The sequence below is a fragment of the Dipodomys ordii genome, unplaced genomic scaffold (genome assembly GCF_000151885.1).
Source record: "Dipodomys ordii isolate 6190 unplaced genomic scaffold, Dord_2.0 Scaffold4, whole genome shotgun sequence".
Lineage (NCBI taxonomy): Eukaryota > Metazoa > Chordata > Mammalia > Rodentia > Heteromyidae > Dipodomys > Dipodomys ordii.
The window spans coordinates 2,083,556-2,155,644 of record NW_012267220.1 but is presented as its reverse complement, the minus strand read 5'-3'; the positions used below and the strand labels follow the sequence as shown (position 1 = coordinate 2,155,644).

Here is a 72,089-nt window from a genome sequence, read left to right as displayed (position 1 = left end):
CGAATAGTTGACAGCTATGTATTCCCTTTTACTCATGCATTTTGGGAATAGAAATGACATACTTTGCTGGTTGTTTCTCTGAGACAAGCTTTCACGATGTAGTCCCATCTGACCTCAAACACATGATCCCCTTCCTCAGCCTCTTGAGATTGAGGATTGTAGGTGTGAACCACCACATCCAAAAGAATGATGTTTGAAATAATAATACTCTTCTGAGCAAACAATATCAAAATTATTTACAGCATCTATTTTTATGGCAGTAGATAAAGAGTCCTCATGTTGTCATAACCAACAATAATCTAGTGGCACAGTTATAGCTAAGGTTCACAGGTGTTCAATGACCACTAACAGGTCATCTTCAAGAATACGGTAATACCAAGTATAGAACGCATTTTTTCAGAGCCTTGTTTCCTGCCTTTCCCTGTCATGCTGGCTTGTCTGTAAGCTCACATAGGATGAGTTCAGTCAAAGAATACCCGTATTTTCTTTCATCTCAGTGCAGTTGTTTTACAACAACATAAAAATTAGGAACATATTAAGTGAAGTAAGCCAGGCCCAAAAAAACATAGGTCCCATGGTTTCCCTTATTTGCACTAACTAGTATATGTATGAGTCAAACAGAAACTGTCAGACAAGTTGATGTTAGGCGAAATGAACCCCAAGATAAGGACTCAAATGTTTTTTCTTTCATGCGATTGTTTCTAACATAGTTATAAGATGATTTCTTTGTTGCTTTGTATGTCCCTCCCCCATGGTATAACTCCTGCTTTCACTGTATTTGATGTTGGTATAATTTGTGGAGGGGAAAGGAAAAAACAAATCATTTAAATAGGGATACAGGTGGACCCATTGCAACAATGAGATGTACAGCGAGGGTGGGGGAGAGGAGTGGGGGGGTGGATAGGAAGGGATAGGAAGGGGAAACAAAGGAGGAGGCAACATTGCTTGATAAGAAATGTACTCAATACCTTGCCTATGTAATTGTAACCCCTCTGTACAGTATTTTCACAATAAAAAAAAAGTAGAAGCAACAGACACATAATCATGCCTCACACCTGTAATGCTAGCTACTCAGGAGGCTGAGATCTGCAGTATCTGGGTCAAATGCATCCCAGATTAAAAAAAAATCAGAGATTTGATGTCCAATTAGCCATCAAAACAAAAACAAAATCTACTAACACCAAAACGAACAGGCTAGAGCAAGGCTCAGGAGGAAGAACACCAGCTAAGGATGGAGGAAGCAGAGCAGTATCACACACACCCAAATTCTTGTTTTGAAAGAACAAGACAGGGACCAAGAAATCTGCATTTTACTTTCTTTCTTTTCTTTTCTGTACTTTGTTTTGAATTCAAGGTCTTAAGCTTTTGAGTCAGTTGCTCTACCAGCTCTTTTTTACTTCTACTGTTTTTACAGGTAAGTTGATAAGCCTCCTATTTATGCTTCCTGAATAGCTTATAGGTACAAGCTACTGTACCCAGCTTTTTACTGGTGAGGGGTCTCCTGATCTTTCCCCCAGGCTTGCCTATAACCATGGATTCTTCTAAACTCTTAATTCCCAAGTAGCTATAGACACTGTGCCAGGCTATACTTTTATTTCTTTTTATTTGAAAGAGCTTTTACTTATATTGTGCTCTAAGAGGATCTATCTATTTATCTACCTATCTATCTATCTATCTATCTATCTATCTATCTATCTATCTATCTATCTATCTATCTATCTATCTATCTATCATCTATCTGTGGGATCTTAGGCTAGCTCAGAACTCTTAGACTTAAGCAATCTTCATTCCTTAGCTGCCCAGAGTTGGGATGGAGATGCATATTACCACATCTGCCCAGAGAACTTGTTTTTCAAGTTATATATGCTGATGGCTCAGTGAGAGTTCAAAGGCCAAACTGGAAACGGATTCGGTGTGCCAATTCTAACTATTGTATTTCACATAGACAAATTACCAGAATTATTTGATGAGGAATATAATGGTTAAACACAAAGTCTTGAATAAACATAAGGACAACTGTAGAACCAGGGAGAAAGGAGGGATTGAATAACCAAGGCCATATTTCACTGTTTTCTGTTCTTGTAGCAATCATTTTCTTTTTCTTTTCCTCTTTATTCATTCCTATCTGAACTGGAAATTTGAAAGCAGTTTTCTTCGCAACAATTTTTTTTATCTCTATCCAAACCCAGAACTTAAAAGAAATCTCTTTTGCATGTTATTTTGACATTCCTAATCTTTGTCCCTGAAAGAAATTGGCAATGAAAACAAATAAAATGGAAATTTTTTAAATCCAATCATCAAATTAAATTTAACTGCTGTTCTAGGAAAAAAGCTAGACATTTTCAGAATTCTTCCCAGGCCATTCAATTTGCTTAATATTTTGTTTCAAATTGTCTTCTGTTAGAAGGTTTATTTCTAGCTGGAATTAATAATCGAGAACTGTTCTTTGTTTGTCATTAAAGTGTGGCCATCTTTGAAAAAGGGTCTGTCTACTATGGTAACATCCAAAAGCAGATGAGGAGCTTTATGAAGTTCAGTATATAGTACATTGTAAGAAGTCTACCTTCTTTATGCATGGCTTATTTTCTGCTTGGGCTACTACCACCAGAGAATGGATGAAAGCATTCCCTCGATCTTCCAGTTTCTACACAAAGTCACAGAAAGGCAAGTCTTAAGGTGAAAGTTTTAGCAAGGATTTGTTTTAGTTTAACAGCATCAAGAGTAGGGAGAAGTAAAAAAAGAGAGAAACATTTCCTGCTCCTCATGCAGCAAGAAGGAATGAAAAGACTCAAGACAGCAGCTATCATTTGCAGCCTTTATTCTGTCTGAGCCAGGGGAATAGCTTGGCTATGTTGTCTAACAACCATTAACCATTAGACAGGGGTTCTGGGTAGCCAAGATGGGTGTGGCTTATTATTCTAAAATATAAAGATATCTGTGGATGACTAGATAGTAGGTGAGCCTAAGGCTTCCTTTCCTCAGATAAGTTTTTCTCATATACTCAGTTACAAAGTTGTATGATTTTACCAATTCAAAGGAGAGGGCAGATTTTGCCCTTTTTATGTCTTCCAGTCCTTTGTACTTTAACTGGAGTGAAGTTTAATTCCTTTTGCATTTGCTGCCTGGGTTTTACTTCTAACCAGGTCCTTTCTATGTTCCCCTGTTTCTTCCTCTATCTTGACTCATTACCACAAAACAATTTTCATATTTCCATGTAATAAACATTATTGGAAATATTTCATCATTTCTACATTGTTCTTAAATAATCTTTTGTATTTAAGTGATATTACCATTGAATTAATGGAACCTGATACTGTTCATGAGTAAGAATTGTTTCATTAAATGTTGTGTTCTTTCTTTCCCGTAAGATTGAAAATGACATAATTTGTAAGGTTCTTACATTGTATAAGAATTCAGTCATGAGAAAACAGAGAAGCCACATTTTGAGAGACTGAACTGGGAGTCTTCATTGGAGAGCTGGCGTCTGCAGGTGGACTCTTGGCTCAAAGAGCTGCAGCCCCCTGAATACACTTAACACTGTTAGAAAACTGAGACATAAGAGCAGGAAAGGAAAGAAAGAGCAGAAAATAATAACAACAACCCAGATCAACCCAAGTGGAGAGCTGAAGTGGGACACCATGGCGACTGGAAAAGAGCCAGCAGACACAAGACATGCAGTATGGTGTAATGGCACCTAAGCGATCCCAGCCTAAGTAGGGCCAGGGGCAGGAAACAAGGTCATAGGAGTCTCCAGACTTCAAAGCACAGGACTGACAGGTCCAGTAACCTACTATCCAAGTCCCCACCCCTGCCTCTAGGAAATCAGGTACATCCGTTACCTGGGGGTGGAACTTCCCTCCTCTACCATGAAACCAAGATGGCGCCAATTAAACCCAATATCCTGTCATCTACCATGTGGCTAAATTGGTCTTATTTCACTTGTAAGGAATAAGCATTGAAGAGAGTCCTTTCAGAAATCACTACTTTTTGCACTGTACAAATGATTGATGATACAGAGGTAAGTTCAGGAGGAACTTAAATTTTATTGTCAAGGTGATGTACAGAGGGGTTACAGTTATATAAGTAAGGTAATGATTACATTTCTTGTCAAACTTGTTAACCCTTCCCTCATTTCCTCCTTCTTTCTTTCCCCTCCCTACACCCCCCCCAAGTTGTACAATCATTTCCAACATATTGTCTTGTGAGTATCAATTTTTAAAGATACATCATCCTTTTAAAATACTTTTAACAATTACAGATACAGGAGCCATGGAAAGAATTTTTGGCTTAGGTAACAATGAGTTCTCATTTGAAGTGTGTTTTATAATTGCAAATGAATTGTTTGTGCTAGCAGAAAAATTCTAATAAGGAAATATTGCATTCTGTTCTTCTCAAGAGTAAGATTAGTTTTATAATAGAATCCTCACACCTTAGGTCTGAGAAGTGCTATCACTTATGCTAAATGAATGGGGGGAAAAGCGGGTTCAATATAATTTATGAAATCTTCTTTAATTATGAGTTTTGCATGGGAGGGAAAATAGCTTTTTATATACATCAATGACATTGTACTTATCTCTAAAAATAGAGTATATTAAATTAATTATCATAGGTGGGAAAACACTTTACTTGTTCCTGGAAGCATTTTTAATAAACTCTGTGTTGATTTAGCTGTAAAAACAATAGATGTCTCTATCCCAGCTACATGGCAGGCAGAGGTAGAAGGATCCCAGAGGCCAGTCCTGGCAACAGTGACACTCTACTGGAAATATAAACCAAAGCAAAAACCAAAACATCTGGGGGAAGAAGCAAGGCTCGCTTGATAGCTGACTTGTCCACCAGGTACAAGGCCCTGAGATCCAACACCACTTCTACCTTTAAAAAACAACAGATTGCCCATGTAATTGTAACCCCTCTGTGCAGTATTTTCACAATAAAAAAATAAAAAATAAAATAAAAAAGAATTTGCAAAAAAAGAAAAACAACAGAAAAATTACAGGCTTATAGAAGTCTCTTTAAGAAAAAAAGGCTAGCTCTTAAGTCAGATACCTTTATAGCTTATGTCATATAATGTGACATTTGATTATATCAAATGAACATTTCTGTATTAAAAAGGACCCTAAAATCAAATTACAATACCAAAAAGAAAGAATTAATTTCATATAAAGTCTTTCTGAAGCATCCCTGGTACATTACAAAGGCTCAACATATGTTGACACTATAAAGAATTGTTTCGCAATAGAATCTGAAATTTTTGACTCATTGGAAAGGAAAATTGTGTCTTAGTAATTTTTAATTGAACTATACACACAGGAAAGAACAAAACTCCTAATGTGCATTTTAATGAATCTTCACAAAGGGAAAATATCCTCCTAGGTCAAGAAACAAAGCATGATCAGTTTGATTAGTTTTCAGAAGCCTTCTGGGGTCTCCATCCAGTTATTACTTCTCTACTTTCCAGAGGTAGCCCCTCCCTATGAAAATCTAACAACTGTCTTGTAGACAGTGATGCTTAGGATTGAATTCTATGTAAACAGAATCATTACAAGGAGTTGGGGCCTGCTTGTGCTCAAAATATTGATTTCACTAAGCCTGTAAAATTTGTGATAAGTAACCAAAATCAGGAAATGTACACAAATATATTAACCAAAATATAGTATTTGCAGAAGAGAATGCAAATGGTATAATTCCTTTGAGAAACGAATTCCTAATCCAACAAAATGAATTCCAGGAAACTGGGGCTCAAAGGTCTACAGGGGGAGATGAATGGAGAGAGGAAGATGGGGTGGAGAATGCCTATCCTAAGAAATTAAGAAAATTGAGGGGGCAGATTGAGTTAGAAGGGATGGGGGAGAATGATGGAAGAGGTGACATCATCAAGATGCATTTGCTGAATATAATTCCTTTGTACAACTTCTTAAAGGTAATCAAAACACAATGCAAAACATTTTTGCATTGACATTTTTGCCTGCATTTGCAGCTGTCTCCTGGCCCCTGTGTCATTCTTTCCAGAAGCTACTTTGGATGTCAGGAATCCCAGAGCTTATGGACAAACATAGTGCCCAGAGTATGATTCTTTCCCCAGGCAGCAAGGACTGTATTAGCCCCCATCCCAGGTACAAATTCTCAAATAACGGCCAACCAAACCAGTCTGACTCCACCGTACTACCCGTTCCTTATATAATCCCGGAGTCAACAGTGGTCCTACCTACCTATTCAGTTTCCTTCCTCCCCCATCCCCTCCCAAGAACTAAGGATGCTGGGCTGCTTTGCCTTTCCTATATTAAGCTTTTGGGATTTATGCACATATTGAAACTATGTTTAGTTGGGTGTTGATGATTCATGTCAGTCATCCTAGCTATACTCAGAAGGCTGAGATCTGCGGACCAGGGTTCAAAGCTAGCCTGAGCAGGAAAGTCTGTGAGACTCTTACCTCTAATAAATCACTCAGAAAAAGCCAGAAGTGGTTGTGTGGCTCAAGTGCTAGAGTGTTAGACTTGAGCAAAAGGAGCTCAGGGATAATACACACACACACACACACACACACACACACACACACACACACACATTTGTACTTGTGGGAATATGAACATGTGAAGGGATTAGAAGTGGGGTAGAAAATGTTAGAGGGTGAACTATACTGAATACAGTGCACCTGTGAATGAAGAAAGCAAAATGAAACTCATGAAACTCATTGAAAGTTGCTGGATACTAAGGGGCAGTGGGATGGGGAAAGGGACAGTAAACAGGGGGAGGCTTCTTATTAAAATGCTGTACATTCATGTGTAAAATACCATGGTGAAAACCCTATGTATAATTAACATACACATACATATGTACATACGTATATGTACATATATGTACATATACGTATGTACATATGTATGTGTATGTATATATATATATATATATATATATATGTATGTATTTGCTGGTGGGAAGGAAGCAGAAGATCTTTCTGGGTATACTAGTGGAGGGTAAGAGGAGAGGGTGAAGGAAGTGAACTTCACCAGAATGTCTTATGTACATGTGTGAACATAGATCTGTGAAGCTTATTGGTGGTGTTGGCTTGGGAAGGGGAGAGGAGGGATGAGGGAAGGAAGGGGTGAGTCTGATAAAAAAATACATTATATACTTATATGAAACCTCCTAAACAACTAATGCTGATTAAAAAAATATGTGGGGGATGACCCTCTCCTCCCGCTTTTATTTTTGTTTTGTTTGGTTTGCTTTAGTTTGGATTAGTTTTGCTTTTGTTTCTAATCTTTTTTTTCCCATTTAATTTTTCAGCAAGTGGCTAGATCTGATTACTCCTCTGGTTTGGGATTGAAGCAACAGAATCCTACAGTACACATTTACATTAGTTTTGTACTCTGCTTTAGAAATGTATGACAAATGTAGCCGCTTAAAACAACAACCAGCTCTCATTTCCCTGGGTCAGAAGTCCTTCAAGGATGGACTCTATTCAGAATTCTGCATGCTGTCTGCAGCTACTGAGGCTGACCTACATCAAGATCAAAGTGGTGGACAGAGCTTGCTAGAGCTTGGATAGAAAGTGGAGCATTCAATTCAGGTCTATCAGATAGACTATCAAGTCTATCAGAAAGAGCAGTAGCTTTTAGGACAATATTAGTATCAAATGACACACACACACACACACGCACACATACAGACACACACACTCAACTCAGGGCCAAATGCCTTATTTTTTTCTGAGAAAAATTGTGAACTACTTTGGAATTGACCCAAAATCATCCTGTCTGACTGGCACATTTGTGTTTCTGTTCTTGGTTTGTCTTTGTGCTATTTTACAGTCCTCTGAGCTGTGAGCAATAGGTAATAGGCAATGATTCTTTCCCAATGTTTTGCTAGGTAGCAGGGACTGACTATTGCTTGTGACTAGACCTGCATCTACATACAGACTTCTTTTAGTGCTCCTGTTTGCTGTGATATATTCTGCTCTGAATTTTTCTTTGAAGCTGGTTGTAGTATCATACTGTCTCAATCATTAGTTAATGATGTAGATAAAATATTTCACGTGTTATGTTCATATTATATTTGTATGAGCATCACAATTTTACTCTTTAAAGTAATTTTCCACTCAGGGTCAAATGCCTTGTCTTTAAATGACTTTATTTCTAATACTAGGCAACAATTTGAAATTCTTATCAGAAAAATAACCCAGAGCAAAAAAAAAAGTCTATAGGGGTGACTCAAGTAGTAAAAGTATTGTGAGGCCCAAGAAATAAAAACAAAAAGCATATGCTTTAATATGTCATTATTTTTCATTTGTCTGCCTCTTTATAGAAGCTAAGACAGATTTACTATTTAAATAGATTTGAATATTTATGAGGATCCCAATTCTTACTTAACATATATTTTCAGTCATTTCTGTGATTCTCTTGCTCCTCACTCCTTGGACAGGAATAGAGTTGGCCTTTAAGTTACTATTCTGATGGACAGCAGAGCCCGCTTCACACGTTCCATCCATCCATAATGCCACAAAATTACTCACTTCATCAGAAGATTGGATTCTCTAACATACTTTAGTAATTTCACATCACTATTGTGATAAAAACTCCAGGTTCTTAAGCGGTTCCACCTCCTTTCCTAGAAGCTTCCCACATTGAGAAATGACGGTATTTAAAATTTCTTCAACACAACATGGGTAGTCTTAAATTGAGAACTGGTTCTACCTATACAGTCTTTCTCTGCCAACCTTTCAGGGTTGTTTTTAATCCCCTCCCTTTATTTCACCTTCACTTCTTTCTTTCCTTCTCTTTCTTTCGTTCCCATTGTCATACCTTCTGCTTCATTCATTTCTATTCAACCTATATTTTTAGGGTTATGAGAGAGCATAAGTGATATTTGTGTTTTTCAGCTTGCTTTATTTTGTTTAACATCATGATCCCTCGTTCTATCCATTTTTTCCCACATATGGCATAATTTCATAATTGCATAATTTTTATGGCTAAATAACACTCCATTATACATATGCATCACATTTCTTTATCAATTCATTATTGATGGACACGTAAGCTTGATTCCATAGGCTTTTTAAAAGGTATACTAGATACTTGCAAAGACTGTGCATGACATCAAAGAGAAGCTTTGAAAACTCCAGTGCTAGAGGCTAGTTAGAACTGTGGAAATCTGCAAAGGATTCTGAGACTGTAAAGTTGAAAGCCAAGAGAAAAACAGAAGCAAGGTGTGTCCTTGAAACCAGAAATATTTCATGAAGTAGAGTGTGGCCCATGGCATGTAGCAGTGCTGAGAGCCCAGTAACGAATGGAGTAATGTAGAGCTCATTACATCTAATCACTTGGAAAACTTGAACAATCAATGTTAATAAATTTAGTGGGAAAAGAAGCCTCACTTCAGTAGGTTCAAGAATGAATTGGGAACAAGGTAGTGAAAGACAAAATAAAAGGGAACAAACAGAACAGAAAGCAAAGTAATATATGGAGTTAAGGCAAAGGGTATTAAGTTAGCATGCATGTGAAAACAGGAGGATTCAAGGTATAGGAAGAAGTTACTTAACAAGAAAGAAAGAAAGACAAGATAGATATCAACTTATCCAGTATATGCATAGAGAGAGAAATGGCTTTGTTAGTTTCCTGATTGTATTGCTTTGACTATGTTTAAATAATTCAAGTATTTTTTAAAAAAAAATCACATAAAGAGAGGTAAGAACCAAGAGCTGTGAAGCAGTGCTATCAAAAGTTATGAAGGAGCTATTTATAAAAAAAAGACTTATAAGTAGAACTTTTTGTCAAATCAAAAAGGACTTCTGGGCACTTTTAAATACCAGCTTAGTTTTAGTTATGATTGTTGTAGCATCCAATTATTCACTCATGGGTTATATGAAGTTATATTTTCCTCCTTTACTGACTAGGAACAAATAGAACAATGATAGTTGTGCTCAAGAATGTGGTTTAGGGCTGGGAAGGTGGCTCAGTGGTACAGCGCTTGCCTTGCATGCATGAGGCCCTGGGTTCTATTCCTCAGCACCACATAAGCAAAAAGAAAAAAGCCGGAAGTGGTGCTGTGGCTCAAGTGGTAGAGCGCTAGCCTTGAGCTGAAGAGCTGAGGGACAGTGCCCAGGCTCAGAGTTCAGGCCCCATGACTGGACTCCCCCCCACCCAAAAAAAGAAAGTGGTTTATTTTCTATTCTGTGCACATGAGAAAGAGGAAGCAAAATATTTCTGTGATATTTGCTTGAAAATGATGACCATTGTCCCTAAGTAAATGAAAAGAAGAAAACAGTCATGTTGGAAAGGTAGATTGGCTGAAATCAAAGAATTGGACAGAGTGTACCATTAGAGTAGTTGACCTGGCAGAGACTTCCGAAGCTAAGTAAACAGGTCGAGTGTGAGATGCACACTATAGAAATTTCTGTGATGGTGCCGTTACTGGTAATGAGTATCTCAGGGCATGGAACTACAAAAATGGCCTACAAAGGTGGTGGAGAGAATTGCAAGTAATGTGCCCAAAGAACTGGAAAGCCAGTACACTCATTTTGGTGAAAGAGGAAGATTTCAAATTCATTTGTGATTGAAGAATGACCCAAATTGTGGCTAATGACAGAAATAAGATGGGGGGGGGTGCTATATCAAGTACAGAACTTTAACAAAAAGCTATTGTTTTGAAGAAGGAAGACAATAGCAAGAATTTTATTGATCCCTGTATCTTGACCTTATTGAACATGTGAACGTGTGAATAAAATATGCTTATACTTTGCATTTGGAATAGTGTTTTTTTTAAGAAACAAAGAACTAAACTGAGTAAGATAAAATTTAAATATTGACAAAATTATTTTCTTCCCCAAATTCCTTGTATTAATGTACCCTGTAATGGGTTATAGGTCCTTTCCCATGGTAGGGGAAGAAAAGACTTGGATAGAATAAAAAACAGGATTGTTCTCTGTATTATATTTTATAAATTGAGTGTGTGTATGTGTATGTGTGTGTGTGCGCGCGCGCGTGCATGTGTGTGTGTGTAATCTTGAAGCAAAATACCTTGATTTGAATAATATTGAGTTTTACAGACCAACAGCAACAACAAGATTTGGAATATTGTATGGCAGTATAAAAATCAAAATTTCTCCTTAGACTTAATATTGTCCTAACTGTTTATTCTTCAGAGAAACCTTTCCAGTATAGCACATATGAAATCTGGGTAAATTTTTGAAATATTTTTGAAAGGAAAGAAAAAATTCATGTAATAATATCAGTAACAGAGACATGAGATTTAAAGGTAGTAATGGTCCTGAGTCTGACATTTCCACTTCCTCCCCAAATTCTTTCTCTTCCTCCCCTCTCCTTTTTCCCTCCCTCCCTCTCCTTTTTCTTCCATCCTTCCTTCCTATGATTTCACTTATATCTGCCTCTTCTAGGTACCCCAGTTTCTTTGATGCCTTGAATTTTTGTCTAGGTAGTAAGTTGTGCTCTGACTACAATGAGTTACTTTCCACCATCGATGAGGTTTTGCCCCTCATTAAAACTTTTCTTGAGTTTATTTTCTACCCTTTAAAAAAGTATCACAAGTAATTGTACAAAGGAAGTTTCCATTCAGCAAAGCAGTTGACGAATACAATGCTTCTAGATGAAGGTCACCCCTTGCAACAGTGTATTTGTTTTGTTGTTATACACAATTAAAAATATCTACCATTGTCCAAAAAGAAGAAGTGTACTCATTACCTGACTTACATAAATGTAACCCTGCTGTATATCACCTTTATAATAACAAGAAATATATATATATATATAATGCCATTTTCAATATTGATGTAAAACATTTATTTGTTCTTACTGTTTTCCATTTCTTTTGAAGGACCTGTGCAAAATCCTTTTATATGACTGTTAGTGATAAAACTTTCATCACTGTTAGTAGCTGCTCCAGTCTTATGGCTGATTTGTTACCTCAGTTTATACTTTTGGTTTGTTATACACACACACACACACACACACACACACACACACACACACATATATTTATCAGACTTAGAAGACTTTGTTTTATTTGTGTTCCTTTGTATGTATATCTCACCGAATCATCTTTATCAAGAGTTTCTTGTCTGCAGAGGTTTTTGTTTATATGCTTAGCAAACAGAAACTTTTATGCATTATTACATCTGTGAGTACATTTGTGGAAGTGCCTTCATCTTATTCTCTAAAATAATATTCTAATATCTTGTGAATTTGTTGCATTTCTCTAATATTACAATTAATAGCATGTCAATTACTCTGAGTTGGTTGTGACACATGGCGTGCATGTATTCATTATAATGCTATACCCTGTAAATAATTATGTAAATTGTTTTTAGAAATCTTTAAAGCATATAAATGGATAAATCAAAAGGTAAAAAAATTATTAAAAGTGATTACCATAGATTTTTCTCTTTTTGGTTATTTTTATTTTCTAAGTAGAGTCTCACTAATAGTTCAGGCTGGCTTGGAACTCCGGACCCTTCTGCTTCAGCCTCTAGCACATGGGATGAAAGACATGAACAACCATACCAAGCTCTAGATTCCTAATATCAATCCTATTGATCAATTTTAAAATAGTAAAATTTCAGACTATAACTGCAAAACTCCTAAAGATCAGGAACAACTTCCTCCATTTAACAGGACCTAGGTGGAATGATTGAGTGCTATACCTGAAGAGTCCTACAGAATTTCCTGTTCTAGGAGGACAGGGGGAGTAAAGGAGTCAAATACCTCATATACATTTTTTAAAGCTCTGAAATATATATACCAGTCATCTATTGCAGGCTGAATTTACAAAGAAAGGACCCAGTTGTTTTCCCAGTTTCATTTAAACATTCATGAAGATCCAAGTAAGAAGGCCCTGAAGCCCAAGGATAACATTTTTTGTGCATGAACAGAAAGTACAGAAAGTGATGGGCTTGGTAAAGCAATTTCTAGTTAGGCACTGAGATTGGTGAGACCATTGCTTGACAAACATTTATTCTTTCACCCCTTGCCTCTTTAGGAAGAGGATTGCTCCCTGCTTTCCAGATGGTGGTCTTCTCCAGATGACATGTCTTACTCTGTAGAATTTGGGCTCAAATGACTATGTAAAATTGATACCAGAGCTTAACCATCATTGTCTATTTTTATGTATTCCACTTGGCAGGTGAGACTTGTTTCCAAGAAGCTGCCATGCTTACTTTTTTGGAGCTCATTCATGTATGATAGCTCCCTCTCATTCAGAGGTGAGTAGCTGCTCCACTTGGTTGTCTGTGAGGATAAAAACTTTCAGCTATGATGTGGTGATGATTAAAGTTTGCTCAGCACAGGCTGGCTGACACAGATACCTGACACCATAGGTATGAATTTCAGGGTACAGAGTTTGATCTTTGGCCTTGCTTAGCTATAATTTAGCCTCCCCAGTACTGGAGTTGAATTAACAATAACTCTTTCTTAAGATTTTCTTGGCCCCTTAACAGCTGCCCACCCATTGTTTCTCTAATTCTGGTCTATTCACTCTTCCATTATACATCCTACCTTATTCAAGGGATGTTTTTATGTTTGCTAGAAGTTCTATGTTTCTGAGGATATTTGTATTTATAATGAAGGGATCCTCCTACAGTAATTTTAAATCATCTGGAGCAACAGATTGACATATAGAGAATAAACTATATAAGTACCTAACAAACACCAAAAAAACAAAGTTAAACCCAAACATTCAGCTATTAACTGAAGTAAAAATGCTGTAGTTTTTCCAATTAAAAGACAAAAGTTAGACTGGAAACATGGCTCAAGTGGTAGAGCACTAGCTCTGAGCAAGTGAGCGTGCAGGGCCCTGAATTCAAGCCCCAGCGAACACACATACATACACCGAAGGACAAAAGGTTATTATCTCGTCCAGTCATAAGAACAAGGCCCACTGTGTACTTCTAATAAGATAAACATAAAGATAAAATGCAAGGAAACTGAAAGGTTAAGAAAAAGGGTATTGAAAAGATATACTACATAAACATTTCCTGGAAAAGGTATGTATTGCTTATTAAAATCATAGTAGTAGGTTTCCCAATCCATTGTGTTTACATATACATACATACATACATACATATATACATACATACACACATGCATCTCTTACATATCTACTGTCATTTTTTAAAAAGGTAAGTAATTAGTACAATGTGTCATATAGTGAAACTTATAGAAAGAGGTTTATACATATCTGAATACTGGATTTTTGGTTTATGATTTAGACAATACTTCTGAGGAAACATCAAATAGTAGAGACTGACTAATTACAGAGGAAGCTTACCTATCTGACAAAACCAGATATTAGTAACAATATAGGTAATTTGAACTTTTTTTTTTAATTTTATTTTATTTTATTTGTGAACAAACTGTACAGAGGGGTTACAATTGCATGGGCAGGATAATGCGTACATTTCTTACCAAGCATTGCAGCCTCCTCCTTTGTTTACCCTTCCCATCCCTTCCCAGCCTCCCCCCTCCCCCCCATCCCAATCCTTCTCCTTCCCCCCCCCCAACCCCTTCCCCTCCCCTCCCCCCCCGCACCGACGTTGTGAAGCTCGTTTTGGACATGACAACTTGTACTTCTCATTGTTGCATCAGATCCACCTGTATCCTTAAACAGCTGGTTTTTCCCCATCTCCTCCACAAGTTATACTGACATCAAATATAGTGAAAGCAGGGGTTATACTGTGGGGGAGGGACATACAAAGCAACAAAGAGATAATCTTATAAATGCGTTAGAAACACATGTATGAAAGAAAAAACATTAAAATACATAGCTAAGGGTTCATTTTCCTGACATCACATTATCTGACCTTTTCCGCTTGACTCATACATATACTAGATATTGCAAATAAGGGAAACCATGGGACCTATGTTTCTTTGGGCCTGGCTTACTTCACTTAATATAATTTTTTCCAAGTTTTTCCATTTCCTAACAAATGGGGCAATGTCATTCTTTCTGATGGAGGCATAGAATTCCATTGTGTATATATACCACATTTTCTTGATCCATTCATCTACTGAGGGGCATCTGGGTTGGTTCCATATCTTAGCTATGGTAAATAATGCTGCAATAAACATAGTTGTGGTGGTAGCTTTAGTGTGGTCTTGTTTGTAAGCATTTGGGTAAATGCCCAAAAGTGGGATTGCTGGGTCATAGGGGAGTTCTATGTGAAGTCTTTTGAGGAACCTCCATACTGCTTTCCAAAGTGGTTGGACAAGTTTACATTCCCACCAACAATGAAGTAAAGTTCCTTTCTGTCCACATCCCCTCCAGCATCTGTTGTTGTTAGAGTTCTTGATTTTTGCCGTTCTTTCTGGGGTGAGGTGGTATCTCAATGTTGTTTTGATTTGCATTTCTTTTATGGCTAGGGATGTTGAACATTTCTTCATATGTCTATTGGCCATCCTTCTTTCTTCTTCAGAGAAGTTTCTCTTTAAGTCTTTCGCCCACTTATTTATTGGGCAGTTGTTTCTTTGGGGATTTGTTGTTGGGGGGTTTAATTTTTTGAGTTCCAAGTATATTTTAGATATGAGACCCTTGTCCGTTGTATGGCTAGTAAAGATCTTCTCCCAATCTGTGGGCTTTCTATTGATCTTGCTAGCTATGTCATTTGCCCTGCAGAAGCTCTGCAACTTTATGCAATCCCATTTGTCCAACCTTTCTTTGATTTGTTGTGTTTCCGGGTCTCTATTCAAAAAATTTGGGCCTGTGCCAAGGAGACCTAGGGTTTCTCCTATTCCCTCCTGTAATGTTTTCAGAGTGTCTGCTTTGACTTCAAGGTCTTTGATCCATTTGGAGTTGATTCTGGTGCAGGGTGATATATAAGGATCTAGCTTTAGTTTTCTACATGTAGTTAACCAATTTTGCCAGCACCATTTACAGAGGAAGCTTACCTATCTGACAAAACCAGATATTAGTAACAATATAGGTAATTTGAACTTTTAAAAAGATTTTTTAGCACATATTAATTGTGTAAGGGGAGGCTTTCATTGTAACATTTCCATACCTACCTACCTACCAGATACACATAACTAGAGATGGATAGACAAACAGATCTGATCAAACTCACCCCTGTCCTGTCTCTCTGCTTCATCCCCCTCATTTCTTAAAACAATTGCAACATGTTCCATGGTAGTAGTTTGGACTCTTAAATCTATGATGTCTAAGTACAATTGAAAAAAATGAAGTATTTCTCCTAACTGAAATTTGAATGGAAACTTAGCATTTCCCCCTAAAATTGGAAAAATCTCCTTCAGTCAGTAGAAGCTGGGCTGGGTTTCAAGGAGAAGGTTAAGGCTGGAAATCCCAGCAGGTCATCAATATGGTCTTCCAAGTCGGGGATCTAGGCAAAGGTCAGGAGACTGAGGTCTAGGGATAAAACAAAGGATTCAGGAGAGATCGGCAAGTGCGGGTGTACAGTTTCTGAACAACACAAAGTGTCCAGCAAGGAAGTCAAGACTAAACTGGAATCCTGTACACCTGAAACCTAGTTGTGTCTTCCCAGAGATGAGTCTGTGCCCTCATTGACACTGAATTGTAGAGTTGTATAGTTCTGCACCAAGGCCACTTGGCAACAGACATCCTCTGATCTTAGTGAAAAACTGGAGGGAACTGAGAAAAAGCAACAGACAATTAAATTTAGAGCATAAAGTCAGATTGAGAGAGAAAGCAAGGCTGGATTCTTATTCCCCTGGACACTCACATATACCTTTTAATTAGTTCTGACTATGGACCAACTTGTTTCCACATTCCAGGTCAAAGGCAGGACTGCAAGCAGCAAATGGTTCCCACTGGAATATAAAGAAAATGGAGATATGGAAGGTCTTTACAAGAGCTTATTTCCACTCCTAAACTCCCAGTTGTTGAACAATAAAATAGCTTGTCAGCCAGGCACTACAACCCTAGCTACTCAGGAGGCTGAGATCTAAGGATCACGATTTGAAGCTAGCCTGGGCGAGAAAGTTCATAACACCTTCAACTCTGATTAACCCCAAAAAGCTAGGCGTGGAGTTGTGGCTGAAGCAGCAGAACACAAGCCTTGAGTGAAAAAGCTAAGGAACAGCTAGATCTGAGTTTGAACCCTAGTACACACACACAGAGACACATAGACACACACACACACACACACACAAAACGAACAAAACAAAAAACCACTGCTACCACCAACAAAACCACTCTCTGTCACTCCTCTGACTGATTTTCTTAAACCCGGTATTACCTACATCAAATCCATTCTCTAAAGCAATGCCACATTCCAGCTGGTGAAGCCCACCATTTACATGCTAAAACTCTAGGTGATGTACAAAAGCACCCTGCACATGACAGATTCCTGTTGATCGAACTCTGTTTTGTCTTCCCCACAAACTCACTCCTTCACTTCAAACTAAACCGAGTGTTCCAGGATACCTTTAGCAGTTCTCATTTCCTAAAAGGCCCAGTTCTTCAAATCTTACCTAACACTCGTTGCTTTCTTTTTTGTTGTTTGTGGAGCTTGAACTCTGGGCCTGGGTGCTGTCTCTGAACTCTTCAGTTCAAAGCTAATGTTCTACCACTTGAGCCACAGCTCCACTTCTGGTTTTCTGGTAGCTAATTGGAGATAAGAGTCTCAGGGACATCCCTGCCCAGGCTGGTTTTGGACCACGATCCTCAGATCTCAGCCTCCTGAGTAGGTAGGATTACAGGTGTGAGTCACCTGGCACCTGGCTACTCTTTGCTTTTGTATTCTTAAACTGTCCATCAACAGTATCATCATCTCTTCCTGTTTTATTTGTCTATTCATTTAGTATTTATACAATGTTAGCCATCTTGTTCTCATTGCACTTAAAACTGAAGATGGAAAAATACAAAATAGGTCATTTACTGACTTAGAGCACCTCTTTACCCAGTTGGGGAAACGAAACATGAAACTGAAAACATGTTTGATGTCTGCAACAACATTATCTTTTTCTCTCACTAAAACATAACCTCCCCACTCCAGCTACCCCGAAGACACACATTGTTTTTCCTCTATCCATCTTTTCCAACTTGAGAACTTGAAGTAATTTTGGTCTTGGTTGGGAAGTATAATCAATCATTGGGAATCTGTCTTGCATTTCTCCAGTGAACACTATAAATTTAAATAAGCTTTAATTAGTTTAGGACACTACTTGTAGGCATACAAGCAGTATGATTTAATGTGCATTGAAAATTTTGCTAATTTAGCTTCTGGGTCATGTTTTGTGTGTGTGTGTGTGTCCAGAAAAGTTTAAACAAATGTGCATATTTCCTAAAGTCAAACAGCAAATGATTGTCAAACTTAAAAAATATACCTAGAAATACTGGCTAATTATTCCCTTTTAGATTGAATTTGTGTATGCAAAATTTGTGCTATTTTCATTGGTGGAAGCAAGAACATTGTTGCCTATGTCAATGAAATTGGGCAAATCCAGTGAAAAAAATCCATCAATGTAAACTGCAGATACAAATTAGCAAATTCTTCCATCTTCTGTTTATGTGCATAATATTATTTTGAGAAATCACTTGCATTTAAATGTATTCCAAGTATGATTTCATAAATGAAATAATTACATGTCCTCAGGAAAATAACTATTAATATAATTTCATACAATATTTATGTTTTGTGCAGTTAAGAAAAAGTTGTATGTTTCTGAAAGTAGAATAAGCTAATTGCAACTGCAAGTCTCTGAAAATCATGGGCAAGACTTTTCAGCTATTGAAGGGAACATTTCTTAACACATTTTAGAAACCAAAGACAGACTGGTGGTATGACTCAAGTAGTAGAGTGCCTATCTACTAAGCAAAGCCCTTAGTCCTAGCCACCACCCTCAAAACCACAGCTGGTGATGAGTAAAATCCTCTGAAGTATCTGTCTGGTTGAAAATTTAAAACTTTTGTGAATGAAAAGGAGGAAGGGAAAGTATTAAAGGGAGTGAGTGGTTGAAATATATTATGTACATGTGTGGATATGAAACAATATCTCCTGTACATCTAATCTTAGGTAATAAGAAAGAAGAAGAACAGAAGGGGCTGGGCACAAGTGGCTCATGCCTATAATACTAGCTACCCAGGAGGCTGAGAACTGAGGATTGTGGTTCAAAGTTAGCTTGGGCAGGAAAGTCCATGAGACGCTTCCCACCAATTGATCCCTAAAATGCTAGAAGTGAAGCTCAGAAATACTCAGGTAGTAGAGTACTTGCCTTGAGCATAAAAGCTCAGGGATAGCACCCAAGGCCTCAGGAATGACCCCAAAAAAGGAGGAAGAGGAGGAGGAGGAGTTGGAGGCAGAGGGGGAGGAGAAGAGGAAGGGGGAGAGGGAGGGGGAGGAGAAGATGACAGAAAAAGAAGGGGAAGGAGGTAGAAAGAAAGGAAGAAAGTGAGAAAGAAATGAATGAAGAGAAGAGAGAAAGAGAACGAAAGAAAGAGAGAGAGAAAGAGAGGAAAGAAGAAAGAAAGGAGGAAGAAGGAAGGAAGGAAGGAAAGAGAGAGAGAAAGAGAAAGAAAGAAAGAAAAGCTAAGAAAGGCTAAGAAAGAAAGAGAGAGACATGAAGGAAGGAAGGAACGAACGAACGAAGGAAGGAAGGAAGAAAAAAAAGAGAAAAAACAGCAGCTTCTGGAAGAAAAAGGTGGGATAGACAAAAAATAAATTAAAACAATTGTTTGAAATAGCATTAAATTTAAAGAGACAGAAACAATGAGCATTCTAAATATCATTTGTCAAAGATGCATGTTCTCCCAAAATGAATCACTTCTAAGGCTAGGATATAAAATGGTACTCTCCGTAGCAGTTTACAATCTCTTGATGGCAACTTTGAAAAGACTGCTTATATCTTCTAGAGACAACCTTGAAAATATGAAAAGGTTATTACCAGAATCTATAGAATCATGAAACTAAAGCAGCTGCAGATCTTTAAAGCATCAGCCATCATTTACAGAGCTTGCTGCTGAACTCCAGAATTCCCTGACAGCTACATCTGCCCTCACAGGCCAGGGTACTGTGGTTGCAGTACATCTACTGCCATAAACGTTTCTGCAAGGAAAATTCCAAAAAGAAAGTATATGTCTGTCTGTCTATCTATCTATCTATCTATCTATCTATGATACTGACCATAGATTTTTATATAAAGTTAATGAATATGTGTTTTTAAATTGCATGATTTAGATTCCCAGTATTCTACAAAAAAAAAAAAGAGATGGGCATGTATTCCATCTCTAGAGCAGATTTTATTTGATACTTTAATTTCTGTGAGACTGAAATTTCCGGTCACTAAGATACAGACTCTGAACAAATGTTACTAGTCGCTATGGTCCTTGGGGGGAGGGGGGCCAGAGAAAGAATGCGTCCAGTGATTCTAATTCTAACTTAGAACTAGAAGTTCCAGACAAAAGTAAAGTCAAATCTATCTGAAGCCACAAAAAAAACTGTCACACGGTAGATTTGGAGGACCATGATGGCAGAAAGAATGGAAGTTCTGAGCCCAGCATCTCCAAGTTTCAAAATTACTACTGAAAAGTATAAACCATACAGCCCTGAAGTTGGCACAAAAATGAAATACCCCAAATCCCAGAGTAAACCAAGCGCTGAAGGCTCACACCTTGTAATCCTAGCTACTCCGTCGCTGAGATCTGAAAAATCATAGTTCAAAAGTCAACTCAGGCAGAAAATTCCAGGAGACTCTCAATCTCCAAGAATCATGGGTTGATCAGATAAGGTAACTCGTTATGATCATCCCAACTGATGCTGACATTGGACACAGGTCACTGAAACTGAACACCAGCACTCATTTGTGAGAGAACATGTTGAGTATGCCCCAAAGAATCATCATCAAAAGTGAAAAAAAATCACGATGAATTTACAAAGGGGAGGATTTCAAGCAAGGAAGCGATGGTCATTAACTCTGGATCTCTGGTGTGGGTCACTAATGAAGCAGTTCCTGACTTTGCTTGCATTGCTTTCTACTCTGGGACAAACACGGTTCGGCGCAATGCTCTGAGGGTTTTTTGGCTCTGACAGGCAGATGGCGGAGGAATCTGAGGGCCAGAACAATGTAACTGGTACTTTGAACGTGGAGGACTCATACTAGGTCATTGAAAACACAGCTTCCCTTTTTTTTCTTGTGCCATCCCATTACATCTACCCAGTAGGAGTAATGCCTTTTACTCTTTCTAAGGCTTAAAATTAAAATTGACAGTGTTCAAAATCATAGCTGTTGCTGTAAAAATAGATTTTAGGGTCCATTAAGTCATGCATTTGTTGATATCGTCAAATCTCACCTGGAAGAACATTTAAATTTAAACTTAAAGTAACTAACATTCGCTAGAAATAAAATTTAGTTTCTCATCTGCCTTAGATACATTTCACATTCTCAAAATGGTTCCTCTGGGGGACCATTCAAACATTTATTAGCCGCGGAACATTGGGAGCCTCAGTAAGCCTCAGTTTCCTTATCTGTAAAACCAGATTAATAATTATAGTTAAAGTTTTGCAGAAAGAAGTTTGTTCAGTGCTTACAATAGGGCTAATACACAGAAAACTGCCATTCTATCATCACTGCTCAGCATGCATGCTCTCTGACAGTAGGCAGCATTTAACCAGCATCTAGAAGGTTCTGGGCCAAACGTGTGTGTGTAGTTGTTTTTCAAATCTACTAACCAGGTAAGTAAGTCCCTCTCTACAGAGGCTGAGTGTTAGAGACCAGGAAGCCAAGAGGTGTGACCTTCACACTCTTCAGTCTTGAATCTAAATGAAAACGGTTTCTCATTTCTAGAGAAGCAAGACTCTGATCCTACTTGTTATCCTTTAGCTTTTTAAGCTCATGGCAGCTCCATTTTTGGCTTTTGCAGTAAATTAGAAATAAGAGTGTCCCTGACTTTCCTGCCTGAACTGGCTTTAAACCACAGTCCTCAGATCTCAGCTTCCTGAGTAGCTAGGATTACAAGCATGAGCCACCAGAACCTGTGGAAATAACTCTTTTCTTTTCTTTTCTTTTCCTTCCTTCTTTCCTTCCTTCCTTCCTTCCTTCCTTTCTTTCTTTCTTTCTTTCTTTCTTTCTTTCTTTCTTTCTTTCTTTCTTTCTTTCTTTCTTTCTCTTTCTTTCTTTTTTGCCAGTCCTAGGGCTTGAACTCAGGGTCTGGGTGCTATCCTTGAGCTTATTTTTCTTAAGCCTATCTCTCTACCATTTGAGCCTCAGCACCACTTCTGGGTTTTTTTTTTTTCTGAGTAGTTTATTGGAGATAGAAGTCTCACGGACTTTCCTGCCAGGGATGGCTTCAAACCACAATCCTCAGATCTCAGTCTCTGAGTAGCTAGGATTATAGGCATGAGCACTGGCACCCAGCTGGAAATAACTTTTAAGAACTAGTCAGCTGGTGGGTTTTGTTTTTGTATATTTTTTTCACTCTTTACAATATATAGAGAAGGATGAACTTGTAAACTGTTTTTCAAATGTTTCATCTCAGGAGGTTTGTTTTTATACTTTTAAGAATATATTGTTTTACATGATTCCCTCTAGCTCATAAGTTAATATGTGGTAAATTGTTTCTTAATTTCAGTAGTGATCCTGTAAGCTCCTCAGTTTTTCATAGAATTAGCCTGAAGGTATAGAGTTTTCAGGCTAAGTTTAGCAGCTATTAGAAATAATGCAGTGGGTAGGCAGGCTCTGGAAGTACTGGAGGTAAATTCAGGACATTTTGAGACAGTCAAGCACTTAGAAAAAGTACCAATTGTGAAAGTGACCTATTTCAAAGCTAGGCACAGGTACAAGGTATTCTTACCTAAAAACCCAGAGATCAACCCTACCTCATAAACAAAAATCTTTGTAACTTCAACACCAGCCATTCTTAGCTATCATCAGATTAAAGGAACAGAAAAACTTGTGCATCAGTTTAGGAATGATCTGTAAAACACTCTCCTTACTCTGTCTACTAAGATTTCATTGTTATTATTAGTCTGTTTAAAAATCATTACATTTATTATGTTTTGAGGCACTGCAGAAGCTGATATGAATTAGACAAAGTACCTGGGTTCATGAGATTTTAGATGAAAACAGAGATGATCAAGAAGCAGATAAGTATAATTTCATGAAATGACAAATACTATGGACTGGAAAATAATTTAGGGAGTGAGTGCTCTGGGGCGGGGTATTCATAGATTGAGTGGTGTCCTGGCAAGGCCTCAGAGCTGGAGGCTAGAATGTTAAATCTGAGAAAAGACATGTGAAATGAAGGCAGGAGTCATGTTATGAAGAGCAGAGAGGACAGGAAGGTGAAGAGTACAACTGCTCAGCTGAAGGATGATCAAGACTAATTCTAGTCTTGTGCTATTGACACAAGAGCATAGGCAAAGGAAGGAGAGGTGAAATCAGATCCAAGACAGGTGGAGCTTGGAAAACTACAGGTAGGACTCTGGATGTTAATGTCATTAGGAATGGTTTGAAGCAGGACATATCATGATTTTATTTATTCTCTTGTGAAGTGCTCCTGCTCTCTCAACTTAACAAGTGTGTTGTCTTCTTAACAATCTCGCTAAAACATCACACTTACTGTGAAACTTTGTGCTGTTGGGAGGTGTGATTACAGGCAGTCCTAGATAACCATCTCATACTACCTGTAGCATGGGCCCTGCAAGATGCATCAGTGAGTGTTGTGACTATCATTCATCTTACAGTTATTATGTCTCTATGAATATACTACACAGTTGAGTATTCTCAGTACCTTCTATTTTTCTCCCATTTTCCCCATACCTCTGCTATACTTCTACATGCTTCTACTGTAGTGCATTTCTCCATTATTTTACATATCAACTTGTTTTTTTTCTACTAAATGATTAGTTTGTTAAGAGCAGGGACTATGATTTATTTACCTTTCTGCACACACAGTTTATAGTTCAGTGTATAGCACATAGCAATGTTAAGGAAATGGTTACTGAATGAACACAGGAATAGATGAACTATCCATGAACTTAGGCTTCTGGTGTTTTCTATTCCATGCTAGTCTATCATTTTAAAATCTTTTTTTGACATTTTCAACAGACTGTTAAGATTCACATTCACATATTTATAGAAATTTCCATTTTTTTGCTAGGTGGTAACAACTTTTAGCTTCCTCATGCAGAGGTTGTAATTTGAGTATGGCTTGATGTGTGGAATTTCTTTTACTCTATTTCATCAGTTCAAATTCTGGTTCAGACTTTCATTACTGGAAAAATGCAACAGATATTTTGCTGCCTGAAGGGTCATTCAGACTAAAATTTCTTCCCTCCTAAGGCTAATACTGTGTGTCTACTGGAAGATCACTACCAGTGAAATAGCATTTTATTTATAAATTTATGCATTGTTCCATTCAATTTTGCATACTAAATGTGTTGTGTATGCCAGGCCATTCACTTCTACAATACCTTATGCAACACTCCATTAACTCAATAAATATTTTTAAATATTTTTTATCTTATTTTATGTATTTTTGTGTCAGTCCTGAGGATTGAACTTGGGGCCAAAGCCCTGTCCCTGAGCTTTTTTTTTTCTCAAGGCTAGTGCTCTATGATTTGAGCCACAGATCTATTTGCAGCTTTTTTTGGTACTTAATTGGAGATAAGAGTATCACAGATTTTCCCTCCCGGCCTGACTTCAAATTGTGATTCTTAGATCTCAGCTTACCACATAGCTAGGATTATAGGCAGGAGCCACCAGTATGCAACTGGAATTTTTATTAGTTGAGACAGGGTCTGTCTCATGCCTGAACTGCCTGGAACTCACTATACAGGCTTGTCTCAGGTTATCTCTGCCTCCACCTCCCAGGTTCTGATATTACACTAATATGACACCATGCCTGGTTTACTAGGTAGTCCTTTTGTCTCCCTTTATAAATAAGAAAATTAAGATTTAGGTAGGTTAGGTTACATTCCTCAAGGTTACAGTTACACTAACAACAAAATGGCAGAACTGAGAATTACACACAGGCATATTTAGCTGGGAATCCTGAGCTCTGAATAATCATTGCATTCATAATATTTCACACTTAAATTCCTGCTTCTTTTGAAATGATACAGCTTTTCCATGATGCAGTCCTACTAAACTTTATAGAGATGTTGTGTTTGTATTCTCTTTTCCATTTATGTCTAATTAACTCCTGCTCACTTACTTTTACTTCAAATAAAGTATAAAGTCCTTAGTGCTGAGATTACATCCACAGATTTTTTTGAAAAATGTGTTTATTCAGAGCAATTATAACAATAATAATAATTTGTTATTTTCAGGACAGTAAAACAAACCATTTATATAAAACTTACCTTTTTCAACATAACAATCTAGAGATCATTAAAAGAATATAAGAAGATAAGATATTTCCAAGTACTGTATCATTTCATATATAGGAATCAAACATCCTCAAATTTTATCTGCTAGAATGGAGAACCAATCTACCTTGAATTTAAGGAGAACTGCTTTACACTTGACTTGAATTTTCTGAGGGCCTACTACTGTGGATGGCCCACATTAAATCTCCACTGAATAATTTATAACTATCCTTAGCACAGTTCTCTATGGCTATGCATATCTATTTAGTTGTACCAGATTATTATTACTCGAAGCTACAATGTCAACTTCTAATGCCAAGACCCACTAGGAAACCAGAACATTCTGATCCCTTCCTCATTCACAAGAACTCTTCGCTTGCCCTCATTACAATGTAGAGTGAAGGTTTCCCAGGGTGAATTAGTACTTTCTAGGGTCAACCGGCCCTTCTCATGAACCAGTGTTAACTATGATGGACAAAGCATCCACAAGCAGCTACGTCTGTCCATCATGACTGCTGTCTTTATTTTGAGAGAGATTTGGGGGAAGGGAAGATGGGGCAGTTGCAGTTATCTTCTGAGACGATGCTCAATGCGCTTTCCGCCTATTGATCTATCTATCCCTTTCAAACTTAATTTCACCTTAATGAAATGACTGGAAGTTCACTTTTCAAGATCTCCTGAGTCAAGATGCTACTCTACAGAACCTAGCCGTCTCCGGTTAGATCCCTCATCCCTTCATATAAACGTGCTTTCAATAGCATTTGCTCAGACCCAAACTCAGACCTCATTCCATTCCTTCCCTAAACCTGGGATCAATCCTGCAGCTAATAGGCCCCGCGGGCCCCGCCCCCTGCGCGGCGCGTGACGTCACACGTTCTCCCGGAAGTGCCGTGCGTGACGCCGGGGGGCGTGTCCCGGCCGCCCCGCGTGTGTTTACCGGTGAAAGGCGGGAGCTTCGGCGCCGGCCTCGGAGCGTTCGTTCCCGAGGTGTGCTTACCGCGTCGGGCCCGGCCGGAGCCCGTCCGTCGGTCTGTCCGCCTGCCCGCCCAGGACGTGAGGCCCTGCTCGGTGTCGGGCGCGGCGCCATGGAGGTGGTGGAGGCCGCGGCCGCTCAGTTGGAAACTCTGAATTTCAGTAGCTCCGGCTTCAGGGTCGGCCCGGGCCCGGCGGATCCGAGCCCGGCGGGTCCGTGTCCGGACGCCGTCCCCGAGCCCGAGTCCGGGCCGCCGCCCCGCCGCCGCCGGAGAGCCCCCCGGCCGATCCGGCCGAGGAGGCGCCGCCCTCCAGGGAGCCGCCGCCGGCCGCCGCCGCCGGGAGCCCCGCGTCGCCGCCGGAGCCGCCACGCGTCCTCCCCGGCCCGGACCCCGCACGGCCGGCGCTCGCCCCGCAGCCCCCGGACACCTCGGACTCGGACTCGGACTCAGACAGGTCTGGTGCCTTCGGGTCCGGGGCCCGGGGACGCGGGGTGGAGCGGGGCCCGGGACGGTGGGAGGCGGCGGAGGCCCGGTGCACGTGCCGTCACGTCGCTGGGCCCTTCAGCGGCACTCTCAAGTTTCCCTTCCCTCCGACGGTGCTAAGCCCGGAGAGGTCTGGGTGCAGAGTGGTAACTTTCAGCTACAATGTGATCGGTTATTTCTCCACTTAGCCCTGTGGTCACAATTTTGGAACATTGTGTCAGATCCTAATTACCATCTTGCCATCAGATCTCCCTCCCCCCTCCCACCCCCGCCCTTTTCTTTTTCTCCCTATGATTGAGGTAGAGGCAAACAACTTTGCGTTTCGAAGTTCTCCACTGTCACGTTGATTCACAAATCCTGGTAGGGCACGCTCGTTCATGAGATTATCTAGCTGTTTAGCAGTTTGTGAAATTCCCCCTCCCCTTTTCCTTGTGGTGTGAAAAGATTTCCAGCATCTGGGACGTTACAGAATCTCGCTGAACATGGTCTACAAACACTTTTGAGTATGCTGTCTGTGTGGGGTGTGAGGAATGTTCCCAACAGATAAGACAGAGAGGAGATGAGGACTTTGCTTTTTAGGAAATTCATCATTTTTAAGTGGTAATGAAGAAGGGTGAAGGATTTTAGTAGAGGGAGTGTGAATAGACTAGGAGGGAAATAAGCCAACTGTACACGTGATTAGTTCTGAGATTATAGTTACCATGTGGGTTTTGTAGAGTACAGGTCGCTGGAAAAAGTGAAGTCTGTGGTAGATTGTTTGGGGAGAAGGATTGAAAGTATACTGAGATAAACCATCGAGGTAGTTAAACCAACCTTTAAGTTGTTCTACATGACTTTTTGACACTTTGTGGTTGGATGATAGAAGAAGGTACCAAATTTTGCAAATATTTGTACATTCAAACCATCTGTGTTTTTACTTGTTGGTAAGGTAGTACAGCACAGGTTTCAGGGAATTATGATATAGTGCCAGGCAATATATAGTAACAGTTTAAGAGCATTATGGGAGTCTGGGAAGGAGGAAATTGGATGAGGAGGTGCTTAAGGCAAACATATAAAAAGGAATAGGAATTGTCTGGGGCCAAAGCATTTCAGATCAAGAAAAACACATGTGGCATGTGGAGGTCCATGTACACTGGGTTTCTAAAGTCCCGTGAGTTTGTGTGCTAGATTAGACTGTTAGAGGTGGTAGGAGATAGGATTGTGAAGGTTACCAGGGCTCTATGGCTTTTACCTTTCCACAGTATACAAGTTTATGGAAAAGCCTTAAACTTTTCTGTCTTTGACTATTTTTTTTTAAAAGTAGGAATAGTACAAACCCATATAGCCACCACCTTAATTTAACAGTTTTGAAACAGTGCAATATGTCTTAAACTCATGTACAGATATCAAGTTACTTTGTCTTTAATTAGAGCATATATTATTGATGAGGACATTCTTTTGTATAAATACACATATATAATTAATACTTCTATCTGTTGTTCAGTCGTTTTATTTCTTGGTGCTGGTACGCCAGCTTGAACTCAGGGGCTTGCCCTCTCGCTTGACTTTCTTGCTCAATAAACAATTCTTTTAAAGCAAGAGTGTGAACTGATCAGGGTGGAAGATCATGAAAAGATAAAGGAAGTAAGAAGAAGAGCTGATCACTGAAGGGAGAGGTTATCAGTTGGGTACATAGACAACTGTTTCCGAAAAGAAAGTAAAAAGTAAGAGCCTAAAATAGTGGAAATAAGATGAAAAAGTTGAACAATCTGATTACCAGTCTGGAGTTTGGACTTGACATTTATCCAATAGTGATTCCAGGGTTTTAAGTACCATGACTAGAATAAATAATAAGCAGGGAAATAAAAGGGGAATGGGAAAGCATGTTCGTAAAGAAAATGCATTTTTTCTTTTGTTTTTAACTTGTTAGTCATGTGAGGTATACACAGATCAATCATAAGGATGAGATGCCTATGGAGGCAGACAGACATATAGACATGGTATATAGTGATACCAGGGCTGAAAGTTCTAGAGTTATATGCCTGAAGATGGTGATTGAAATTATTGGAATGAATGAGGTTATCCAGATAATAGACAGAGAAGAGAGAATCACTGTACATAGTACCCTTGAAAATAGCAGAGGAGCTTGGTGTTGATGGGGGCTTACTCGTTTAATTCTAGCTATTCAGGAGGTTGAGATTTGAATGATCTTAGTTTAAAGCTAACCCTAGGGAAAAAAAAGTCTGTGAAACTCCCTTCTTCAAAATCACCATCAAAAAGCAAAAGAAGAGGTGTGGCTCATAGTGGTAGAGTACCAATCTTGAGGCTAAAAGATAGGGACAGCACCCAGGCCCTGAGTTCAAGCCCCAGTACTGACAAGAACACAACAAAAGCCATGCTGGAAGAGTGGCTTGAGGGTTAGAACACCAGCCAAACAAGCAAACCAAAGGATTGTGACTTGCAAGCTCCAGCTATGGTTCTTCAGGGGGGATAAATGCACATAAAATAAGCTGGAATAGGAGAGCCAGTCAAAAGCGGTTTAACACCTAAGAAGTTTTCAGAGGGGCCATCCTTCAGGAGTTTCCAAGTTGTCTGAAGACTGAGAAGAAACTTTTGGCAAGCAAGTGGTCTCCTCATTGGTGACTAAGAAAGTAGACTTACTCACTGATTGTCACATGCTTAATTATACTCAAAATGTCTGACATGTGACATGATAGCAATAGTGGATTTCTATTAGACTGCTTTAAACATAAAGACCACTTCCCTGCAGCAGTCATTTTTTGAATTAGAATAGCAGTAGTTAATAAGGAAGATAGTTCCTATTTGAATCATTTTATTTTAATATCATTGTAATACTTGACCAATGTTTTTTTCTTCTGCAGTGAAACAGATTCGGATAGTTCCAGTTCCTCCTCTTCCTCATCATCTTCCTCATCCTCATCTTCTTCCTCCTGTGTATCACTTCCTCCCGTGTTGTCAGATGGAGACGATGATTTACAGGTTGAGAAGGAAAATAAGAATTTTCCTCTTAAAACAAAAGATGAGTTGCTTCTTAATGTAAGTACCTAGATTTGTTAAGTTTATTTTTCATGTTTTAAAATGTACTGTTGTGGTACTGATTGATTATATCTGCCTCTCTCTGCCTCATTCATTTGATATGTCTTCTTCTCAGTTTATGTAGAATATTTTGCCATGCCTTTTCTTTCTTACTCTTGCTGATTTCTAAGGTTGCTTAAAACCCTGGTGTTTGATCATGGTTTTTATTGGGGGATTAACTTCAGTTTGGTACTTTATTTTTTAATCTTTCTTAGAAGACTATTGTGGAAGCAATTGTAGCAACATGGAACGTGCCAGGTACAGTAAACAAGATTAGACCAGTTTGAATTTCCATGCTACATTCTAGAAAGACATGGATAAATAAAGCAGAGATTAAATTTAATTATTACAAGTGGTATTGAAGTGTGTGAATGTATATTTGGCCCATGCGAAGATTTGATTTTGCTATTATTTACTTTTATAACTTGGAAAAGTGAGATGATGTGTTCCTTTTTGAGCTATTTTTATGACATCTTTGGGAAAGAGAAGTTCCCCATCCTTTATATACCACTCAGCAGCTCAAGAGAGATGGAGTTACAGTGAGCTAGCTCTCTGGTCCATCTAAGTCAGAGCCATGATGAATGGATCTGGAATAATACTAGCACTACTTCAGGGTTTATCTTTGAAGTTCCAGGATGAAAACATTTTTGTTCTGAATATCAAGAGTGGTATGGCTGCAAGTATTTGGTGAGTTTAGGCCTCTGTGTTCTTTGGTAGGATTGGCATTTTGGGTTACTAATGGACATTTGTAAAAGTCAAGGGTAGGACTTTGTGCTACCTTACCTGGAGTCTGGCATACAGCCTTGAACCAGTCTTTTGTGGATTCACATTGCTTGGTCATGAGACACTGGTGTTAGAGTGGGTGAGTGGGAGAGCATGTGTAGGAAAGCAGAAGCTTGACAGAGCGCACACAGGCCAGGAGCATGCTGACAGGAAGCGAGGGTGAATATGTGTATTTTGAGGAGGGTGGGGCTGAGTCTGTGTCATGTAAACCACCTGGGATGTGGTCTCCATCACAGGATAAAGGAGGCTTACATCAATTCCAAAAGATGCCCAGTCAGCAGAAGATTGTCTTTTACCTTATGGAGGCAAATACTGGGAAGCGCTTATCTTGTCTTGCGTGTGGTTGTGAAGAGCAGACTCAGATTACTCAAGGGAACAGCTTTGTTCCCTTGGAATAGGAGAGCCAGTCAAAATGTGTCTAATGCCTAAGAAGTTTTCAGAGTAGAGCAGTCTCTACTCAGCCTGGCTTTTGTAGTGCATTTGTCAGTACTGGGGCTTGAACTTGGGGCCTGGGTGCTGTCCCTTAGCTGTTGAAAGCTTTGTTACTCAAGGATGCAGAAGGCCTTATTACAGATTTTTGCCACTTGGGAACTTAGGCAGTCCTTAGGACTGGTCACCCTTGTTTATTTCATATGTTTCTTGGATGTTTCACCTGTAGCTTCATCCTTTACAGATATCTTTCTGGATTTCTGTGTCCTGGCTCTGAATATGACTTTTTTGTGTGCAGCTTTCCCATGAACTTTGGGGACAGTATTCTTACTTGTTTTTTTCTTTTTAGAAAGCGATGATGCACTCTTCCTGGGAAGTGTCCCATTTTGCTACAACTAGTCCTAGCTGTATGCTTTGGGCTATTTTGTTCAGGACTTTCATTCTTCATGTGGACTCCTAGGAACAGAGGTTGCATGTCTTAGTTGGTATGAAGCTGCCATTTCTATGCAATCTATAGTTTAATTACCTAGTGACATTTTGAAGAAAATTCGTGAACCATTCTATCTGTGTGATCTTTCCTAAAAGGCATATATAAATTAAAATGCTCCAGACAATTTATGGCACTCTTTCTTTCTTTCTTTCTTCTTTTCTTTCTTTCTTTCTTTCTTTCTTTTTTTCTTTCTTTCTTTCTCTCTCTCTCTCTCTCTCATTCATTCATTTAAGTTTATGGCAGTTTTATAGTTTGTGCTGAACCTTTAGTTATTCCTTGAACATTGACATTCTCAGTTTAACACAGCTTTATGTCGTGTCTTTTCTAGAGTGTTTTCTATTGCTATTTAGTCTGCTGAGCTTCATCACTACATCCCATTATTCTGCTTGTCAGCAGGAATGTCGCTCCTCTGGATCAGCCTCATTAAATTTCTCCCATTGTTTATAGCTCAGTCGTAGGCATCTGTGTGTTGGATGGACATCCCTATTCTGAAAATCTAGAATCCAAAACTTTTCTTAATGCAGATGTGAAAATTCTACACTGTGAAACTTGCTTTCATCCACAAAGTAGTTAAAACTAATATATAATATAAAGTCACTTATAGTCTATGTATAAAGTAAATATGAAACAAATGAACTTCACAAATACTTCTGTTGCCAAGGATTTCTAACTGGAGTCACGTAGCCTGTACTAACAGTACAAATACAGGGGAACTATAGTGAAGTAACTTAGAGGGAACCTTTAGAATTAAACCTTAGCATGAAATTTTATTTTAAATCAGCTTATAACCAAATCTTACCATCTTGAGATTTGGTTTTAATCCCATTAGTAGTGTTGCACACCTGTAATCCCAGTAGTTAGGAGGTCTCAAGCTACAGGCCATTTTGGGATAGGCCTCAGTAGCACTTTGGCGAGAGCTTTCTCCAAACAGAAAAAAGGAAGGAGGTGGTGAGGGAAGAGGGTATTGTTACTGTACCATAGACGAACTGAAAAAGGAGTCTTCACAAGTATATCTTAAACATAATGGGATAGAACAGTCCTTTTAACCAAGAACCCTGCTGTAACACTGGAAAGGCTTCTATAACCCCACATAGTAACTAATACATCATACAGCTTCTAGCTACACTTGGCCACTGGGTTGATTCGGCGTTTCCATGAGCTGGAAAGTTACTTTTTGCCGATTCTTTTGATTTATTTCTACTCTGAACTGATTTATACTCTCAACTCTTTGTTAAAAATAAATCAAATAGGTTTGAGTATTTAGAATCACAAGAACATTGGGGCTAGACTGGGAAGGTGGCTCGGTGGTAGAGTGCTTGCCTCGCATACGTGAGGCCTTGGGTTCAATTCCTTAGCACCACATAAGCAGAAAAAAGATGGAAGTGTCGCTGTGGCTCAAGCAGTAGGGCACTAGCCATGAGCTGAAGAGTTAAGGGACAGCGTCCAGGCCCAGAGTTCAGCCCCCATGACTGACAAAAAAAAAAAGAAAAGAAAAAAGAGCATCAGGGCTATGATATTCTAAGCTCTTAACCAGAGTATGTTTTATCAATCAATGCTTATTGCTTTCTTTTCTATATACCTAACTGTAACATTTTAAAATTATGACTAGTGCTTTTGGAGATAAAAGTGAATAGGGCAAATAGTGATTATAATATGCCACAGCATATTAATGTGAATGAACAATACATGAGAACCTTTTGTGTTATAAAAGAAGTGCACTGTATAGTTGAGTGTACTACTTGATATGTAGTACGCTCTAGTCACGATATTGGTAATGCATACACATCCTAAACATCTTCGTGTGACTGTATGGAAAATCCTTGGCTATCCCAAGTGGTAAGAAGTTGCAGTGAAGTATTTCATACTTGTTCAGTCTCACAGCACCTATGAATTGTTGTTTCCAAATTCTAACTTGTTTGTAAGTTTTGTCCTGAATGTATGTTTCTCTTAACTTAAGCTTTTTATGACTATAGGTACATTTTAAATTACTGCCTTCTATTCTAAATATAAAAAGCACCTACTGCCATTCAACTCAGAATGCCTTATATTCAAACAATGGGCTATACTGGAAAGGAGATACCTTTTTCTTTAGTACTTGGTGCTCTTTAATACATAGATTTTTGTTGTTTCTGCTGTTTGAGCTCAGGGCTTTGGTGCTTGTTAGGTAAGTACTCTATCACTTAATACCTGCCCGACCTCTTTTGCTTTAGTTATTTTTGAGATAGAGTCTTAAGTTTTTGCCTGAGCCACTGTTGAACCATGGTCCCCAAACCTATACCATTTACAGGACTACAGGCATGTGCCACCATCTGGCCGCTGATGACCTGCCATTTATCTCAGAGTCCCACATCTGGTGTACCTGGCTAATACTCAAGACCTTTGAAAAAAGTTAAAGTTTTATATTCCACTACACAAAATTATTTCCATAAAGTTTATATGAAAGATGAATTGTGGTTAAGGATGTAGCTCAGTGGTAGAGTACTTGCTTGGCATTGCAGAATGCTCTAGGTTTAATGTCCAACAAAAAAAAAATACTGAAGACACAAATAAATAATTGTTTTAGATATCATTCAAATAAATGCTATTTCACTCAGTACAATTTTATATTCCTCTGTGTGTGTGTGTGTGTGTGTGTGTGTGTTTGTGTGTGTGTGTGTGTGTGTGTATTGTTGGTGCCAGAATTTGAACTTAGGACCTCATACTTGTCCTCTTGTTTGGTTGGTTCTCTGCCACTTGATCCATGTATCCATCCTAGCTTTTTGTTGGTTTTATTAGCCCCAGACTGCCATTCTTTGGACCTCAGCCTCCTGAGTAGCAAGGATTCTAGTCATAGGCCAATAGATCCATCTATAGACCAGTATTTAGCTAATTTAGCTGTATGGATATTTGAACCCAGCCTTGTACTTTCTAGGCTGGCTCTTTACTACTTGAGCAGGACTCTAGCTTTCCAGTCCATATTTGTAGGTTTTTCTGAGTGCTGTAGAAAATAAAGGGCTGGAAATGTGGCTCAGTGGTAGAGTGCTTGCCTAGCATGCATGAAGTCCTGGGTTCAATTCCTCAGTACCACATACACAGAAAACACCAGAAGTGGCGCTGTGGCTCAAGTGATAAGAGTGCTAGTCTTGAGCAAAAGAAGCTCAGGGACAGTGCCCAGGCCCTGCGTTCAAGCCCCAGGACAGGGAAAAAAAAAAAAAGACCAATGTCTGATAGAGGAGTGTAAACATGCTTATGCTGAAAGAGACATGACAGTGTTGATGGTAGATTATCAGTAGCATATTGTACGTGATGTGAGAAGCTGTAGGATTGAAAAAGAGGGGGGTAACTTGAACTGTCATGGTCACAGAAGGCATCCGGACTTAAATTGAGAGAGGGAGCTGAGAAAAAGATGATAGATAAAGAGCATGTGCACTTTCCCAAAAGAATTGTGATTTTTGTCATGTGACAGTAATAGTCTTAATGTCAGTCACATGATAGGAGCTCAGGGAAAGAGTGTTCATGTATCATCCGTAGAGCTAGTTTTACCAACTCTAAAATCAACATTTACTTCATCTTTTAACATATCAGAAAAGTTAAGACTTAAAGCTAATAATTATAGGCATATTATAGTTAGTTGACAGTGATTTTTCTCTTATCAATATATAAAATCAGTTAGAGTAAAATAGAATGAAGACATACTTAACTAGAAAAGGAAAATGGAAGACATTCCAAAGGATTGGCTTTTTTAGGGAAAATATTTAATGGGCTACTCAGTTATACAGCAGAGTAATTAATGAGGGCATTACTGTTAATTGGTAATAGCTAAAGAAATTGCTGAGTTCCATGGAAATTTGTAAATTAACTCTCCCTGGAGAAATTCATGAATTAGAAGCTAAATATTGAATGTGGTCATAGTTGACACAAAGTGTACAGACCTAATCCACTCTTTTTTCTAATATGTTTTGCCAGAAAAAATAAAAATTGCAATCATGGCTCTCAGTACTCCAGGGATTGGAACCTGCTTTCCAACTATATCTGAAAAGTGAAGGCTCACCTAATAGCATCAGGTAACTGGCTGCTAGTCATGTCCTCTGTGCTTTGGTAATAGTAGAGAAGTGGTTAGATTTCTCAGTTCTCCCCAACCAGGGAGCAAAAAAGAGTAGTTTTTGGTGCCATTTTGATCCCTGTCCCTTTCAAAAGTGGAGGGACACTTTTATCATAACTCCTATTTTGTTCTGGGAGTTTTAGACACTCATCTTTTGATTCGTGTGTCTATAATTTTAATAGGATGAATTTTTAAATTTAATATGCTACTTTTTAAATATTTTGCTTAACTGAGTAGTCTTGTAGGCCAAATAACTATTTAGAGAATCAGAATATAATAATATTGACAATAACTGTTCATGAATATTTTAGTAGTACAGTTAAATATAGTGCATTTTTAATGCCCTAGTATCTTTCTAGAGAATCATAGCAATTAATTTTGTTGTAGTCTGAGATACATTTCTACATTAGCTGTTAGCTGTGTTTACCTGAACTTCAACGTGTTTGGGATTGTGTTGTTAGCCACTTGTATTATTTAGAATTTGTATTATTGTTTTATTCAGCTTCCTCATTACTTGTGGATAAGAAGCTGGTAATAAACAAAGTGACTTTTGTGAGAATATGCAAATGAGGAGAAACAGAATCAGGACTGCTGAGATTCCAGAGAGTGCTCTGCTTTTATTAGCAGCATGTATAACAGGATTGAATTCTGATCATTTTAACCTTCTGATTATTTAGTTTTTAAATAATAATGAATAATAATGTGCATTTTGTCATGGTAAAGGATGTACATCTAATCTAATGTGTTTATTCTGTATTGCTTCTCAGAAAAATTATGACTTAGAATTGTGGAATGTGGTAGAAAATAAATAATTGAATATCTTTAATATGTTGGTGTTTTGTAGAACGTGTGTGAAATGCTGTGATGTGGCTGGCGATTTATATTCTCATGTGTTCTTTTCTTTGGCTGATGTCAATCCTTGCCTACTCTTTAGTGTTATCTTGAGAAATAATGAATAAACCTGTCCAGAAAACTTTTTTGGTCCTCTTTGATTCTGAGTCAGTAATCACTTTATAATCCTAATGTTACTTACCTCTAGTTATAGATAATGTACATCTAAGACAAGTTTTCAATTTCATTTTAATTGTGGGAAACGTAATGAAAATAGAAATTAACTGTGTCCTCTTCCTAAATGATAAATTTAGGTAAGCAGTAAGATGTTATAGTAACACAGTACATGCCATTAAAATGTAGTTTTAAAATTTTGGCTGGATGTAGATCGATGCTGCTAGTAACGGGTGTTTTGTAAAGTATGTTTGATGTTAGAGAATGTAAAGTGTTGTCTAAGACATCTTTCTGCTATCTCCATGCTGTCTCAGTACTGGAGCTACTGAGTACTTTGTGTCAGGTTGAGGATATATGGGCTGAGGATATATGTAGTTCAGCAGTAGACCACTTGCCTGGCTTGCACAAGGCCTTGGGTTTGGTCCCCAGCACTACAAAAAATTTTAAAAAAATTAAAAAAAAAAGAATAAAACAAAAAAAGTGTCAAGTGTGGCTGCACATTGAATTTTAAGATGTATTTAGTTTTGATCAATTAAATTTAAGTGTATATAGTCATGTACAGTTAAGTGTCGTAGTATTCGATCTATAAACAAAAAGGATCTTTCCTATCCACTCATCTTTCCTTGATGGTAGTAGGGTAATCCAAGCTCATACATTAATCTTCTTAACTTGTATTAAATACCCTTCTTTTCTTCTTACTGGGTGATGAAGGTCTTTGTATCCCAGTTCTCCCTCATTATCTTTACATTAAACATTTCAGTTTGTCAGGATGTCTCTTCTAGCTCTTATGTAGTGTCAAAACAGTAATACCCATAAGTATGTATGTTCTGGCCTTTTTCCTCCATTACTGGTATTTGTGTTTTACCTATGCACACCCTTTTTGCAGATGAAAAGCAAAGTGATTTTTTACTTCCTTTAAAGAAGATTGTATAACTGAGGATTTATTCTTATTATCTTATCAGAGACAGCTGCTATGTTATCATGCAGCCAAATGTTAAGCTAATCATTGTAATAATGTTTGCTGCTGCAAGCCACTGGTATCTATGCATCAATCCTAGGCAATAAAGCTCCTTTGGAATTCTTCCTGTTCCTCCATTTTCTCCCCCAGTGCTGGAGTTTGAACATAGCTAGCTAGAGCTGGCACTGGACCACCTGAGCCATACCTTCAGTTCTTCTTGGCCTGTGCTGACCTGGCACCAAAATCCTTCAGATCTCAGTCTTCTGAGTAGCTAGGAATAGAGGCATGAGCCACTGCCTCCTGGCAGAAGCCTGCTTTTTATTTTAATTTTTGAAGCGATTGTATTTAAGGTGTTTTTGGTTCTTTTTTTTCATTCCTGGAGGACTCTATATTGAATTATAGTTCGTTTTCTGCTTTCTCTTACAAAAAATATTCAACTTCTGAGATTTGATTTGCTTGGACTGATAATATGTTAGTTCATTTAATAAATATATAATGAGTACCTGCCATGTGCTAGCCATCTTTCTGGCTGTTATAGAAATAAGCACAGTTGAGTAGACCTTGATTCTTGTTAGACCTGTTGTGTGTTCAGGAGAAACAGAAAGCAAGTAAATAAATCCCAGACAATAGTGTATTGTGTGGAAGGAAAAGTATCAGGGTGATTTAGTAAAGCAGAGATAGAACTGGCAGTGGTGCTGCTCTTTTAGATTTCTTATCAGAAAAGTGGTGACATTGACATCCAAACATCAAGACCTGATCTTAGATAGTGCTCATTCTAATGTGGCAATCCAAAGATTTTTTTTCTTTTGACTTTTTTAGACATCTGTCTCCTTGAAACCTTCTAAAGTTCTGCTTCTTTGAACACACGTCTTGGGTAAAATCTTGCTGATTGATTTTGGAGCATTTTTTGTTTTTCATCCTCCTCTCCTCATGCTATGTAAAAGAAAAAAGTAAGATCTGTTTTCTCTGATTCAGTCTCCCAAATGTCTGCCATTCTCAAAGTAAATATATACTTTGTGGCCTAACTGGACATTGAAAGGCAAATTTGTATCAAGCTCTTCTAATAAGGAATTGTACAAGGTTGATTTCATTTACTTACCACTTGCATATATCCTTTTTTGTATACCTCTTAGTTCTACAGAATATTTGGAATCGAAATTTTGTACTATCACTAGGCAGCATCATGCCTTTGATATTTTTTGGAATCCATAGAGAACTGTATACACGTTGCTACAGGCTTCTAGTATTGCTAGACTGGAACTGGAAGTATGATAGTAGTCACAGGCAGTGGTGTCTGTTTATGTTTTATCCTTAGAATTTGTTCTATAGGAAACCCGAAATCTTTCCCCGTTTGTAGTCCAAACTTTTCATTCTTTTAATTCACAGATGAAACAAGTGGCAGTCAAAATTAAGGGGGCCTGGCAGACTCTTTCTGACATTATAGATGTCAGTTTCTGTCTCACCTCAAATATTCTGGCTTTGTGTATCTTTTTTTCTTTCTCTTACAAGTACTCCTCAGAGGAGAACATCAGGATCTCATCTGACCCTAGTGTTTAAAGTATTCTAATCACACATCACACCCACTGTCATCACAACTGCCCAACTCTTTGAAATACCAACCAATATCATTTGAAAAGAAAGGCTATGTTGTACTAATGTTGTAAAGGAGTGTGGCGTATTTTTGGAAATACTTACATTATGATAAAGAAATTAGTAGAAATTTCAGTATGATGTTTACTTATGTTCAAATGATGCCCCATAAAGAGTCTGTTTATAATAGCAATACAAGTATTACATAACTAGAAATTTATAATAGCTAGTAACATGTAAAATAGCTTAGAAAAGACCTAAGCACTTATGTAAGATCTTATAAAAAAATAATGGTCAGTACTAATAGCACCAAAGGGACAAAAGGATTCTAAAGTTTTTCTACTAAAACATGTGAATACAGTTTTAAAAAAAAATCCCAAAGTGCCTAAATATTGATAGTCAGTAGAGCAACTAGTTCTTCCCAAATACTGAATTTCATTATGAAAGCCACAGTTGCTAAAAGACTTTAGTATTGACACTTAACACAGATCATTGTATTTCAAATCAGTGGGGATGGAAGGGTCTCAAGTTATTCTACAACCTTGCCAGTTATAGAATTACTTTCTAGTAATTTCTATAAGGATGAAGCCAATATCCACTCCTTTTTAATAGGATGAAATTATAAATGGAGCAAATATATCAATATTCAGAAGGAACCAGAAAAGTGAAAAACTCACTAGTGGATTTTAAAATTGAGCTCAGGAATGGCTACGGTTTGTGAAATAATTAAATTCTGTGAAAACAAATGACTAGGGAATGTGCCAGGATGTCTATTTCCTAATACCGAAGTTTAAAACAAGATTCTATTTTATACCTATTTTGTGACAGAGTGGTACAATTATCCTCTAAAATATTAAAGCTCTTCTCTCTGCAATCCCCTAACATTATATTCTCAATCATATTTTAAAGGGTTTTTCCATGTCTGAGATACTACACACAGCACTTTGAATCCTCCAGAAACTTGGAAGAAAGGGCATTTGGTACTTAATATGTCAACGTGGCAAATGGTTGTCCTCTCCCTAAATACACTTAGAAGAATTCTGAGAGATAAAATTATATTTCCCGGCACCATGAAAGCTTTGACCATAAACAGGAATGTTGCTGACTTTTCTCTACATTTATTTGGTAGCAGCCCTTAGAGAATCTCTTAAGTAGTCATTAATGAAATAAAAATAGCATGTCCGCGGGGCCATTGGCTCACCACTGAAGCACTAGCTAGTTGGGAGAGTGAGATCAGGAGAATGTGTGATTCAAGGCCAACACAGGCAAAATGCTCACTAGGCCCATCTCACCCAGGTAATTGGGTGTGGTGGTTGAGTCTATCATCCCAGGAAGCAAAACAGAAGAGGATCAATTGAAGACTCGCTGGCCTAGGGAAAAAGTGAAACTATCTGGAAAGTAATCAGAGAAACAAAAGGTCTAGAGGTGTTGACCGAGCAGTGGAGCACCTGGATAAGGCCCCAGAATCACATACACACTACAAACGTACATGCATACCCTATTTCAAGTATAGCTTGCTTCTGGGAGGCACTAGCATAATAATGCAAGGCTTCATGCTTGCCAGGCCGGTATTTTGCTGCTTGAGCTGTACTTCTAGCTGCCTTGTTAATCTAGTTATTTTTGAGGTAATGCTGTGCATTTTCCCTAAACAGCCTGGATTTACCTGGTCTAGGACCTAGATCCTTCCATCTCTGATCTCCACCTGAGTAAGTTAGAATTTGTGGTTAGAGCAGCCATTGCCTGGCTAGATGTCCTCTACTTTGGCTAAATGATTTTGTTTTTTAAACCTTGTTTAAGTTCCCATAGGGGAAAATGATTAGCTGTTGATCTATGTATAGTACGTTTTGCATTATTTAGGTTTTCTATCTTTTCTAATTGTCCTTCAAAAGCTAATCTTTCTCCCAAATAACTCCTAACAAAGACTTTGACTAGAGCCTGGTCCTTTCAAAATTTCTTCAGAAAAAAATCTTTCTTTTGATAGTTAATATCATCAGTAACAGTTACAAACACCCTGTTATTTACTTAATCTAAAGGCTGATGACAGTTTTAGTCTCATATTTCTTTTCAACTACATATCTACTTAGGCATTTGTTTCCATAGCAACTGAGATGCAGTTTTTAGCTAGGTCAAAACAGAGAAAAAACTGTAGGTGTAAAGGAATTTATTTTTTAACCTGGAAAGAGAAGGTATGAGGTAAGACCTTCCCAACTTTTACAGAAGACTATTTCCAAGAATTTTATATTTGACTGAAAGGTGGGTGACCACATTCATTACTTTTTTCCTTCAAGAGCCCATATATTCACTCTTCTGTGCCCAGCCCCAGGAAAGATTGCTGCTTGTGTGTTCTGCTACTTAATTACTGTTAAATTAATTAACCAAATTACCAAGGCAACACAAAGAGAAATCTCCTTCTGTGGTGGAATTATTGAGTTCTCAGTAGATTTCTCTTTGAATGGAATGAATTCCTTAATAATAGATTTGGGTTTTGGTTGGGCGTGTCTCTTGTTTAGGTATAGTTGGAAAAAAGACAAGGCTAATAACTTGACTCTATTAGAATTTAGGATGCATGTTTTAGAGATAGTAAGTGACTCAGTTGGTGAAATGCTGTAGGTATCCATGCAGCCACTAGAAAAGGCAGCATCAAAGAGGTGTTAAAGAACTTAATATTGTGTCTTCAAAGCTGTGTATAGCACTAAGTGGAAAACATTGTTCATTTTTTAAAGTTAATTGAAGCTGGAGCAAGACTATTACTACTACTACTACTATTATTATTATTATTATTGTAGGAACTACCTTCCGTTGAAGAGCTCACTATAATTCTGCCTGAAGATATTGAAGTAAAGCCTCTTGGGATGGTTTCAAGTATTATTGAGCAATTAGGTATGTAAATAATTTTATTAGCAAAGATTATATCTAAGCATGCACTAATCATTACATCACAGACTTGATAACTAGTAAAGTTTCTTTGAAATATATAACAACACTTTACACATTAAGTTTGGATGGATAAAATTGAATTTTTACGTCCATGAATACATTATTTTTATAAAAACCTGTTTTCACTGACACGCTGTTTTCCCTTCCCCTCCTTTTTCCTGTTTCCCTTTTCTTTCCTATTTTCACTTTTTGTGTAGCTGGGATACAGGCCCATTTTATTATGCCAAACTTTATTAAGATGGAATCTTATAAACCTTTTGCCTGGGCTGGTCTTGAACTGCAATCCTCCTATTTTCTGATACCAAATAGTTAGGATTATAATCATGAGTCATTGTATCTAGTGCATATGATACTTCTTTTTATTCATTAGCTTAACACAACTTCCAAAGGGCTGTTTACCCACTCCCTAAATTATGCATGTGCCTGTATACATATGATACAGGAATTTTCCTTCAGGAATCTGAACTTTAGCTGCTGATAAGACATAATTCTCTCTCATTAGTCCTGGACTCTGAAGACAAATCTTAGGATTCTCATAGAAATTAACAGTATTTCTGCTTTTAGGTCTTCTTTGGGCCAACCTCCCTCTTTCCAGCCCACTCAACATCTGTCATGCCTTTTCCCCAGACTCTCCAGGACCCTCCTCCTCCCTCCTCCTCCCTTTCCTGAGTGTGCAGATAAACCACTTGAAGACTACTGTAACCACAGTTGAGCAAAGTTATACAGACTCGCCCAATCTGTGGCTGTGTAGTTGTAGAGGGCAGGACTACAGGACAGGCAGATGACTGGCAGTCACGAGTCCCAAGGGCTGCCTCTTTCCTCGGCAGATCTTTCCGACTCTTGCAGGACCTAAGTCTTCATTTTAAACCAGAGAAAACATTCATTCACTCATTCAGGGATTGGAGTATGCCTGTTTTTGAGGTAGCCTCCTGTTGTGTCTCCCACCTTTGAGTTTATCTAATAAACATGTAAATTGAAAAAGTCTGTAAAGTGGAGATACTTTGCTCAGCAGTGGAGTATTGATAGCTAGCATGAAGTCTTGAGTTCAAAACCCAGTACCTCCAAGAAGAATATAAGCATTTGATATATCAGTAAATAGTATTCTGTAGGAAAGAATTGTAGAATGAGAAGACAAATTTCTTCTAAAGCAAGAGTTTTGTGACTGGATGATTGTATTATTTTTGCTAATAGTGGTTTGAGATAATGATTGTTGGACTAATGAGTGATTAATAATATATCTTGTTAGATTTTATATTTTAATTCTTCTCTTGGAATTACAGCTTTTTTGTACTTTCCTATTTTATAACTAACTTATCTACAGAGGGGAAGTATTACTGAGATATATTATCTGACCTTAAATTACATTATAAATTACATTGGAATTAAATCCTAAATTCTTTCTAAAATTCTGTATTATCTTCTTATTAAGTCTTGAAATAATCTGATTTTATTTTTGTCTGCTTTTCAGTAATAATTGAATCTATGAGTAATCTGCCTCCAGTTAATGAGGAGACTGTTATTTTTAAAAGTGACCGACAAGCAGCAGGAAAGGTTAGTGAAAAACCCAAGTTATATGGTCTGTTTCCCTTTTGATTGGTTTTCCTGAAATTCACACATGGAGTGTACAATTCTTTCTTAGTATTTGTCAGGTACTTTTCCAGGTATTTTGCCTAACTCCTACCCTCCAGGTACTCAGAGCTCATTGGAGACTTTGCATAGTGTAGTTCTTAACCCTTCTTGATTTGTAAGTCCCTGAGCAGTCAGTGGCTCTGAGTCTGTAGGCTTTGGCTTCCTTAAGGGGAAGAATCTGTTCCAACTGAGAAGAGATTTCAGTGACAGTGAAGTGTCATTGTGAGCACACGCTGGGGTAGATACCAACGTGTGTATTTCCATAACTACCACAGGTGGAATCCTATACCTCTTACTGTGAGAACAGCCCTTGAGTTTCTCTGGAAAACCATACACTATACCAAGCAGTTGGCAGAGGACAGAAAACCTTCTGAGCTGAAGACTATTAGTACAAGTATTCATTTTTTAAATTAAATCCCAAGGAAATATGTACTGACTAGAAAAGAAGTAAGAAACCAGCTGCTTTTTGTTGGAAAAACAGCTTAATGGGGTATACTTTTTTTCCCAAATGAACAGGAGTTGAATTCTTTTTGTTACAGAAAATAGAATTATGTTGTTAGAAAAACAACAGCAACCAAAAACGCCCAAATAATTTAAACCAGATTATTGCTGTAAACTACATTACTGCTTTAACTCGATAACCTGCCTTGACCTCTGCCATTTTCTTGCTGTTTAACTCTAGTACAACTTAGAAAGGGGCCCAGCTTTTCCCAGGTCTTCCCACTTTCCACCATGCATGTATGCGTTTTGGTGTATAGGCCAGTTTACCAAGGTGGCCAGTCAGAATTAGTTGGAGTTGATAATCGATACTTTTTAAAGTAGAATGACTTGTCTAAAGGATAGAGCTATAGTTTTTTTTTCCCTTTAAAATACATAGGGTTGGAGGTGTTTTGCTAAATTTGGGTCTGTACTTTTGATTAATATGTAGAAGTACTGTATTGCATTACAACCTATTTATTCCGTAAGGTTAGTAAGGATAGATGAGATTCAAGGAGAGGAATTTGGGAGGTGGGTAGATGAGCATGTTGGAAGCAGCTCTATCTCTTTTGGTTCTTCTTAGGAAAAAAACAAATTTTTGCCTTGGCAAAAACAAGTAGTTTCTTTGTGTCCTGAAGAAAGTAATAGCAGCAGTGAGGAGGAAGCAATTGTATCTTTCTTTAATCCTCTTGTTACTGGGGCTTGAATCTAAGGCCTGAGGTCAAGAATATAAGTCCTATAAATGCTCTTGCTCTGTTTTTTCACTCATGGCTTGTGCCCTACTGCTTGAGCCATACCTCCACTTCCAGCTTTTTGCTAGTGAACTAGAGAGAGATGCTTGTGGATTTATCTCCCCAAGGCTGGCTCTGAATATCCACTCTCAGAGCTCAACCTCAAGAGTATCTAGGCTTATTGATGTAAACTACTAGCATCACCCAAGAGACATAATTGTTTTATTTGCTGAATATGAAGTAAAGTTATTAGAACTGATTGTTTCCTTAAATAACCTTTTATTTATGATTTTCATGACACTTTCCTTTTTCTTGTAGTTATCTTAGACAATTTTAATTTCAAACCAGTCAACCTTTCACTAATTAAATCTCTATAAACTGACATTTTTTTTTACGTCTCTCAAAGTGTATTTGAATTTTCAGACCTAAGTAAGTATAACTAATAATGATCACTTCTGCTATCATTTGTCTTTGAAGTGGGCCAGATAAAAATATAGCTGATGTTTATGTCCTTTTACTTTAGTCATATGGCATGAGCTTGGGGATAGAAATTACCTCTAACTTTCCGTTTTTCTTGGAGAGGTTTGTAAATTAAGAACTGACACGTACTGAGAAATCGGAAAGCTGAGACAGGAGGGTAATGAGTTCCAGCGCTACACCAGGACTTGAGGGTAGCCTGGATTTTGTAGCAAAACCATGACTGAAATACAAGCAAACAAAAAATAGATTTGATTATAAATCCAAACGCTTGGAAATGATTCCTCCAGATGGTGATGGGGCTGAGGACAGATAGAATTGATCTGTCAAACTTGTGACCAGAATATGCAGAGCATTCTTTTAGTTGATAAAAAACTAAATTGGTTGTACCTTCAGTAGCAAACTATTATACATCCTTTCTTTTCCTCTATTTTTTTTTAGCATGAATAGTCAGTGATATTGGTGTTCCTTTCTAAAATTCACTTACAAGGATCTAAAAGTATCTTATTTTAAGACCTAGAATCTTACCCCAAAAAATAATAATAATAAATCTCAAAGGAATAAAATTGAACTCATCCAGGCTCATTTCCAGTCTCAGATGTGTATTTTTACCTTTGTCCTTTACTCCCAGTAATGATCAGTTCTCCCTGATGAGTGATGACATTTATTTCCCTCCCTGGATAGGGAGGGGGGTCTTTCAGTCTCACTTATGTTACAGGATGTGATGACTTTCTGCAGGTCCTGTTTATGGATGCAGTGCAGCACTCTCTTTCTCAGTTCTCATGGACCCTTCAACTTGAGATATAGTTATACAGTGGTTTAAATAATCACTCACCTAACCAGTTGACAAGGATATTCTGCTTGCTTGTATTTTCTTCACATTTATTAATAGAGATAGAAAAGCACAAAGAAATGGGAAAAGATAATCTAGATGGATATAGAGGTTTCTTCACTCATTTCTAACAGACCAAACATACTTTCAGCCATTCATTAGGCTAGAGACTAAAAGTCTTTTGAGTTTCTTAGAAATAAGTAACTTTGGGCTGGGACCATGGCTTAGTGATAGAGTGCCTGCCTAGCATGCATGAAGCCTTGGGTTCAATTTCTCACTGCTACATAAACAGAAACAGCCAGAAGTGGTGCTATGGCTCAAGTGACCCTTGAGCAAAAGAAGCTCAGGGACAGTGCCCAGGCCGAGTTCAGGCCCCAGGACTGGCAAAAAAAACAGACAAACAAAAGTCACTTAAAGTTCAAATCTACTTCGAAACTAGAACCAATCATGGTTTGATTTTACAGAACTGTTAATGCTGTGGAAACAACAGAATTTACCTAACACCTGTTCAAGGCAGAAGCTTGATTTTATACTTCTATAAGATTTCAAATACAGACAGCAACTTTTCAAAAGTTACCAGTTATAATTCTTTGTACCTCACCATTTAAATAAGCAAAATAAATATATTCACAATTGGTATCAAGTAGGTAACAACGAAAATGATTTGAATTTGGCAAGAAATACACTTGTTAGATTTTTTTCTTAAAAACAATTGGAATGAACTAATAATGTGTTTATAATCAAAACATGAATACATTGAGTAAATAATAATGACAATCACCTATTGCTCTAACATTACTGAAATTACCCTTCTTTAAGAAATTATGGATGTGTGTTGTTTTTTAAAGAAGATATTGCTACTTTTCCAGATGATTATTTTACATCTTCTACAAGGCCTTTATGCTTCTTCTATTTTAGATATTTGAGATATTTGGACCAGTTGCACATCCGTTTTATGTGTTACGGTTTAATTCTTCAGATCACATTGAGAGTAAAGGCATTAAAATAAAGGACATGATGTACTTTGCTCCATCAATGAAAGACTTCACCCAGTATATATTCACAGAGAAACTTAAACAGTAAGTATTAGTTCTTCACTTATTTATTTTTTTCAGAGTAATCCTCATTGTTGGTATTTATTTATTTATTTATTTTAATTATTTTATTGTGAAAATCTATACAGAGGGGTTACAATTACATGGGCAGGATAATGAGTACATTTCTTATCAAGCATTGTAGCCTCCTCCTTTGTTTCCCCTTCCTATCCCTTCCCATCCTCTCCCTGCCCCCCCACCAAAGTTGTAAAGTTCGTTTTTCCACTTAACGACTTGTACATTTCATTGTTGCAATGGATCCACCTGTATTCCTATTTAAACAATTTGTTTTTTCCCTTCCCCTCCACAAATTGTGTTAGTATTTTATAGTTAAATGATGTTTCTCTTCAAAAGGAACTCAAAAGAGTTCTTTTATCTATAAACATCTTTGTAGAAATTATGTCTTAATTTTTTAAAATGTTGGCATGTTATGTGCGTTCAAGTAGAATAGTTTTTCTATAAAAATAAATGAGTGTTTTGGAAGGATATAATGAACCACTGAAAAAACATAGTCATATTAGGAATGGAAGAAAAACTGCAAGAAGCAGGGGATCTTACTGCTTACTCCCCACAGACCCTACACTGAGTTGATACACAAATCCCTTTTAGTTCTAGCATTCCTTTTGTTGGGCACTTAAAAATGTGGACTGTGTATTTTTGTAGATAAGCTTTTGCGAGAAGTAGGAAGGAACTTTTAGTCAGTAAGTTGCCCTGGCACTTTGTGAAATTATTAGTCCTTGCTGCTTAGCATAGAAGGTTTCTATATGAAAGAGATGAAAATTTTGTCTTACTGGTTTAACTCATTTAAGAATCCATATAATTAGCTGAAGCAACATTTTGCTAAATTGCTCTTCAGGTTTTGTGATATCTGTTTTCCTAAATAACTGCTGACAGACAGGATGAGTTTGATGAATTCAGTAGACATAAAGTCATGAAGATGTTAATGCATTTAAAAATAATGCCTGAAAATAATTAATACTTCATTTTTCTTTGAATGTTAAAGGATGCTATTGTGTATATGTCATATAATTATCCTTTAAAAATAAAGTATATGGCTTAAAATATAACCAAAAAGCTTTTATGAAAATGTGTCCAATTTGATTTTAAATAATAAGAGTAAGCTAAGTGCCAGTGGAGTACACCTGTAATCCTAGTTACTCAGGAGGTTGAGATCCAGAACGTTGAGGGCCTGCACAGAAAAGTTTCCTATCTTCAAAATAATCATCAAAAGACAGGACTGGAGGTATGTTGAAATGGTAACAGCACCAGCCTACAAGTCATTTTAATTTTTATATTTTCTGATCTGTAGTTGGTGTTAAACATTTGTTGAATAGAATGTTACATACATGTTTCAGGTATTATGGAAATCAAAATGTCAAAACTCCTATCCTTTCTATATTTCGGATGTAGCTTCTATCACCTTGACCCTCTAATCCTAATACATGTGCTTGTTTTTTTTTTTTTTTTTTTATAAGCTACACATTATTTAAATAAACATCCATTACAGTTTGGGTTTTTATTTGTTTTGTTTTTGGTGGGTGTTTTTTTTTTGCCATTTTTAACTATGTTATGAAGTTAAAGAAAAGCCCATGTCTTCAACTTTATTTAGATTTCTGTATTGTTGGTTTATAAGCATCTAAGTGAGTCTCATCTTTTTCTAGGGATAGGGGATCAGATGCATCCTGGAAGAATGATCAAGAGCCGCCCCCAGAGGTAACAATAATAAACCTGATTGCTCAGTGTTCTACAAAGTAGGATGTGATTTCATCTTATGTTTACTTATTTACTCTTTATTATTAGCTTACAGTAGTTTCAAGGGGAAGATATCATTGTTATATCAACATATCCTAATTAATCTCACCCTCTGTCACTCTCCCATACCTTCATCTAACAGTTAATCAGTTGCATCTACCTTGTAATTTCCTGTTCATATCAACTTCATTGATAGCTGATACAGCAAGAGTCATTATTTTAAAAAGGTTTACTCAGTTTGGTCAGTTGACCTTTAGGACATGAAGATATTTATTACACATGCTGCCCTCTTTTTCGAGGTATAAAATCGTTAGAATTTCTCCATGTTTTTTAAAAATACAGTTATCTTTCCACAAAGACACCTCAGTTTTCTTCATCGTATTCAGCAAGACAATAATTTTATACCCCAAGAAAGGCTGATAATCTAGTTGCTCTAACAAGAGAGAATGAATTTGAGAGTAGTGTGTAAATGAGTTAATGATTTAATAGGAGTTCGGTTAAGCTCTCCATGGAGATAGTTAAGCAGATTGTCTTTGCTGAGTTCTTAGGAAGTGGAATTTAGATATTTTTCAGGTTTTACTTTTAGCATTTTAGACTTATTTAAGCAGTGCCAAAGGTCATGGCACTTAACTAGTGAATGACCCTAGTATAGAATACACACCAAAGTGTGTCTTGTCTAAGTATCGTATACACGTAATTGTCCTTAGGGCTCTGTGCCTCCTCTTAATGTTCTCTCATTAGATTTCCAGCACATTGTTACTGAAATAAGACTTCAAAGTAAAAATTCATAGAGGACTTGAAATTTCCTTTGTGATTTTCAGATTTTATAATGCACCCTGGTGTTTCAAGCCTAAGCATTAAAGCCACTAATTCTGTTAATTGCTTATGGTGTTAGTTTAAGTTAATTGCAAACTGAAATCCCACATGCTATGTGCTGTTTGTTCTTCCTAGGTGTCAATCTGGATCATGAAATATATTGAGACTTGATTATGTAGTTGTTGATGACATTTTCTAGCCCAGAATAATTACTCTCCTGATGTTAATCATAGATTAGGATTTAATTGGAAAAATTTTGTACTGTGAAAAATGCTGGACAAGCTAAAAACCATAAAAAACTTTTACAAATGCATCTTATTCACTTGATAGTGTAATTCTGACAAACCTATGATTTATAGTTGAATAAATGCTAAAGGGATGAAAATTTGGATGACTTTGCAAATAGAAAAGTGTAAATTTCCTTCTGAATTTAGGAAATGTTAGCACAGTTTTCCCCAAGAAATCACTTCAAATAAATTTTTCCTAGTTTAAATCCTTCAGCTCCCTCCTTTGCTCCTGAGATGATTTATTTCTTCAGAATGGCAGTATTCTATATTGCCTTTTCTGCTCTCTGATTTTGCTGTGTAAGAAGCTCTTCCTGCCTCATTGAGCCATTTCCCCTTTGTCAGCACATACCCTAACTGCTCCCTGAAGAGTCCCCTTCCTTTACTGTGTCCCCATAAGATATTTACCTTAGGCAATCCATACCAACAAGTCTTTGTTTCCTTTTTCTCCTTTTATATTTTTATCTTCATTCTCTTTACACACTAAATTATAGTACTTGTTCATTGTATTATTTTGTCTTATTTTCTTTGTCTTTGTTGTTGTCCCAGAACTGGGGCTTGAACTAAGGGCACACCCATCTAATTTTCTCTTTTGACTAATTTCAAAAGATGAAATATTTCCATTTGATTTCAAATACTTTAAGGTCTAACAGATGCAAGAATTAATCAAAATTTCAGAATCTTAACAAATTAACATCACTTAAAAAAACCTCACTGAGGAATATCCGCATAGCAGACACAGGGTCGTGAATTCAACCTCTAATATTATACACACATGAAAAATTAATTATTAAATTATGCTGAGCATATCTGTTGTCTTAGCCCCAGGAGGTTCAGGCAGAAAGACCATGAGTTCTAGGATATCCTGGGCTATAGAATGATGTCCTGTCTCAAAACAAATTCACATAAGGTACTAAGTTGATGTCTTGAATTTTTAATTATATACTATATGCATTATCTGTGTAATTGCACTCAGCCATTAGTCAAAATGGAGTTTTGTGAGCTTTTTGTATTTTGCTCAAGGAGACTTCAAACTGATTGCCAAATCTAAACCCTGAGGAGCTAAACCTAAACCTAAACCCTGAGTCACTGTCCTTGGCCTTCATATTTTTTCATATGAAGCATAACATCTGTTTTCTAGTATTAATAGAAAAATATTCTAATTGTAAGAAACCATGAAAAAAAATCACAGTTTTCTGTTGGATCTGAAGAATATAAAATGTGCTTAGTCTCATTCCTCTTTGAGTTCCTTTGCCAGCTGACATCATGATAAGCCTTAAAGGCTGGGCTGGAGGTTAGACTACCAGTCAGGAGTGCTCATGGCTCAAGATTGCTAAGTGCTGTGATTTTAATTACCTATCTGAAGCTGTCTAGCAATTAAACAGACAAACAGAAAACTTGAGAATGTTACTGATTAATGGCCTGTGTTAATGAAGAGTCAATTAGGCAGTTAATTCAGAGATTAGCTGATAATACTGAGTATTGAAAAGGGAATCTTATTTTCCTGGTCAGCTTGTAAATTGCAGGTTTATTATCACCTCAACTGTTGAGTTGACAAATCCCTGGAATGTAAATCTGAATCCTTTTGTCTGCCAGGCCTTAGATTTCAGTGATGATGAAAAAGAAAAAGAAGCCAAGCATCGGAAGAAATCCCAGACTCAAGGTCGGAAAAAACTTAAATCTGAACTTGCTGAGCCAGGTGAGTGAATGCATTATATAGCCATTCTGCGTCTTCATTTACATCTGTGTCATTCATCAGCGCACAATTGGAGGAGATAGCTAGGGCTGTGTCTCGCAACAACCAGCTGGCGTTGGAGGCGTTGGACAGTACGGGATGGAGGGTGGAGAGGCTCATAAGAATTCATCTATGAACTTAGAAGATGTAACTGTCTTCCCAGGGACCAAAAATTAAGCCTCATTCCAGTCATTTGTGCTATCAGTACTTTTTTTCTGAAGAAACCCATTTGCTTTATTTTTAGAATATGGTACAATATAATTACTTAACACCTAACTCATTGTATTTTTTTTTACCATGCATTCCCATTTACTATGCTTTTCATCTTTTCCCTTTTATACAGTTAACCTTTTTGAGATCCTTATAGATTTACACATAATTGAATGCAGTAGTAGAAGTGTTGTGTGACCTTCACCTCATGTGATTGCCTGATGTCACAGCCAGGGTTATTGACACTGCAGTCTGTTACAGTCAAGACAGCTGTAACATTCCCATCGCCAGAAAGCTCAGCTGCATTACCTTTCTATAGTCAAGGCCAAACTCAAGGCAACTACTTGTCTTTTCTGCACTTCTCTAACACTCTTCGTTATTTCGTAAATGTTATGATGCAATATATTACAATTAGGGAATCACTTTTGGACCTTACGTTTTTAGATATCCATTCAAGTTTATCTATATATATTTATGTATTATATATACTATATATTTTTTCTCTATATATGTATTTGTTTTATTCTTTTTCTTTTTATTAAATATTTTTATGTCGTCTTTCAGTAGTTGTTCAGAGGAGTTTCCATTCAACAAAACAGTTCATGAAAACTGTGCATCTTGGTCAGTGTCAACCCTTCCATCATTTTTCCCCACCCCTTCCAGCCCCACCTTTTCCTTCAATTTTCTTAATTTTATAGCATAATGAATTTATGACCATATTCTCCCCACTTCCTCTCTTCATTCATTTGCCCCTTGAAAGAATATTGTTCCATTGTGAGAATATATCATAGGCTGATTAGCCATTCATCCATGAGAGAGAATATCTGTTGTTTCCAATTTATCCTTATTAGGAATAAAGCTGAAATCAATATTTGTGTGCAAGATTTTGGGAAAAGAAATGAACATTGGTCAAATACTCAAGACCGCAGTTGCTAGGTTGTAGAGAATTACATTGCATGCTCACTTTCTTAAGAAACTCCCTCCTGCTTTTCAGAATGGCTACAGCATTTTACATTCTCGTCAGTAATACACAAGTGACTCAGATTCTCTGTATTCCCACCAGCAGTTGGTGTTGTCATTATTTATTTTATGAGTGTACTTGTATCAAACTGTTGATTTAATTTGCATTTGACTAATGGTTAATGCTATTTTCTTGTGCCCATTGGCAATACATATAAACTCTGATTACTCAAATGTCCATGTACAATTTTTTTTTTCCCTGGCAGGGCAGGGTGAGGGGTGGTGTACTTGAACTCAGGGACTAGGCACTGTCCCTGAGCTTTTATGCTCAAGGGTAGTACTCTACCACTTGACCCACAGCTCCACTCCGGCTTTTTGGTGGTTAATTGGAGATGAGAGTCTTATGGACTTTCCTGCCCAGCCTGGAACCATGATCCTCAGTTCTCAGCCTCCTGGTTTGCAGGCCTGAGCCACAAGTACGCTGTTATGCAACATTTTAACTCATTTTAATAAATACTACAGAGAAGGTTTACTGTCACTTATTAAAAGTTGGCTTAGTTTTGAAAGAAACTGCTAAAGTATCTTCCAGAGTAGCAGTACTATTTTGCTTTCCTACAGCAATGGGTAAGAATTCCTCTGATTTGATGCCATTACCGTTGTGGATGTTTGAATTCTAATAAGGGTGTGGTTGCATCTCAATGCTTTAACTCGAATTTCCCTGATGACGTAAGACAACAGTATTTTCATGAGCAAATTTACCATCTGAATGAAATACCTGTTGAGGTCTTCAGCCATTTTTTAATCAGATTAGAGTTTTGTGTGTGTGCACATATGGGCGCACACAAGTTTTATCAAAGATTTATTTATACTAGTTACTAGTATATAAAATTTAGTAGAGAAGTAGAGTTGTATATTTTTTATAACAGTCTTTTATTAGTAGGTCTTGCAAATATTTTCTCCTAGTCTGTGATGTTTCTTTCATTCTCTTGACAGTGTTTTTCACAGCAGAAAGAATTAATATTAAAGAAATTCAGCTTAGCAATTCTGTTTTCATATATCTTATGTGTATAAACTCAGTTTTCTCCTCTGTCCTATTTTAGAAGTGTTAGAATTTTGCATTTTACATTTGGATCTGTGATACATTTTGAGTTTGTCTAATGATTGAGTTGGAGTTTGAGAACTGATTAGGGTAAGGTTTGTTTCTCAGATTGTGTATAAACTCAGTTTTCTCCTATGTCCTATTTTAGAAGTGTTAGAATTTTGCATTTTACATTTGGATCTGTGATACATTTTGAGTTTGTCTAATGATTGAGTTTGAGTTTGAGTACTGATTAGGGTAAGGTTTGTTTCTAAGGTTTTCGATTTTTTTTAAATTTGTTTTTATGTGCTCTTGTGCAGTTGTCCATCCCAGCCCCATTATTGACAGGCCAGCCTTGCTTCATCCCGTTAGCTCTGCTCTCCTGTCAGGGATCACTTGGTTTTACTTACGTGGCTCTGTTTCTGACTTTCTTCTCTCCCATTGATCTGTTTGTTCTTTCACTGATATCATACTGGTTTGATCATCATAGGTTTATGACAGTAAGTCTTAGAGTTGAATATTGTCAGACTTCAGGCTTTACTCTTTGTATTATTCATTTCCCTTTCTTTTTCACTATCACTATGTAGAGCTCTGAAATTTATATTTATATCTTTTTATCTGATTTTTTAAAGTTGTATTTTATTAGACTGTTCATAATCTTTTGTTGAAGCATCTTTGTGATTGAACTATCTTAATTGATTCAAACATCTGTGGATTGCCTTGATTGATTTTCCTTTTTTATTGGATTTGAAATCTTTTGATTCTCTTGATAATGAATTATTTTGTATGGAAATCTGAGTATTTTGAGTTTATACAATGAAATCTTATATAAGTCTATTTTAACTCAGGATCGCTTGCTTTTCAAATTCTGCTCTGGCAGGGACAGGAAGCGGGCAGGAAAAGGTAGAGGTCCACAGAAGTCCAGGTTTTTCAGGTGGCCCCTCAGTTCTCATGGGTAAAGGATAGCTCTTGACGGTGAAAATGGGGGAGCCTTCTCATTTGCCCTAGGTCTCTGTGGCTGGCTGAGCGAGCATAGGACAACTTCACCACTGATTCTAATGGAGGGCGGGACAGTGCCAAATCAACACTACACTCAGTCTCTTCTGACGGTGTCCCACTACATGAGGCAAGGAAGACCTGCCCTGGTGGAGATGGAAGCTTAGTTTTCCCATTGCAGGAAGGCCTGCATTGGGGGGTGCCTGCTCCCTCTGCCCTCGATGCCCTTGGTGGGAGGGGCGTGGCTCCTCAGAACAGGCTGCCAAGGATAGCAGCGCCCCTCCCTACTTACCTTTGAAACCCCAGAGTCAGATGATGGTTTTTGGTTTGTTTTTTTTGTGCGGCGTGGCTGACTATCCAAATGTTTTCTGTCTCATGAGGTAGGTAGGCTTTCTTTTTCCTGACTTTACAATTTGTTTAAAGTGGACTGCCATTTATTAGTAATTAAAGAAAAGACATTGAATTTCAAGTAATGCTTTTTGACATACTAACTGTAATTTTAATTTGATATATTTGTCTCCTGTTTGAAGGTGAAGATTTCTCCGAGGTACATCAGAATTGGAATGCCTACAGCTCTTCCGAGCATTCAAAGGGCTATCGCAACCGAGAATTCACGAGAGGGTTTCCCAGGGGCCGGTACCCTCGACCCAGCCATGGCAGGCCTCCACCTCAGCAGTTTTATGCCTCAGACCATCTGGTGTCTCCAGAGACTTCAGGATTTCCACCACAGAGACAAGATAATCCTTTCATGCCCCACTATCCCTTCCCGCCTCCAGCCTTCGACATGCATAACTTCTCACTCCCTCCACCTCCACCCCCCTCTGTAAACATGGGCTGGGCCACACCCAGCATGACACCTCACCCCTATCATGTACCATACTCTCTGCCTCCTCCTCCTGCACCTCCACCCCTGCCTCCCCCGCCCGCTCCTGGGGATAGTAATTCTCACTTTAGACCTTATTATTAGATGTGTGCATGCATTTCCAGAGAAATGTGCATTATGCAGATTATGTGTTCAGGATTTTTTTTAAGAAAAAGATTATAAAGCTAGATTTTTGAAAACTATAAAATATTAGATGAGCTGTAAGTTGATATATATTTGTAACCTTTGTCACCTATATTCATATGAAGATTTCATCTCACTCTTAGGGGAAAAATCAATCATGTAATAATTAAAACTGAATCATGCCTTCTGCTACCCTCAACCCCATGGAAATAAATAAAGTAGTGGAGTGGAGTGAGCATTGTCATGGATTAACATATGTTAGACACCGGTAGCCTTTTTTGCTATCATCTGAAAATAAGATGTTGAAGTCCTATTGAGAGTCTTTAAAATAAACTATTTTTTATGAACTCATACTTTGGAAATTTATTTTGATTTTATTGCAATTTAGCAGTAGTTATTTAAATACTTGTTTTTTTAAAAACGTAAGTGAAATATATAGAGGAGAGATATCTTATTTTCCTAGAAGAAGCTCTGAGCTTCTATGAACAGAAGTTAATATTTCTTTGGTTTGCATAAGCAAGTTTTTCCATTTTGTAGTTGTCCACCAGTGAGGTACTGTTCAATAGTCTTCATTACTTAACCCTTCAACGTGTACTTAGGGATCAGGCATAGTGGTACATATCTGTAATCCCAGCACTTTGGAGACTGAGATTGAATCAGGAGGATCGCTAGTTGGAGGCAGGCCTGAGCTGAATAAGAAGAGCCTCCATGTCCCCCAAAACCATATTTAAGGACTTTCACATTTTTTTACATGCCCACACAGAGTAGATATTTGGGAAATACTATTGAAATACTGAAGAATGTAGATTTTTAAATGAGCTGTGACATTTAATAGCACTGAGCATGTGAAGTTACGCGTTTTAGAATTTTGAGGCCTTTAAAGTAGTCTGGATTATCTTGTTATTAAATGAGAAGCCCCAAGTTCCAGAAAGGCTCAACAGTGCTACTTTTGTTTCTCATGTCACTTTCCCCCAAAGTAGTGCTTCCTCCTGAGCATTCCTCAGCACAGCCTGGACCGGTGTCCTGTGGTGCCTGCCTGGGCAGTGCGTGGCCGCATGCTCAGGGCAGAGATTGAGAAGCTCTGCCCTGATAAAGGGTGGCTGGTCAGCTGTAGTTTTCATTTTTATTATTAGGAGTATGGTCTTGGCTTGTCATTAGAAGGGTTAACTTCATGATTTACAGAATTGTCTTTCCGGTAGAATTTCTGGCTGATAGATTGTATCTTAAAGCACTAAAGTCCCCCAAATCCTGTTCTAGCAGAATGGAAAGAACACAAGATGCTAACTAAGTTAAGCAGTTGTGATTATCATGGTTTCCCATGCTGTTATCCAATGACACAACTGCACTGTACCATTTGACCCTTAATTTCAAATAACTTAGTACATTCACCACTTAGGCTCAGTTTACCTTCCTCCCTATTAGGTAATTTGTTGCCATCTACACTATCACTCAATACACTCAGGGCACTAAAGGAAACTTCCACATACTTGTGCCCTTTTCTGCAAATAATTTTTTTTTTCTGTTTTTCATTACAGGGATCTTCCCTGGCTTTCCACATGCCAGGCAAGGGTTCTGCCCTAAAGCTTTTCTTCTCACCCTAAGACTTTATCTAATCTAAATGAATGTGAATGTAAAGATAGGGATTGGATTATGTGTACTTAAGTTCTAGAAAGCCACAGAATCATTTATTATACTATGGCTGAAATTAGAGCTGAGGAATATTTCATTAATACTATTTTCCAGATGAAAATATTTGTTTTGAGCTACTAGCACCAATGATGTTCTCACTTAGTGCCCTGCAAATGAGGTACAAATCTGTATCAAATGGAAAAGCACTTAATTATAAAGATAAGCAATGAAGAGAAATATTGAATATTCTTTATACTAAAAAATGTAGTCATGCTGGGCACCGGTGGCTCACGCCTGTGATCCTAGCTACTCAGGAGGCTGAGATCTGAGGATCGCGGTTCAAAGCCAGCCCGAGCAGGAAAGTCCGTGGAACTCTTACCTCCAATAAACCACCAGAAAACCAGAAGTGGTGCTGTAGCTCAAGTGGTAGAGTACTAGCCTTGAGCTGAAGAGCTGAGGGACAGCACTCAGGCCCAGAGTTCAAGCCCCATGACAAAAAAAAAATATATATATATATATATAGAGAGAGAGAGAGAGAGAGAGAGAGAGTCAGGCACATTTCTAAGGAACATATTCAGGAAGTCAGGCACATACTTGGGAAGATTGCAAGTTTGAGGCAAGCCTCTAGTCTCAAAAAGCTTAGGAGCAAGACCCTGTTTCAAAACAAAAACCCCAGAGAGCTGGAGGAGTCTGGAAGTGCTGTGTACTTGCCTCTCATATGTTGGGTTCAGTCTCCAACAGTGATATATATATATACATATACATACATATGTAAAAAATATATAGAGAGAGGTAGATATATATATATATATATATATATGTATATCAGCGTCTGTGCATTCAAATAAGGTAAAGCCTGGTTCTAAGAGCTCAGTTGTTTAGCATACTTCAGTTCTACTTTCACAAGGCTAATGGGATGGGAATGAATTTTACTTTTCAATACCCTGTGGTCAGTCATATCTCCCAAACAGAACAAATTGACCTTGTTTGTGTGCTGAAGGTTTTTATTTATATTGAGGATAGATGGGTCAAAAATACTGTTTCTAACAAGAGCATGCCCCCAGATAATAACAAAATAGGACAAATACAGAGGAAGAAAATCTAATAGCATAGAATCTATTAAAATACAGTAAGTAGATGATGGTGGTGTGCAGTGTTTAGATGGCAGAATGACGAAAATGTTCTCAGTACTAATAGCTAGTACAGCATGTGGAACCTGTTATTGTACCTCTTAACTCTTCAGAGCTTTTATGATGTGTGCCGTGACATCCCCAGAAGCCTTTGAGTTCCCTTCCCCAGCTCTTAAAGTACCTATTAGTTTGTGTGTCATGCAGTGTTCTATCAGTGTCAGACTCAATTGTGGAAGCTGCCTTAGTGTGTGCTCATTCAAAGCAAATGATGAGTTGCCTTTAACATCAGTTTGGTTTTTGGCTGTGTATAATTGCTGTTATATTCGTTAGTGTCATAATATGAGTTCTGATTATTTCAGTTTAGCATGACTATGCACAGGGAAGTATTTGAGAGAAAAAGTTGCTGTAAGCATAATTTTATGGATGTATTCAAATAGCAGTACTTTGAACCACATCAAATTGCCAAAGATGGCAATCTTCTTATGGTTCAATTGAATATATTATTTTCTGTATTTGCCTTCATAGCACATCTCCCTGTCCACAGCACTCCTCGGGGCCTTTGGGAAGTGCTCTTGTGGAGGGTAGCTGGCAGAGGTTCGTGGTCGCAGACATTTCTGAGGTACCTCATCTTGCTGAGAAGCTAGCTATTAGATCACAGAGTAAACAAAAAGATAGATTTTTTTCATGCTGTTAAAGTCTGATTTTTAAAGAAAAAATCATTACTATGAGGGAAAAGATTATTCATTTTGCTTTTGTAAAATGCAATGATTTCCAAATCAGAGTTGACAAAGTTTCTCCAAAACCAATTCTAGGAGGCTATTGTGTGAAGCCGATATAGAAGATTTTCAGGCCCTAGAGCAAAGTCCTGGGTTTCAAGAGTCAGATCTGGCTACTTACTCAAAATGTCTAATAGAAGATGAGTATTGGTGAGTGATAAAAGAAGTTTATTATGCAACATAGGCAGCTTAAAAAAAACGTTGTTGCCAGTCTCTTTAAGAAGGATGGTAAATTGGGACTGAGTGCATTCTTTAACACCACACAGAAAATAAAAGAGAAATCTAACCGGGTGCTGGTGGCTTATGCCTGTAATACTAGCTACTCAGGAGGCTGTGATCTGAGGATCGTGGTTCAAAGACAGCCCAGGTGGGAAATTCCATCACTTTAATCTCCAGTAAACCACTCAGAAAACTGGAAGTGGCGCTGTAGCTCAAGTGGTAGAGCGCTAGCCTTGAGCTGAAGTGTTGAGGGACTGCGCCCAGGCCCAGAGTTCAAGCCCCACAATGGACCAAAAAAAAGGGGGGGTTGAGGTGTCTCAGTGGTAGAGTGCTTGCCTTGCATGCATGAATGAAGCCCTGGATTCGATTCCTCAGCACCACATAAGCAGAAAGAGCCAGAAGTGGCGCTGTGGCTCAAGTGATAGAGCGCTGGCCTTGAGTTGAAGAGCTGAGGGACAGCGCCCAGGCCCAGAGTTCAAGCCCCACAGCTCACACACAAAAAAAAAGATAACTCTATGGCCTGGTATGAGGGTTCATTTCTTGTTAATCTTGTAAGATTATACCCATGCTGCATAAATATGACAGGGTACTAGCTTTTAGAGGGAGGGTAGTGGATGATATATGTATATATAAGCTTTCCAGGGAGTTTAAGAATAAGAAGGAAACGCTTCTATTATTCTTCAAATTCTAAGAGGTATTATTTTCCATTCAAGACATTCTCTGCTTTATAAAATAGCTTTAGGATAAGGAAGCCACTGGAAACTATTCACTAGGTTTACTTGTGAAATACAGAAAGAAAAGAATATTAAAAGCAAAAATTCAAAAATACCTTTAAGCAACTGAGAAGTACATATAATATGTTGCTGACATGTCTATGAAAGACCCACTGAAGTGAGGCTGAATGTTGGTCTGTTCATTCAGTGAACATTTGTTGTGTGGTTGATGATTATTTGTTTGATGATGAGGATACAGCCCTTAGCAAATACACAAGTCCAACAGGTGCTATTGTACTAGGTTATACAGGTTTGTTTATATAGGTTATAGCCTATAGGACCCATAGAGAGAAGTCAGATTTACCCCCAGTGGAGAAAAAAAGTAGGACAATAAATCACAGAAAATGGGATTCTAGGGCTGAATTGTAGAAAATAAGAGATAAACTTGAGAAAAGCTGTGAACTATAAAGCAGCTTGGTAAATGCGGATGCCGGGAGACAGCTAGGTAGGTGTGGGTGGGAGAGCGTATGGAGATATAGTGAAGGAAAGCCATCTCTGAAGCCAGAAAGAACTGAAAGCCAGATGACAACTTTGGGTTTTATCCTAGAAGTGATGGGGAGCCCTATCCACATGATTCCTTACTGAATTCATGACTTTTGTTTTATGTTTTAGAAGTTGTCACTCTCCTGGAGAAATGAATAAGGAAGGGGAGAATGGGAGGGAGGCAGGCTAGGAAATGATTGATAACAGCACTGGAGAGGGTGAGGAGGAGGACTTGCTAGTGGTTATATTGTGGGTAATGAGGTTGCTCAGTAGGAGTTCAAGGAACCCGAATTGAATGGGACTTGGAATCCTGGGTTGAGGTAGGAAGGATAAAAGACCTAAGAAAAGTTCTTCAGGATTATGGTTTGCAGGTGTCAGTTCATGGAGGGGAAAGGTATGTTTCTGTGTGGTTTTAATCCTTTAAACTTCACAACAAATTGGTGAGGTAGATGAAAAGTTTTGTCCCATGTCTTATTGCTACATGAAATTCTATTGAACAGTGGTCAGATTCTGAGATCTTGTAATCACGGCAGGCCGACTCTCAAAGTTTAAAATGTTCAGAAGTCAGAATTGAATGATAGGAAAAGGAGTGTTTATATATATTAGAAATATTCATGCAAGCAATTCTATTAGAAACGGATTTAATACATATGCGTTATAACAGGTTTCATGCCCTTAAAAATAGTTCCAGGACAATTCAATATGATAGTTTTCCTTTTTATCAACTTACACTTTTCATTTGTTTCTCTCAGGGTTTCTAGTAAATCTGTGATCCACATTTCCAAGTTTTATTCCTGTGTATTTCAGAGGGTAAGCTGTCACATTTTGGTACTTTTAAAAGTAATTTGTTGGAAAGTTTTATTTTTTAAATAACTTCTAAAGTGGTTCTCTCAAAAGTTGGTATGCAACTTTTAATGCTACCCTTGGTAGCATTCATTCCTATAGCAAATACTGATGACAGTGTATCTGTTCATGTGTGGTGTCAGTTTTTAAAATATATTGTATTTTCAGCAATAAGTTAGGCTTCCAAGATAGGTTGAATTGAAGCATTTCAACAAATGTATTTATTTTCTAAGCATTTGCTTGAAATAATGCTATATTTTATATTTCATTTATTTATTTTTATTGTGAGAATACCATACAGAGGACTTACAATTACATGGGCAAGGTAACGAGCACATTTTTTTTAATCAAGCATTGTTGCCTCCTCTTTGTTTCCCCTTCCCATCCCTTCCCATCCTCCCCCCTCACCCAATCCTCCCCTCACCCCACCAAAGTTGTAAAGTTCGTTTTTCGACATAACGACTTGTACATCTCATTGTTGCAATGGGTCCACCTGTTTCCCTATTTAAGCGATTTGTTTTCTCCCTTCCCCTCCACAAATTATACCAACATCAAATGCAGTGAAAGCAGGGGTTATACCGTGGGGGAGGGACATACAAAGCAACAAAGAAATCATCTTATAAATATGTTAAAAAAATTGCATGAAAGGAAAAGAAAAACAAAAAAATTGAGTATTTATCTTGGGGTTCATTCCCCTAACATCAACTTATCTGTCCTTTTCTGCTTGACTCAGACATATACTAGTTATTGCAAATAAGGGAAACCATGGGACCTATGTTTCTTTGGGCCTGGCTTAATACTTCACTTAATAATTTTTTCCAAGTCTTTCCTAACAAATGGGGCAATGTCATTCTTTCTGATGTTTTTAAACAAATGTGCTATTATTAATTTTGTTTAGAAAAAGCAACTTTGAAGAGAATTTTTCATAGCAATGATATTAGTTTTTATGACTTGGCAATATGTAGTCTTTTACTTTCAAAATTGTTCATAAAATGACAGAATTACATATAGGTTATAGCCTATAGGAACCATTTATGTAGCATTTATGTACATTTAAAAAGTATAAATCAGAATACTTAATCCTATTATTAGCACTAGTCAATGATCATTGAAAGGAATTGAGTTTTTCATTTGCAAACTTTGTCTTTTAGGTTATTTAAATAAAGTATCAATAATATTTATAACAGGCATGTCAGTCAATTAACGGAAAACAGGATATCAACAGTAAAAGTTCTGCCAAAAAAAAAAGTTCTGCCTTCCAAATAAACTTTTAGAAATAGTAAGGAAATTACATCTAAGCCGTACCAGTGGCTCACATCTATAATTGCAGTTATTCAAGAGGCTGAGATCTGAGGATTGCAGTTCAAAACCAGCCTGGTAGGAAAGTCCATGAAATTCTTCTCCAGGTAACAACAAAAAGCCAGAAGTGGAGCTGTAGCTCAAGTGGCAGAATGTTAAACCTTGAGCTAAAAAAGCTCAGGGATAGCACCAAGCCCCCAAGACTGGCACAAAAAAAATAAAGAATACTCATTTGTATATGAAACTGGCAAAAATAGAAATATGATTATCATACTGAATGTGGCAGAAGCTACAAAACTACCATTGTCCTACACCACTAATATTAAACTTCATAGAGAAGAACTTAGACTATCAAATGCTCCTTTCTAGACTTTACTCATCTTCTATTGACTACCATTTGTCTTCACTTAGCTGGCTAATAGAGGTGATCTGCCCCAGACAGAATCAGAACCTTTCATTCCAATCTTGCTTCACTGAACATTCCTGTTGTCAGTTGGCCCAGTTACTCCAGCCTCCGATACTCAAAACCACAAGGATTACATAATGCTTTTGGCTTTATGTTTGGAAATGGGCCAAGAACAGTGGCAGATAAAGCAAACAACCTATTTTCTAATTTTCCAGAGGTAGCTAGCTCTCTCAATGTTAAATGTTTCAGGTGAGTTGGCAACCACCAAAATTCAACATCTTCCTCTTTCCAGGTAACCTCATCCCTGGACTAATAATGTGCTTCTCTTTGTTTAAAATTATATACAATTTTTGGCTTTATGTGTAGAAGAATATATTTACTTGACCCTCTGGGGGGAAACTGTAAATATATAATAACTGTAGTTACAACCTGACATTTAGTTTTTAAAAGATACTTTTTCCTAGTGAGCTATCCGATAAGGATTTGTTTTTGAGGCATCTTCAAATGGTTATTTCTGGAAGTTGGAGGCATGGCTCAGTGGTAGAGTGCCAGCCAATGAGCAAAAGCATCAGATACTGAGTTTTGAGTCCCAGTATCAGACTAAAAAACAAAAAAGAATTTCTGGAGTTTAGTTTGAATTTTTTTTCTGGGATTTAACATGTGAAAAGGAATACAATTTAGGGACTGTGAAGAGAAAAGCAAACTCAAGCAGCTTGATCAGTTTTTCAAAGTATGAATAAATCCCTAGAGATAGTAGTTCTTGAGTCTTAAGACTACAGCTATAAATATCTGTGTTATAAAATGGCTAGAGCTTTTCAATTTAAGGTTTTCAAAAACCCATAATAGAGTTTAACTTGATGAAAAGAAAAATAGGAAACTAAAAAGCAAAACTGAAATTTCCTGATACAGGGATCAGAAGGAGTAATGGAGGGATTATGATAGTCCTTACTTTAGGGAATTATATGCTAATATATGCTAATAAAAATAGATTTTAGCTGGGTGCTGGTGGCTCATGCCTGTAATCCTAGCCACTCAGGAGGCTAAGATCTGAGGATCGTGGTTCAAAGCCAGCCCAGGCAGGAAAGTCTGTGAAACTCTTATCTCCAATAAACCACCAGAAAACCGGAAGTGGCGCTGTAGCTCAAGTGGTAGAGCGCTAGCCTTGAGCTGAAGAGCTGAGGGACAGCACTCAGGCCCAGAGTTCAAGGCCCACAACCGACAAAAATAAATAAGTAAGTTTTAAAAAGCTAAAAGGCAGCTTCGAAATTATAGTTATTTTCTACTTCTAGTGTAGCCTACTGCAGAACCCTAGATTTTCAGAGCCAAGAGATTAGGCCAAATTCACTGAATTCTTTTTGCAAATATTTAGGTTTTTTTTAAATCTTTTTTTTTTTTTTTGTCTATTACTATTGTGAGTTCCTTTTAAAGTTACAAGGCGTTTCTGGTCATGGTGATGATGAGTCTATAGTCCTGGTCCACCATTCTTCCATATAAAATTAGTAACTGCTATGTCTGTATTACACTTAAATGTCCTTCCTAGAAAATAAAGGCAGGAGTAGTATGAGGATTGCATCTCTCTTTAAAATGCTCAGCCCAGGCAAAGGAAGAAGTGCTCGTCTAGAATCAGGAAGTCAGACATGAACCACTGACCGTTCATACTCCTGATCATTTTTATGTACCCAACTCTAGCTCATCTGGAATGGCACAAATGGGAGGTGATTCAAGAAAACACTTGCTGTGTAAAACGATGTCACTTTGCATTCTCCACAGAGGACCATTCTCCTTATGGTGGTATAGTTCACAACAACATGTATCATGCTTGCCTTGGGCCCTGTGAGATGGGGTTACATCATGAACTCTTTGCTGTCCTGTGCTTGTTCTTTTTGTATTTTACTGTATCCACTCACTCATAGGAAAATAGTTGAAACTACTATTAAGCCTCATGCTAAGAATAGTCATAATTGTTGATGTTTCAGTAATAGCCTAACCAGAATATATCATTCTTTTTTAAATCATGAAATTGAGCACTTCATTTTTAGGTGATTTCTTGTATAAATTGCAAGCTTTCCATGGTGATAAGGTCAAGATAAAAGGTAACAAGGATGGAGAGATGGGAGGTCTACTTGCGTTGTATATGAAAGAAGTAATTGTAATCTAGTTGTATTCTCCCATCCTTTGCATTATTATTTTTCTGTTTGGAAGGAAGTAGAGCAATAGAACAGAAGAAAATTCCAACACCTTAGGTGGCTAGAGTTTTGTTTTGTTTTCCTGCCAGGCCTGAGGCTTGAACTCTGGGCTTGAGTGCTGTCCCTGGCTTTTGTGCTCAAGACTACCTCTCTACCTACCACTTGAGCGGTAGCTCTATTCCCAGTTTTTGGGGTCATTTTAGTGGACATAGGTTTCATGAACATTCCTGCCCCAACTGGCTTCAAACCATGATCCTCAGATCTCAGCCTTTTAGTAGCTAAGATTATAAGTATGAGCCACCGGTGCATGGTTGTTAGTTATTTTAATGAGGTTTATTTCTGCTCCATACAGAAATGCTTTAGAATGTGCAAAGTTCCAACTTAAAAGTCGTTAATATTTTATTGTCAACAAATAGCAGATATAGGAGAGAACAGGGAAGATAGGGAACTACATTTTCCTGAGCCTGATTTCACTAAGAAATTCCATCCAAGGAACAAACACTGACTCCTGAGCAACCAACCTGAAGGGAGCAGTACAAGGATGAGCAGGAATGGAGACAGCACCAGGTTGGGTGTGTGTTTGCCTTGAGCACATAATGGCTGGCACATGGGAGATTCTCAGTGAATATTCACTGAATGAATGAATGAATGATTGAATTAATGGTAGAATAAACTAGACAGTATATTGTTGCCTGTGTTGCACTGATGGTATCTTTTAAATTAGTTTAATTGTACAAAAGTGTTTCATTAGAATGTTTACAAGCATGTGTATAATAGACTTTGACCAAATTCACCCCTTCTATTACTTTGTTAATCTCTCATTCTCCTCCCTTTCTTAAAAGCAGCTTTTCGTGGATTGCATTATGCTATTTTCATACATAAATACCTCTTAAAAGATCTCCTATAATATTTTATACCCATAGTTCCCCAGGTTATTTTTCAGGTAGAGTCTTGCTTTTTGCCCAGGGCCAGTCTTGGACCATGATTCTCCTACCTATACCTCCTGTGTAGCTGGGGCAGTATGTGTGAACCACTGTGCCTGGTTGGTTTGGTTAAAATGGAGGGGTCTTGATAACCATTTGTGTAGGCTAGCTTTAAACCATGATTCTTACAATCTCTGCTTCCTGAATAGTTGGAATTGTAGTCATGAAACACCACACTTGCCTACATAGTTCTTTTTATTATTTGCATGAAGCATAGTAAAGGAAAACAGTGTAGAAATGAGTGCCTTATCTTGCTTCAGTTATAACTCTTATGGAAGAACACTATGACTAAATGAAACAACAAACCAGTGTAAATCTTCAGTAATAATTATCTTCAAATACAACTGGCTTTTGCATATTTAATGCTTCACCATTTCAGTAGTAGTTTGTTCTTGGGAGATTGTGAGAGAGTTTAATAATTAAAATTGAGGAATAAAAATACTTTTCAGTTACCAATGGACAAGTTAGGAGATATCAGAAGAGTTGCAATTAAACTATTGGCTAATATTTAAGTGAATAGCTACTAGAAAACTAAAAATATGCCATAGACTATTCTCTAGGTATTTTCTTTGCCAGGTATATTTCCAGATCCCTTCCTTGTCTTCTTCACTTACCCTTCCCCATTCTTCCATGAAATAAGGAGTTATGATAAAATTATTGAAGAATGACACGACATCTCAAAGGTGAAGAAACAGTGACTTCAGACACTGGGACTTCTCAGAAAGCGCTGACATGTCATCTCCCTAGTAACACTGATGTATACAGATACAAATATATGCAGGGAAAATATTTGTTCTAATCCTCTTCTTATTCAAACAAGTTACTTAAGCTTTGAAATACACACGATTATGGAATGTGACATAATGAAGAATTGGGAAAACCGACTGTCTCTAATCCTTCAATTTCTATGTGTCAAGCAAATCTGAGAGGTGGTGTTGCTTCCAAATGGACTTGATTCTTGGAAGGTGAGAAGCTCTTATTCTTTCAGATTTTCACTCTTTTTTATATTAAGCACATATAGATGTACACTGATTATGTACATTGCACATCTGGAGTCTTCAAGTTTTACAGTGAATAATTAGGAAAAAATATTTTTAAAAGGCTCTTGGAAGGAATAATAATAAAAATAATAGCCAGGAAATACTACTGTACATTGGGCTTTTATTTTATTAAAGGTTTTAATCCTCTCCAAGGTCCTACCTAATGGAACAAATTGTAGAGAGCTAATGGCTCTTTGGGAAGCAATCTTTTTAATGGTTGAGCCAGGGTAGGTCTCTCAGGTAAAAGCTTGTTTATAGATTGTGCTGAGATCCGAGACCGAAGTGAGGTCACTCTTGTTGGAATTGAAGTCAAATCATTCCTGCAAGACCATCTAAACCCAAAAGGGAAAGAAGGAAAGCATGTCCTGAGGAGAAAATTGCACAGCAAGAGCACAGTGTGCTTGGATTCAGAGTGAAGAAGCAGGGAAAAGACATACAATCGGATCTTACCAAGTGGACACAGGGTTCTGGCTTGGGGCTTAGGAAGCCCAAATTTTAGCCAAAGAAATATTATATTTTGCTTCACTTTTGAAATGTATTCAGTAGATATTTCATCCAGGAGGGATGAAATTTGCCTTTGCTACAATGAAAATGTAATCCACATCTATTGGTTGTCTTAAGATATTATTTCTGCTAAGAACATTTTTTTCCTAAAGAAATAAACTATTTTCAACAGAATTTTGTAGCAATAAAAAGTATTTCCCAGAAACAATCCAAAAGAATATTTATATCAATAAGTTGAATATTAAATACATTAAAAAATAATCATAAGTAGTAGGTCCAACGTAGAAAACCTCCACTTGTATTTATTCTCCTTGTTTTCTCCAACTTTCTCTTCGAGGTCTAATTATAGGCAATATTTGGTAAGCACTGAAAATGATATGTTGAACCATATTTTAAGTACTAGATTAATAGAAGTACTAATTTAATAAGTTATACGAGAGTGGTTATTACCTGATTAACTTACCAAAACTCAGCCAGCCAAGAAATGGCCCAAATGAGCTCTGTGTCAGACTGAACTTCAGTCCAGAGCACATGGCTCAACTCCTCCCTTCAATAGCAGCTATTTCAGAGGAAGTTTCCAACATCTAATAGCATTGTGGTAACGACAGTAGGGATGCTGCAAATTGTGGTTTAAAATGAAGGGATGGCAGTATCTTGATTTACACTATGAGGGGATATCTTTGAGCCATATGAAGGATCAAGAAACATTTTCTTGAGCCCAATGAAAAATTCAACTGCTGCATTTCTGGTTTTGTTTTGTTCTTTCAGATATATAATTTTCCTGATGCATGCAAAAGCATTGAACGAATCGTTGAGTTGAGGATATATAATTACTTGGGTTTATCTTACACACAAATTACTTCTTCTAGTCAATTATACTAAATTACTAGGACTTTCACAAGACTTAAGTGATTGCTATTGAAGTCAGAAAGACGACACTCTTACCAAAACACTTGTTCTAATATTATTCAGAAAGTAAAACACTTAATTTCTATTACATTATAAGTGATTTCTTAGTGATCTTTCATTCTAAGTCTGCATAATAAACTAATAAGCTCTGAACCCAGGATGAGCAAGTCTCCTTAAATATAAATGCCTATTTTTACCAATGTAATACAGCTAACTAATTTCAGAAGTAAAAATATCAAGATCTTTATATGTCTCTGTTTTGTTATGTTCAGTAAAATTAGGGACAAAATCAAATCTTGTGTGGGAAATATGACAGATCAACTCAAATATTAACTGAATTTTTATGGATGTCTTTATAAGGTGTCTTTTCATTGAATAGGTATGTTCAGTTTTATTAACAATCCACTTTTGTGAAATACTAAATACATCAAATTTGGCATTAATAGAAAGTACAAACTACATGTTTATTCTTGTATTGGCAGAACTTTTTAAATTATCTGTGTATCTCATAGTGCTATGTGCAGAGTAGTTCCATAGAAAGTATGTTGTTTAACTGCACTAACTTAGGATCTGGTGGTAAAGAAGGAACTAAGAAAAACAAAGAAAGATTCCAAGTAAAGACATAGCAATTTTAACAATCACAAACCATGCTGCTGCTGTTGCTTTACAAAGACTCAAGTGAACTGAGAGAAGAAAAAATATATATACATATATTATATATGCATATGCACATTTATGTTTGTAAATGTGTCATTTTAGATTAGGTGATCAGTGTTACTGTGTGGACCTTTTACTGTTAAAGCAGGTATATAGTTTCTCCTTTTTACCTTCATGTGGCTTTATATAATGGAAGTGGAAACAGAGAAGTATCAAAAAGTAGGGAAGTTATTTTCTTTCCCTACCCTCCCACTTTGATAAGTCACTCTATGATAGATGAAAGAGGAAGATCTGAGCTTGAAGTCACAGCCTGAAGCATGAACTAAAGCCTCGAGGACTTTATTCCAAAAGGGAATCTCAAAGGTTGCAGCACTCAAAGTCTTAATATGATAGAGCTGAAAGCATCTGAAAGAGCTCGTTTCTCTGAAGCTAGAAAGAAAAATGGTTAAAGAAACAGAAACAAAAGTGAAAAGGGTATTAACTTTTATCTAGTTTCAAAATTCAGCGTAGGCTTTCTGTTTCCTTTTCTATGAAATGACATACTTGACTGTCAGATGATTCAGTTCACCTGTTTAGGAAAGGTTGATTCCATAAATTTCCCTGAAGTTCCTGACACATGGAAGCAGGAAGTCGGAAGCTTTGTGACTCTAACAGCAGTTCAGTTTCCAATTGTCCTTACTAGAAATCATGATGCCTGTAACACGGAAGCAAGACTCACAAACAGTCTACAGGACTGAGGAGAATCTGACTCTATGGGCTCTCACCTGAACTGGTACAACCTCAGATGCAGAGGGCTCCCAAAGTCCACCCTTTCAATGTGCCAATGAAGACATTAAGAGAGAAGTTTAAATACCTTGAAAAAATACAAAAATTGAAACAAAGCAACCAATATTCAAAAAATTTTCAAAAAAATGTATTCATTACCAGACTGATATAATTGTCATCCCTCTGCACATCACTTTTATAATAACAATAGAGTAAATTAATAATTAAAAAAGAATATTATAGGTCAGGATTTTCAATAAAATACTTAAAAATGAATTTAACAGCACAATAAAAACACTTCACATGACGAAATGGGCTGCAGCTTTGATATACAATGGTGTTTCTACATTTGCAAATAAATATGATAGATCATTTTAACCCAACCCTATGATCCCATGTGATCATCCCATTGCTTGTGAAAAAAAGAATTAGACAAACATTCAACTTCTTTCATGATAAAACAACTTCTGCCAATTATGTCTAGAAGAAATGTGCTTCAACACAAGAAAGAACAGAGATGAGAAAACTGCAGCTAGTTATATTCAACTCATTATCTTGCCCATGTAATTGTAACCCCTCTGTACAGTATTTTCACAATAAAAAAAATGAAAGCATCTGCTCTAAGATCTGGAACAGGACAGAGATGCCCCTTCTTGCCATTTTTATTCAATATAGTATGCCACTTTAGGATAAGATTACAGTCTGAGAAATACATTATTGAGTGATTTCATTACTGCGTAAACATTGGAGTATACACACACAAACTAAGATGGCTATTGCACTGGAAAATATAATACATCACCAATGATGTATAACATTCTGTCACTGATCAAAATGTTATGTGGGATCAGATAGAATTGAAAGTCCTTGTCAAAGCAACCAGTAAAAGACATCAAAATAGAAAAAGAAGTGCAATGATCTGTACTTATATTATGGTTTTATACAGAGAAAACCATACTCCATTAGAAATCTATTCAAACTAACAAATACTGTAACTGCAGGATAAAAAATGAACATCTGTAGCATTTCTCTACAACAAAAATGAATTATCAAAAAAGGAAAATGAGAGCAACCTCATTAACAATAGCAACTTAGGCTTGAATTTAATTAAGGATATATAAGAGTTTTACTGCTAAAAACTTTAAAATATTGAAAGAATCTGAAAAAAATGGGAAAGTATTCATGTTCATGTATTAGTAGAATCAACAGTCCTAAAATGTAAAAATCACATAGTACATTATAAGTACACTAAGAACAACAGCAAGAAAGATTTTTTAAAAACCCTCTTGTGTCCCTATCTTGGGGTTCATTTCATTT

General features: G+C 37.4%; 1 protein-coding gene across 1 annotated transcript; it reads left to right on the top strand.

Moving 5' to 3' along the window:
• Positions 1 to 26,234: 26,234 nt before the first annotated feature.
• On the top strand, positions 26,235 to 56,521 carry Naf1 (nuclear assembly factor 1 ribonucleoprotein). The gene is made up of 8 exons (XM_013023588.1): positions 26,235 to 26,858; positions 29,607 to 29,781; positions 41,943 to 42,036; positions 43,562 to 43,644; positions 47,158 to 47,318; positions 48,995 to 49,046; positions 51,782 to 51,884; positions 55,695 to 56,521. The coding sequence occupies exons 1-8, from the start codon at positions 26,374 to 26,376 to the stop codon at positions 56,129 to 56,131; spliced, it is 1,590 nt and encodes a 529-aa protein (XP_012879042.1). The 5' UTR covers positions 26,235 to 26,373; the 3' UTR covers positions 56,132 to 56,521.
• The last annotated feature ends 15,568 nt before the right edge of the window (positions 56,522 to 72,089 follow it).

Excerpts from the sequence above, each read along its gene's own strand:
- Naf1 (XM_013023588.1), top strand. The coding sequence starts at position 26,374 with ATGGAGGTGGTGGAGGCCGCGGCCGCTCAGTTGGAAACTCTGAATTTC. Across the intron at positions 26,859-29,606 it reads AGTTTCCCTTCCCTCCGACG|TGAAACAGATTCGGATAGTT; the intron begins GTGCTAAGCCCG and ends TTTCTTCTGCAG. Across the intron at positions 43,645-47,157 it reads ACCGACAAGCAGCAGGAAAG|ATATTTGAGATATTTGGACC; the intron begins GTTAGTGAAAAA and ends CTTCTATTTTAG.